The 71,890-nt window shown below is 46.2% G+C and overlaps 1 long non-coding RNA gene across 1 annotated transcript; it reads left to right on the top strand.

The window, feature by feature from the left end:
* Positions 1–21,086: 21,086 nt before the first annotated feature.
* On the top strand, positions 21,087–61,923 carry LOC109503174. Its single transcript, XR_002745062.2, has 3 exons — positions 21,087–21,238; positions 59,645–59,849; positions 61,638–61,923. It is a non-coding gene; the product is annotated as an uncharacterized LOC109503174 (long non-coding RNA).
* Positions 61,924–71,890: the final 9,967 nt, after the last annotated feature.

Genomic DNA, 71,890 nt, shown 5'->3' with positions numbered 1-71,890 from the left:
ACTGATTTGCCCATGATATTATTTTCTGCTATTCTTCGTTGACTGCATTCTCACTGCATTGGGTCCGAAGGAAAGCTGAAGAGAGATTCTTAGTCCTGTTTTCATTTTTTGCACCACTGTCCTTTCCAGCTGCAGCTTTGGAGAGGAAACAAACATTGAAACCCCATCAGGGAGGCAGCTGTATGCATCCCAATCAGTCTGGCTGGAAGGAACCTCACTTGGAAACTGACCGAAGGGCAGAAGCTCATTTCCCGTCCTCTGGCTCCTTCCTGGCCCTGCCACCCCGGCCCACTTCTCCTGGCTCTATCTGAGCCCCGCTTCCTGGAGGGCTTTTGGAACTGGGTTTGGGGCACCTGTAGCTTAGTTCTGTCTCCCAAAGGGGGTTTAACTTGTCCATGAGAAATGAGTCAGCACGCAGAGCCCGGGGCTGTGAGACACTTCTGTTCTGAGATCTGGAATCTTCTGGACAGTTTAGAAAGACTTGTTTTTGGCGGGTGAGGTCTCCAGGCCTGGGATGGGGCATTTTGGTTTCTGGCTCGGTTAGGTATGTTCTCCAGAGCAGGCAGAGCTATCCTGGTGAAACCATGAATAGGCACTGGTGTGGGGTTTCCAGGTTGGTGAGAACAGATCCTGTCCCCCAGCAGTCCTGGCCCCACACCGTTGTGCGGGAACAGCGGTGGGGTGGAGAGATAGGGGAGACGGAGGTGGCTGATTTGGGAGAAGCAATCCCATCTTGCTGAGCCAGCTTGCTGGCTGGGGTGGTATTTGGGGCGGGGATCTGGTCACAGCTCTGTCTCCCACCCAGATTCTTGTAGCAGGAACAAAGTGACCCAGGCCTTGTGTCTCCAAGCCCCCCACGCAAATGGTTTCCGTCAAGTTTTGTAATGTGAGAGCTTCCCTGGAGGCCGAGGCCTTCACGCTTAGCTGCGAGCTGCTGAGACGCCGTTTCCAATCTTTTTAGCAAGTGGATTGGCTTCCAGATTGACGGCCTTGGAAACCAGACCTCTTTGTTTGTCCCCGAAACAGGTATCACCTGCGAGCTGCACGCGGAGGCAGAACACGCTGTCCGAGGCCAGCTCCTGATTTTCCACGGGTTGGGGTGGGTGTGGGAGGGTGAGGGAGCATTTGGAGAGCCCAGAGAAATGATGGCTATAACCCCAAATTAGTAACGATTATGAAAAGTCAGCCACCTGCATGAACTTCCCCCATAAGAAGATGTTTCTAAAGTTAAGTAGCTGAAAGTGACATTTGAACAATTTCAGTTCCGACTCATCCATCCCTCTGAGGCTGCCCTCCAAGGATGGAGTCGATGAAAAGCAAATAAACTGTTTCTGCTCCTATTCAGGCCACAAGGAATGGAGATGGGAGAGGCCATGCTCATGAGCCCAATACTTCCCCTCCTTCCCAGTCGTACATCTGAGGATCTGATGAAATCAGTGCTAGAATTTCAAACGGATTGTCTTATTTAATCCTTCCAGCAAGAAGACAACAGTAGCAAGAACAGCTAAGGTTTATTGAGGGCCTACTACGCACCAGGTGCTTTATATGTATTATCTCTAATCCCCAAAATTAATCTTTCAAGAGCAGTGTTATTACCCTCATTTTATAGGCAGAGGGTCTGAACACTGAGTCTGGGGGAAGTTGTCACTTGCCCATATTTGCACGACTCAGAAATGTTGGGATCCTGGTGGTATGCTCTCCCCAAACAGACTCCCTCTCTCCCATCATCCCCTAGACCCAGGACAGGACAGGACCAGGGAGGAGAGACGTCCACTGCTCACCCAGCCCTGTGCTCCTTTACTGCACAGTTCTTGGCTAGAACCCACTGTCATGGTTTACTACATGGCTGGGAGAGGGAAGGGATTCGTTTGTCTCCCAAACCTAGGAGATGTAGGGTGGTTGGGATGAAGAGTGACATACGTGGGAGGAGCCAGGGTGGCCAAGGGGGGTGACAAGTCAGCTGCGTTGGTCTAGAGGAGTGTTTATGGACATTTCTCAAGATGAGGGACACATTCCCTTTGTTAGTCCCACGTTCCTGGAGATGACAATGGCCCAGTCTAGGGAGATCTCTTTAAAAACAAAATTCAGGGGTGCCTGGGTGGCTCTGTTGGTTGAGCGTCCAACTCCTGAGCTCGGCTCAGGTCATGATCTCGTGGTTCGTGGGTTCGAGCCCCATGTTGGATTCTGTGCTGACTGTGTGGAGCCTGCTTGGGATTCTGTCTCTCCCTCTCTCTGCCCCTCCCCTGCTCGTGCTCTTGCTCGCTCTCAAAATAAATAAATAAACTTTAAAAAATAAAATAAAAATAAAATTCACAGCTATTATAAGTTTCTGTTTCTCTGTCAAAGGCTGATCCCAGTCAGATCCACCCACTATCTTGGTTGTAGAAGAAAAACATTTCAGAACCGTGTGGCCACCCTCGTGCTCAACACCTGTGGTCCTGGGGTGCCCCCACATAATTTGGGGGAATTCTGCTCCTATAGGCCCAATATGGCTGGGAGGAGTCAAAGAGCCTTGGTTGGCACAGAAATGTAAAGCCATTAACCAGAAAGATGTCCTGAGCCAAGAGCTCAGAGACAGTGACAGAAAATGCTTCCAAATCCAGAAACTGGGGCCAGCTTCACCACTCCTCAATGCTTGCTTCTCCTGAGTCACCAAGGTCACCACCCACCCGGTTCCCTCATCCAGCCCTGCCCGCCAACCCCGCAGTCTGCTCTGTGTCTAGTGCTACTTTCCAGCCCCAGATTTCCCATTGCACTAACATGAGATGACCACAGTCCCCTTAAATAGTGGTAATGGAGAGAGTAGTTTCAGGGACAGGACAAATAAGAATAATGTTCCCCAGAGGGTGACTCTACCAGGCACTATGCAAGGTATGTTACCTACTAATCTTAGTCGACAGAATATGTCCAATTTTACCAAGATTCGGAGATGTTAAGTGACGTCCTCGGGATCACATAGTTAGTAAAGCAGTCAGAATGCCGCTCAGGCCTGTCAGACTCCAGAACTCACAGCAAAGAGGACAGAGTAAAAGCAGTCTTTCTAGTAATAAATACAAACATCATCACTCAGCCATTCCAATTCTCAGTGCGTTCTACCGAATTCTCTGTGCTGTCAGCCACAGATGGAGAAGCTAAAGTGTCGAGAGGTTGAATGAAATATCTACAGTCTCGAATAGGTCAACAGATGAACCCAAAAGAGAATGTGGGTGGTCCATTAATTTATTGCCTCTTTTGCAAAAACTGCCCAGAGATCCAATTGATTGCATGAAAAATATCGACTCAGGGAAACACATCAGTCAAATGGATAAAAATGTCAAACATCAAGATGCGCGTTAGTCTGTGAGCCAAGTGGGTGGCGTCTTAGAATGCTGGCTGGGGTGACGTTTGTGTCATGGTCTCACAGAATGCAGAGCGGGGAGGGATCTGGAAGGTGGGGTCATCTAGCCCTCCACTGCATCCCTGACAAGTGGTTACCCAGCCCCCGCCAGGATACCCACAGGGACAGGAGAACCACATTTCCAGAAGCTGCAATTACTCCATCTTCCACTTCTTCAGGACACGTCTGACTTCCTGGATATTGAATCAGCGGAAGTGGAATGTCAATATTCTTAGCCTGGGATCTGATGAGTGCGAACGAGGTCCCTATAAGAGTCTGACACAGTGGGGATACCAGAGGGTCCAGGCATTTTGGAAAATGGTTTGGCCATTTCTTTGTCCGTTAAGTGTCTATTCATGTTTTCTGCCCATTTCTTCACTGGATTATTTGTTTGTCCGTTAAGTGTCTATTCATGTTTTCTGCCCATTTCTTCACGGTTTGGCCATTTCTTATAAAGTTAAACATACAGTTGCCATGGGGTCCAGGGACCCCAATTGTAGATATTCTCCCAATGACGTGATATGTCTATGCTAAAAGCTGGATGCAAATGCTTCATTCATAATCATCAAAAACTGGGAAACAACTCAAAGATCAACAATAGTCCATCAACTGGTGGATGGACAAACAAATTGTGGTGTGCCGGTACCTGGAAAACTACCAGTACAGTAAGAAAAAAAAACATGACTTGATATGTGCAACATCCTGGATGTTTATCTAAATGCTTTATCTAAAGCTTTATCTAAAGAATGCTTTATCTAAAGAAACCAGACTCAAAGGGCTGCATAAAGTAATGATTTATTTTTTCCTTAATTTAAATTCAAGTTAGTTAACATACAGTGTAGTCTTGGCTTCAGGAGTAGAACCTAGTGATTTATCTTTTACATATGACACCCAGTGCTCATCCCTAAAAGTGCCCTCATTAATGCCCATCATCCATTGAAACCATTCCCCCACCCACCTCTCCTCCAGCAACCCTGTTTGTTCTCTATTATTATTTTAAAAAAAATTTTTAAAAATGTTTATCCATTTTTGAGAGAGAGAGAATGAGACTGTGCTCAAACAAGGGAGGGGCAGGGAGAGGGGGAGACACAGAATCCAAAGTAGGCTCCAGGCTCTGAGCTGTCAGCACAGAGCCCGATGTGGGGCTTGAACCCATGAACCATGAGATCATGACCTGAGCCAAAGTTGGATGCTTAACTGACTGAGCCACCCAGGCACCCCTATTATTTCTTTTATATGACATTCTAGAAGAAGCAACAAATGGCATATACATATATATAGTTGACCCTTGAACAACGCGACTTTGAACTGAGTCAGTCCACTTAAATGCAGATTGTTTTCAACAAATACAGTACGGTAATGTAAAGATAGTTTTTCTTTCTTATGATTTTCTTTTTTTTGTTTGTTTAATTTTTTAAATGTTTATTTATTTTTGAGAGAAAGACAGAGCGCATGCAGGGCAGGGGCACAGAGACAGGGAGACACAGAATCCAAAGCAGGCTCCAGGCTCTGAGCTGTCACAGAGCCCGATGCAGGGCTTGAACTCACGAACTGTGAGATCATGACCCGAGCTGAAGTCAGACACTTAACCAACTGAGCCACCCAGACGCCCCATCTTTCTTATGATTTTTTTAATGCCATTTTCTTTTTCTTGAACTTACTTTGCTGTAAGGAGGTAGCATATAATACATACAACATACAAATATGTGTTAATCAACCATTTATGTTATCTGTAAGGCTGCTAGTCAGCAGTTGGCTATTATTAGGAACTAAGTTTGGGGCAAAGTTATACAGGAATTTTCGACTGTGTGCGGGGTCAGTGGCTTTCACCCCGGCTTGGTCAAGGGTCAACTGTATGTATTAAGAACAAAACAGATTGGTTTTGCTGGAGGCTGGGGAGGAAGGGAGGTATTCACTACAAACAGGCAGGCAGGAATGTTTTGGGGTGATAGGAATGTTCTGCATCTTGCGATTTTACAACTGTGTGCACTTGTGAAAATTTGTTCAACCGCCCACTCGAAAAGGGTAAATTTTACTGTGAGAAAATGATACGTCAATAACTCTGACTTCAGAAAACGATGAAGAGAGATGCAGACACAAAATTTGATAGTTGGATGGTCTCCGTCTGTGTAGCTGAGAAGCTTTGGTCCTCATGGTAAGGATGGTAACGGGAGGGTCCTTCTGTCTCTGGAGGTCTACAAAGGCTGCCTCACGTGGGTGTCTGAATCCCTCCAGCTGCCTTGGGGACCTGGGTCATTATTCTCTCTGGGCCAGTAATTCTGACGTTCCTGCCACTCTGTCCCAGCTTCTGTCCCTGTTTCTGTCTCTGAAGCTGCGCTTGGTCTGCCGCCTGCGTCAAGGCTTTTCCATGCTTTTCCCCTCGGGCCCTGATTGCTTCCTTGCTGTTCCAAGCTACCTGATAGTTTCTTCTCTGCCAAGACGGGAATGGTTTCCTTGTCTCGATGATCTACTTCTTTGTGGTTTCCTTCAAGAAATTGCTTGGGTCCTTAGATATCATGGCTTTTTTTATGCTTGTGCAAGACCCTCTCTCTATGCTCATGTCACCATGGTGCCTGGGATTGGGGTCGATTGCAGCAGGGCCACCGCCTTGCTGTTCCTGAAGCCCCCACTCGCACCCTTGAAGTCCAGACCCAGAGGCTAGGTCCAGCACGCTGATGTGTTTCTGCCCCCGTTGCAGATTCCAATTTGCCTCTGCCCTTGAAATTTCTCTTCTCTTGTCATATTCTACTCACACACCCCAAGTTCACCCAGTCTATTTCTATGTCTGAATCCCGAGTTTGGTCATGGTTGAATTTCTTGCCCCAGGACATCCTAACACCCCATGCAAGTCAGTGCTGTAAATAAATTTGGGGTTTGGGGAGTCTGGGGGAGTACCTAACTTCAGATGTTTGAGATAGCTCAGTTCTAATGTTGGTCTAAAGCCTTCTTTTACCTAATGGAGATGTTTTTGGTTTCTAGCGGCTTCTGTCTATTGTCCCCATTCCTTTCTGTTACCAAGTCGGGTAAGTCTAATGCCTCTTCTATGCGACAGGCTTTCAGCTCTTTGAGGACAATGATCATGTCTTTCTGAAATGTTCTATCCAGGCTGCCTTAGCAAGAATTTCCATGTCCGCTGGGAAATCGCATCTGGAATCCTGAATTGAGATGTGGGCCCTGAACGTAAGAAGAACCTCGAAAAAAGGGAGGGGGGAGAGATAACTCAGAGGTGAACAAGCAGAGACTCCCATTCTGTGCTGCAGGGAGAGCACCCTGGACCTACCTTGTGCTCTGGACTTTGCCTTTCCTTCCTATGTGGAAATGTCTGGAGAACAACCTGTCATTGCCTTGTCGTTAGTGAGCAAAATAACTCCTTCCTGTCTGGAAACCTGGAGTGAAATGATACTGCCTGTAAAAGTTCTCTGTGGAGTTATTGGCATGTTTTCGAATACATTATTGCGATTTTTGGCTCGAAAGTGGATTTAGCATCTCTTAGGAGTATTGGCTTGGGCTGGAGTTTGTGTGGAAGCCCAGAGGGAGGAAAAGTCCTGGTTTTAATGGAAGAAACACCCCAGATGCATGGGGAAAAGACCAAAAAACAAAAAACAGAGAAGCATAATGTACCCAACCCTGCTCAAAGCACATGGGAGTTGGCACCATGCGAAATTCTGCTGTTCAGTCAAGGTTGAAGCATAACCCAAACATTGGCGAGTCCAGGGGCCAACTCCCTACATTTCTGGACTGGACTACCTGATGATTAGAAATACATTTCATCAACCAGAATACCCTTAGTCTTTACCACATCGGCTGCCTCTTCTGCCTTATACTGGACAAGACGCACCCTATTCTAAGCACAGCTCCAGTTTCTGAGCATGGATGGAGACCCTCCTTTCCTCCTCCTCTAAGAACTCTTTTTTGGGAAGGGCCTGTATTTATTTGGAAGAAATCTTTTGAGTCACTGTAGGTGGAGGGTGACACCCAAGGCTGTGCTCAAGTAAAAAAGACGCCTTTGGAACTGCATGTGTAAGACAAGGAATTAGCATTGGTCTTGAGAGGTGAATGAGGAGAGAATAATGGAGACAGAGGTTAGGGGGCAGCCAGGAGATGGGAGAGACCATGGGAGTGAAGGGAAGGGAGCAATCCTGACTCCCTTTGAAGGTTTTTTTTTTTTAATTTAATTTAATTTTTTATTAAAAATGTTTAATAAGTTTATCTATTTATATGAAGAGAGAGAGGGCACAAGTAGGGGAGGAACAGAGAGAGAGAGAGGGAGAGAGAGAGAATCCCAAGCAGGGTCCACGCTGTCAGCACAGAGCCTGATGTGGAGCTCGAACTCACGAACAGTGAGATCACGACCTGAGCCGAAATCAAGAGTTGGATGCTTAACTGACCGAGCCACCCAGATACCCCTCCCTTTGAAGGTTTATAGTAAGTTACTAAAATCACCCAAAAGGTTGGTGGGAATGAACTTGGGGGTGGGTACGCTAGAGAGGGTGGTGGGTATTGTGCCTAAATTTGAGTGACAGAGGCCAGAGACTGTCAGTGGTGCAGAAACGGAAGGTCTGAGCCTGAGTTACATTTGTTTCCTTTCTATTCTCCCATTCCACTTGAACTCCCTCTTCTGAGGGCTTCATCTTTGTATTTCCAGTGCCCAGTGCACAGCCCAAAGCATAGAAGGCCCCCAAGACATGTTGCTAAAAGTAAGTAAACATGGAAAGACAGGCAGTAGCCCCTTCTCAGTTTGCAAGTAATAAAATGTAAGAGATAATGGAAATGTCCCAGAAAGATCAAAGTCCAAACATTGATTTTTTTGTGGCGTCTTCTAATTCATTGAAAGGAAAATGGACTCAGTTAAATTTTTCTTTAAACATTGGCTCCCTTATCTTGACACTTTCTCTGCTTAAAGTCTGGCCCAGACACACCTGCTGCTTGAAACCTCTTCTATGCACCTACTAGGCATCATGGTGCATGATCTAGAATCATGGAAAGTTAAATTTGAGAAGGGATGTCAGAAGTCACTTACTGATGGTCTGATCCCTATACGTTTCTTATGTCACTTAATACTTTCTATCTTTATTTGTTTTACAATATGTCTTTTACTTTAAAATGAGTTCTCTCCGGGCCTGTCAACATAGATGTGTGCTCTACACATGAATAAACCTAAGCCAAAAGCGTGAAACAGGATTGGCAAAATGTCAGTGCTGGAAAGTGCTTTGCAAATGTTTTACAAGAAATAGATATTACCATTTCAAACCACAATGGCTTCCTGGTAAGTGAAAGACCTTTTTGTTCAGTTGAGCCCCTTGAGTTGGGATATGCAAAGTGGACTTGGAACTCAGTTTTAGAGCAGGGGTTAGGGGAAGCCGAATTGGTGTTCTAGTGGTAAAGGGAAAGGGCAATCTGGAAGGGAGTAGCTAAGGCAAAAATGGCCTGGTGAGATGGAGAGGGGCGGGGGTGAGGGGTGATGAGACCAGGGAAGGCATGATGGCAGTCCTTGAGAGTAATGAAGGTGGACGCCCAAGTCCGGTGTAACCCTACCTCCGTCTCCATGTCCCGCAAACCCGGAGCTGAAGTTTTGAACAAAGTGACCAATTTCCCCAGGAATTCACAGAAATATGGAGGAGGGCATTGGATCTCTAACAGGATGTAGAATAGGCATTTGGGGAATCCTATCTAGAGCTTAAGTGCAGGGAGGCCCCAGATCATGTCTGGGTTATGCAAAGCTATTTGATACCATGGAAACCTGGATATGTACAAACATGCTTTTCTTCCCTACAGTATCACCTTGAAATTAACGTATTTGGAAACAGGAGATAGAGGTGGAGGTGAAAAGTGCGTACGAACAGTCAAATCTCAGCTGTAAAATGCACAACACGACTTGAGCGCCTTGCATACAGTTTTTGTCCTGCTCTAGTGTGATTTTGATGATGTTATTATTGCACAAGAGATCTGGACATATCACCAATGTGAGGTTGGGAGGCTTGGGAGAAAGGGTGGTCTTACTGATATACGATCCCCACAGCTTCCACAGTAAAGTCTGATGGGAAGTTTTCACCCGTAATTATACACCCAAGGAAGAATGGCAAGTGGCATATCCACAGACCAATCCTGTGCCAGAAACACAGTGAAATCCAGGGCTGTGGTACTTCCAAGGCCATAGGAGAGGATTAATGCTATGATAAAGCATGAGGCAATCCCTACCTCAATGGCTTTATTTCTGGAAAGATCTTGCTGAAGAAGACTGCTCGGATCTTCTTCATGATCAGATATACTATGTGCTGGATCTTAATAATGCCAATGAGAGCAGCTGTGTAGCCTGTCTGTTCTAGGTATTTCCTCTGACACCTCCAGTCCATTCTTGTGCATGGCTGTCTTCCCAGTCATTCATGTTGTCCTTTCCCCGTTGCCCCAGAGTTGATGAGAGTACTGGATCTAAATCCTACCATGCATACTAGTGACATTAAACGACAAGTCCCCATTAATGACATAAGCTCCCAAGTCTTATATGAGGCCAATGTGTCCTCATACAAGTCCCCATAAACGACATTAAGCTCCCAAGTCTTGTATGAGGCCAATGTGTGGACAGGAGTATATGGCAAGTGGCTTGTTCAGCAGCCTTCCCAGCTTCCTATGGTGAGGCTTCTGGTTCATGATATATCATTTTCATCTTTCTCATAAGACAAAGCAATGAGGGAAGTACGTCTGTGCCCAAACTGATGGACAAGATGGTAATGATACCAAGGGGCAGGACGAGCTCAACAATAATGTAAGTCAAAAAAGGGCAAAGCTCAGCAGTGTTCTAGGTCAGAGTGTAAGCAATGATCTTCTCTAGGTTGTCAAAGATCAGGTGGCCTTCCACCACTCTGTGACTACGGGTGCAAAGATTTCATTACCATTTAGTAAGATGGTGTGGCCTGCCATTTTGGCTGCATCAGAATCTGCTACCTCCACGACTATTGCAATATCTGCTTTCTTTAGGCTAGAAAATCATTAGGTGCATCCTTGGTCACAGCAACACCTGCATCCTGTCTCTCACAGCCTACCGCAACGATCAGCTTTTGCTGGGGAGATGTCCGGGCAAAGATGATTTCCAACTGGTTGGTTATGAGCTCATCCAGAGGCTCATGCATGACTTATGTCCTGCAGCTCCGTACTGGCCACCACAGTGGCTTTAGCAGCCTATTCACTAACTCGCTCCACGCCAGGGTTGAGGCATTTTTCAAGGTTTTCCGCCATACCGCAGTTGGCTGACGTGATACCTACACACACTCTTGGTAATATTTCAGCTACGAAGAGACAGTTACCTGTAATCATGACAACCTTGATCCCAGCACTTTGGCATTTGGTAAATGCATCAAGCGCAGTGGACTGAAGGGGATAGATTGTTGACAAGAGCTCACGAAGCAGACGTTGGAGGTGGGAAAGGTCATGGTACCCCTCAACTGGGTAGATTTCTGAGAACTTGTTTGCTGGCAGGTGGAGGTGGTAGAGAGCAAGACTGTGTCTCCTCTAGGCCATCTAGCTCCATACACACCATGTGGAAGGCTTTTGATGCGCCTTGTCTAGAGGCTAATTTGAGACATTAATAATGATGGTGCTGTGCTCTCTAAAACCTTCTCAGGGGCCCCTTCATCATCATGAGGGAGCATTTATAACTGGAGCCATTCATGTTCTCTATGAGGAGCTGAAATTTATTGGTAGAATCCAAAGAGATTTCAGGCACTTTGCAGGTTTGATTTCCTAATTTCCATCACAGCACCCACAGTAACCTCTGAGAATTTCCAAGGGTAGCTTCTGAGGCATCTCCAAGCAAAGCTTGCCTGATGATGGGGACATTTTCCTGTCCTGGTTTGAACCCAACTTTGTGATACAATGTTATTATCTTGAATGAGGAAGCTCAGATTCCAGAGCTTCAGGCAGAAGAGTTAGTGTGTCGGTTCTTTGTGTCAGCCACGTAGATCTGATTGTCAGATTGCCTGTGGGTCCTGCTGTGAATCCGAGCATGTCAGTTTTGTCAGAACAAATGACAGAGGTGGAAAGAGGGTCTCCATTACTTCCAGATTCTTCAAGAAGTTCTTCTTTGTCATCCATTTCTCTGTAACTAACAAGGTGACAGTGACAATGACCAAGAGGCCCCCAGGTTCATGGGCCACAACGATACCAATGAGGAAGATGACGGAGTCCAGGTTGTAGTTCGTGGGCACTCTTCATAATGAAGAAAAGGGTGCCGGTGAAGTGACCTCTCCTGCCTCAATGTAAGCACAGTGCCCAATCTTGGAAGCTACGGGTGTCTTCTCATTTCCAATTCTTGAAGCCAGTGAGGCAATCTGTCCAATGATAGTCCTGTTGCCTGTGTTGGTGACTGTGCCAGTTGCTATGCCTTTTAACTAGGTTGCAGAAGAGAAGCCAGTGTTCTTTGTTTCAAGGAGATTGCTCTGAGTAAAGTGAGAGGAGCAGGACTGGGACTCAGACTTCTGAGTGAAGGATAAGTCATCTACCCCACCTCCCTGAGAAGTCAGCCACCTGATATCTGTGGGAATTTGGTCTCTTCCTTTAATTTCCACCATGTACATTGTGCTCTCTTTGTATCTCAGACGACAAGAGCTCGGAGAGGAATAATTTAGCAAAACTGTCCATGATGTAGGTGCTTTTCACCTCTTGGTTATAAGCAAAGATCCCCACAACCAGAGCAAGCGCATAACCCCAGAACACACTGCCTGGGGATACAGACTCATCATGAGTCCTGAATCCCAAGTGTAAGCTCGCACAGGACAGCTCTTGTCTACAGAAGAATGGAAACTCCCTAGACCATCTGTTGAGAAATTTGACCATCTCTGATGTTTCTTTGAGGGTGTTGGGCCTGTCCTGAGCCAGAAGCTCTGCAGCTTTCATGCTGGAATGATTTGAATATCATCTAGACCACAGTTGTCCTTTACTTCCTTATTGTTGAATTTCTGATCACCCAGGTTACTTCTTTCTTGCATGCCTCTTTTTAGTGATTTTTTAAAAAAATGTTTATTTATTATTTATTTCTGAGAGAGAGAGAGAGAGAGAGAGAGAGAGAGAGACAGAGAGGGAGAGAGAGAGACCAGGAGAGAGGGAGACAGAGAATCCTAAGCAGGCTTTAGGCTGTTAGCACAGAACCTGAAGCTGGGCTCAAACCTATGAAATGTGAGATCATGATGACCTGAGCTGAAATCAAGAGTCAGACGCTTAACCAGCTGAGCCACCCAGGCACCCCTCTAGTGACTTTTTAATGAGTTCCAAGCAGTTGTTCTTCAGGCTCCCTTACGTCTCCCTGCCACCCTCTTGGGGTGTTTTCTCTTGGTCTTTAGTTCCACTAAGATGCACAAAGTAAATTTTTGGCATAGTCTTGCCCATGATGCTGATAACATGGGTGCTGGTGGAATGAGGTTGGTCATAGGGTCATGGGCCTGAGGAGGGCGCAGTTCCAAAGTGTGAGCCATACTAAGGGCCTGGAGCCAAGGGTCCAGTTGTGGGAACTAGAGGTAGGGATGCTGAAGGGCCAATCTCAGCCTGGAACCTCTACTGGCACCCGGCAGTCCAGTGCATTCGATGCCCGCTCTTGGTTGTCTGTCTTATTTCTCTTCATTTTTTTTATCTACTCTTCCAGATTGAAAACCTCCTGAGGGCAGAGCCTGTGTTTGTTTCATCACTGTAGTCTCATCACATGGGAATTCAGAATAGGTATTCTTTGAATGATTAAATAACCTCAGAATTTGGGGCCCATGGGTTTGTGGCCACCACTTGGAAAATAATGTAGCCACCGACCGGAAGAAATAAAGCCTGAATGAATGGGCTTCATCAAGCGAGAAGCCTGAACCAGGTAGCAGTTCTCAGCTGGAGGGCCTGGAAATCCTTGCAGGGAATGAAGTACACAGGTCAATCTCAGCCTTCGTTTCTGCATCTGCAAAGTCAAGAGGAAAATAGGGGAGTGACAGGATTCACCTCTTGGGGTTGTTGGGATGCAACGAAAGAATTCACAGAGAGCACGAATGATATTCCTGGCCCTAAGTAAGCACTCCAATGTAATTATTAATATTAATGCTACAGTTAGTAATCACAATAGAAAAGTAATGTCGTTTTTTACTGTAGAGACTGGAGCTCTATTAACCATAACATTCTATTAACCATTAACTGCCTATGACACACGAGGCATTGTGGAGGAGAAGACACGTTAGCCCGATTTAGCATGATCCAGAAATCCATAGGTAGTTGGCTGGCAGCAGCATCACTGTCCTTGTAGAAGGGTGCTCGTTAGAGTTCGCAATGATATTTTTGGTAGTTATAGACTTTAGAAGCTTCACGTAGAGGTATTTCAGTTGCCTTCTCAAGAGAAGTGAATATGTTTATGTTAATATAAATAAATGTGTCACCCTTCATGGAGACCTTGAAGGATGGGGACATGTCTTATTTAACTCATTGTCCTGCATATCCAGCACAGGGCATGAGGGCAGGAGTTGCTAAATGCACTTTCCGAATGACACGTATTCATGGAAGGCATTGACGTTTGACATTGGCTCAAAATAATCCAGCACCAGCGGTGATTGAGTTGTGATGGGACTGAATCCAAGAGCTTTCTTAGGGACCCAGAAGTTCCCATTATCTTATGGCACATTTTGTAACCAACGACCCAGTCCTCACTGAAACCCACCCCAGCTTTGAATCTAGCAGCTGTCTCCACAGAGAAGGGAGAGTTAACCACCAGATCTGTCCTAATTGTAAGTTATTCAATCTGGGCTTTGGAGGGATACGGACTGATGTAACCCTCATCAACTCCATCAGCAACGCCATTAACAATTTTAAGAGTTGGGCTGATGTGGCTTATCAAGGGACCTTGACTGCTATGATGCCATGGCCTGGCTTGATGCCCTTGGCCAAAGCCAAGTGTTGGGTGGGTAGCTCGGCTCTCTCAATGGCCTGCCTGGCCTGTGCTGGTGGTATGTGTCAGGGCAGCAAGAATGTATTGCCTAAGCTAGGAATGTGGACCATCTCCGAGGGCTAGAGGAGGAGAGGAATGGAGGGAGGGAGCTCTGGTTCTGATGGAGGGACAAGAGAACAGGTTGTCCAGAAGGACATGTAAATAGTTTTTGGCTCCAGTGACCTTGCTGTTATCCACAGTTACTCACAGTCAATCATGGGTATTGTTCTGGGGCAGGGTGAGGGCGGAACCAAACGGGAGCAGATGACAGGGCGTGTTCTGGATCGAGTGTGCATAGGTGGCATTGGCATAAAGAGGGTGTGGCTGGGGATGCCATGACCGTAAGGGAAGCCCCTAGTCTGAATCCTTGGAAAGAGGTCTACTCACCCGAGGGATGTCTTCAGAGCCCATCTTTTCAAAGAGACACATCCTGATGTGATGGTTGGAAGCACACCAGGAGTTCTGTCTTCTCTCCATCCTCACTTTTCCTCCTCCAGGTAAAAAAAGATCACTAATAATCTCATTCCTATTCCTTTGTTTGTTGCTAATTAATTTTAGCACATGAAACATTTTAAATAAGAACAGGTTCATCTCACTGCGTTGGAATTTGAGCTTGCAAAGCAGGGCCTTGGGGCTTTGAAATGTTTTGTAGAAAAGGCAATGCCGTATGGGGATCCTCTGTTACCAAGTGCCTTTCCCACCTCTTTAGAGTGACTCATCCCACAGGCGATAAAGCCGCTACGGTCTAAGTCTCTGGTTCAGGGGACTTAATAGCATGAAGAATATGTTCTTTTCCCTCTCTGCTGGCATCCTAACCTTTTGACATTCCTAGAATATACCCGGCTTTTTCCTGCTTAGAGACTTTACTTCCCTGGTCTGCATGACTGGCTCTTTTTCATTCTTTCCATCTCTGTTCAAGGTCAGCTTCTCAGAGACGACTTCCCTACCTCTTGGTGTCTAAAGTAGATGTTCCAGGGGGCGCCTGAGTGGCTCAGTCGGTTGGGTGTCCGACTTCAGCTCTGGTCATGATCTTACGGTTTGTGGGTTCGAGCCCCGCGTCGGGCTCTGTGCTGACAGCTCTGAGCCTAGAGCCTGCTTTGGATTCGGTGTCTCCCTCTCTCTCCGCCCCTCCCCTGCTCAAGCTCTGTCTCTGTGTCTCTCAAAAATAAACATTAAAAAAATAAAAAAATAAAAAAAAATGAAGTAGATGTTTCAACTCTCCTTCTTCCAATATGCTCTAGGACAACCTTCTAGCTCTTTCTCTTATGGTCCTATTCACAACTCTAACTGCATCGATGCACTATTCACTTGCCTTTTTTTTTTTTTTAATTTAAATTCAAGTTAGCTAACATACAGTGTAGTCTTGGCTTCAGGAACAGAACCCAGTGATTCAACTCTTACATATGACACCCTGTGCTCATCCTGAAAAGTGCCCTCCTTAATGCCCATCACCCATTGAAACCATTCCCCCACCCACCTCCCCTCCAGCCATCCTCAGTTTGTTCTCTCTATTTAAGAGTCTCTTATAGTTTGCCACCCTCTCTGTTTTTATCTTATTTTTCCTTCCCTTCCCCTATGTTCATCTGTTGAGTCCCTCAAATTCTACATATGAGTGAAATCATATGCTATTTGTCTTTCTCTGACTGACTTATTTCACTTAGCATAATACCCTCAATAATACCCTCAATAATACCCTCAATAATACATTGTTGCAAATGGCAAGATTTCATTCTTTTTCTTTTCTTTTTTTTTTAACATTTATTGATTTTTGAGAGACAGAGTGTGAGCAGAGGAGGGGCAGATGGAGAGGGAGACACAGAATCCAAAGCAGGCCCTAGGCGATGAGCTGTCAGCACAGAGCCCGATGCAGGGCTTGAACTCACAAACTGTGAGATCATGACCTGAGCTGAAGTCGGCCACTTAACCGACTGAGCCACTCAGGTGCCCTAGTATTTCATTCTTTTTCATCACCGAGTAGTATTCCATTGTATGCATGTATGTACCATATACATTGACATTGACATTTGGGCTCTTTCCATAATTTGGTTATTGTTGATAGAGCTGCTATAAACATTGGGGTGCATGTGCCCCTTTGAATCAGCATTTTTGTATCCTTTGGATAAATTCCTAGTGGTGCAATTGCTTGTTTCTTATCTTCAAAGGGTTAGGTCTGTGAGGACAGGCTTGTTTATTGCTGTATTTTGGGGGGCTCAGGACAGGCCTAGCATACCTAAAACATTTGAGTCTCTATCATGCAAACTTCAGTATTTGGGGGAATTTCTAGGAGTGTGAGCTGGACAGTTTCTCAAAGCTTGAGGTCTAGTTGGGAGGACAGAAAGTTTGTCAGTTGGCATTCATGGTAAATGCTTGAGGGAGAACAAGGTGTAGCTTGGGGAAACACCCACACAAGTCTGCAGAAGTTAGGGGAGGCTTTCTCCTGGAAAATAGAAGAACTGAGACCCAAAGAAAGTGGTAAGTAGCTGAAGAAAGAGGAGAAGTGTTTTGGGCGGAGGGCATAGCATGTGCAACAGCCTGGTGGGAAAGATGCTATTTCTGAGGACCCGAGAGCCGTTTGGTAAGTAAAAGAAGATGGGTGGCAAGAGTTGGGGATGGAGACATAGCAATGGCCTAGGGCACAGCCTGGTGAAGCCATACTAAATTCGATTTTGTTTTGCAGGAAGTGAAGAGCTACCAAAGAGTTGGAAACAAAGAGAGGCGAGATCCAATGTTCACTTTTGAAGGGTCACCCTGACTTATGGGGAGCAAAGTGTTGGCGGGGCAAAAGTAAAGAAAGGGTAGACATATGCGGGGTGTACGTGTGGTCCAAGGGAGCAAAAATGACAGCCTGAACAAGGAAGGAGACCGTGGGGCTGGAAAGCAGGGGAATGTTCCTTAATATTTAGGGGCAGGGTCCAGACAGAGGATTGACTATAGGGGAAAGGAGTAAAGGCCTGGAGTGCTTGGTGAGACTTGGACAGAGATAAGGACAGGGCCCATAGGACCCGGGCATGTGTAGGGGTGGGGATAGCATTCATGGAGACAGGAGGGCCAGGGGGAGGAGAGGACCCGTGCACATCACCACCTTTGGGTCATCCCTCTTTTCCTTTTTTCCTTGGGAAGTTCCAGCTGCCCTAGAGGTCCAGCACAAGGGGCATCTCCTCGAAGTTTCTTCTGAATTCTTTTCTGAGATATAGCACCAGCAACTGGCTTCTGCCACTTGTGCATGATTTCATCCAAGTTAATCCCATCTTTCCAACTAGGTTGTGTACTCCTTGGGAACAGAGCCCTATGCCCCAGGGACTGCCAGGGGGCTGAGTACATGGCAGATGTTCGGTCCTTGGGGACCGCGTTAGTAAGGGTTCTCCAGAGAAACAGAACCAATGGGATGTGTTTGTCTATAGGAAGAGATTTATTATCAGGAGTTGGCTCATGCAGTTATGGAGGCTGGAAAGCTCAAAATCTGCAGTGTGGGCTGGCTGGAGACCCAGAAAGAGCTGATGGTGCAGATGAAGTCTGAAGGCAGTCTACTGGAGATTTCCCTATTACTTGGGGAGGCTGTTCTTTTTGTTCTATTCAAGCCTTAGGCTATTTGAATGAGGCCCATTCAAATTTTGGAGGGTGATCTTCTTACTCAAAGCCTACTGATTTAAATGTAAATCTCATTCAAAAACACCCTTTATTTATTTTTAAAAGAATTTTTTTTAACATTTATTCATTTTCTGAGAGACAGAGAGAGACAGAGCCTGAGCAGGAAAGGGGCAGAGAGAGAGGGAGACACAGAATCCGGAGCAGGCTCTAAGATCTGAGCTGCCAGCACAGAGCTTGATGCGGGGCTCGAACTCACGAACTGCGAGATCATCACCAGAGCCCAAGTTGGATCCTCAACCAACTGAGCCACCCAGAGGCCCCTAAAAGAATTAAAAAAATTTTTTTTTTATCTTTGAGAGAAAGAGACAGACAGAGACAGAGTGTGAGCAGGGGACAGGCAGAGAGAGAGGGAGACACAGGATCCGAAACAGGCTCCAGGCTCTGAGCTGTCAGCACAGAGCCTGATGCGGGGCTTGAACTCACGAACTGCGAGATCATGACCAGAGCCAAAGTCAGACCCTTAACTGACTGAGCCACTCAGGCGCCCCTCAAAAATGCCCTTTAAATTGACCCCTAAATTCACCATCACAGGGGTGCCATGAGTGATTTTACACAAGTTCTAATCAGACTTTTAAGCCAAGTCGGTGGTCAGGTTGGCAAGGCTGTGACTTCTTGGATTTCATAGGCACATTTAGAAGCTAAAAGAGAATACCTGATCCCAGAGAGGCGAAGTGATGTTCCCAAGGTCACCTAGCAAGGTAGGGTCAGAGCCGGGAGTAGTGGAACCCGAGTTTCTAGACATCCAGGCCTGTGTCTCTTCTATATCTCACAATGGACAATTTGCGTGTGTGTGTGTGTGTGTGTGTGTGTGTGTATGTCTCCCTGTCAAGAGGCCAAGATGCCTTGTTGGACGTGTGACTTCTGATTTTTAATTTGGAGATTATAAAAAGAAGAAAGGAGATAAATTTCTCCAGCTGTGTATTCTTTGTCAGTGAGCTTCTAAAAACAACAATTTAGACTGGAATTCAGGAAAGGTATGACACATCTTACTCAGCCCTTCATCCAAAATAGCTAGTTCCAGGTCACTGAACCAAGGCAACCTTGTTCCTGGGAGCCCTGGACAGTCTGAGATTGTCTAGTGAGTCCTGAGGGCAAGGTAGAAACAAGTTGGAAGGCACAGGCAAGATTTAGGATCCAAACTAGAAGGTGGGGGTCACCCAAGACCAGAGTTGCCCACTTGTCTCCAGGCCTCACACAGGCCCAGAATCCAGAGTTCCAGCTTTGTATGAGTTTGGAAGTTTTGGATGAGCATAGGGAAATTAGGTAAACCATAGAATTTAGGCCAGAATACTCAGGACACATCCTGGATCCTGTTAAACTCTGCTCCAGGGTTACTAGGGTGTGACGACTGAGCCCGGGGTCCAAGTGGCTTGGGTTTAACTTCTCTGTCTCTGTTTCTCCATCTCTCTCCGTCTTTCTTTCTCATGGGCTGGAAGGTGCCCGCTAGCCTGTTCTGCTCCACTGCAGGTATCAGAGGTCTGCATGTGAGGTCTGGCTTCTTAGGGGACCCTTACTGCTCTCTTCAAACTCTCTGGGCAGCAACAAGAATTCTAAGCTGGTGGCCTCTTCTTCTGCAAAGTCTTTGATGCAGTAAAATTCAGCATGATATAAGTGGACAGCCCTTTGAGGTTGCGGTAATAAAATTCGGTCTACATAATTTCAGTATTTGTCAAGGCAACAGAATCAGATATCGGTTAGGTCCACATGATGCCAGCTACCCCGATGGAAAAGAACAATCCGTTTGCCACTTTGGCCCACTGACATTCCAGAGAGCAGAAATTCCCCAGCTTTCAGAATCTGTGACATGGTAGTGACTGGATTCGTTGTGCTTTCTTTCTCCTAAAACTGCCGTATGGCTGGATTTCATGTTCTTAGCTAAAGGGATTCATATTTAGCTTAGTACAAAGGAACTGGGAGCCCCGTAGGGTGTCACATGGGGGAGATGGGTAATCAGTGCAGTTTAGCCACTTTTTCACACACCCCCAGAACCACAGGCCTTTCCTTGAGTGCTATAGTTCAGAGAATACCTAATGGGTAAATGCATTTGGCATCAAGACTCTGGGAAACAGGGAGTATGGCAATTGGGGGGCATCATTAATTTTCAAGAGCGTGGTTAATGTTTGGAGCTCTAATCAATCATGATCGCTTCTTCTTTTTTTTTTTTTTTGAATTTAAATTTTAGTTAGTTACCATACAGTGCAATATTGGTTTCAGAAATAGAATTCAGTGATTCATCACTTACCTATAACACCCAGTGCTCGTCGAGGCAAGTGATCACTTCTGTACGCACCAGAGCGCTTGTGGAAAACCAAACTGGGATCACAACGGGCAAAGAGCACAGGCCTGGCTGGTAGACCTGTGCCTTGGAAAAACAAAAAGAGAAGACATAGAAACCCTAATGGGTGGATGGAAGATGGGTTGGTCTTCATTTCCACTGTTCTTTTTCCATCCACAGAATTGCTCAATAGTTGAATAAAAGGAGTTCCGTAGATGTTATGGATTTAGAATTTTAGGAAAAAATGTGATAGGACTCCTAGTAAATTTCAACTTAAGCTGTGTGCAGATTATTTTGGGAGGCACTGTGGCCAGTTCTCTGCTGAAGCGAAGGTCAGAGGGAGGGGTGGTAGTGACGATGACATTGGTTGCCAATATTGGTATGTGTTGTGGGGTAGACTGGCTGGATATTTGCAGCCTGAACCATTGAAGAGCAGAGCTTCACCCCTGCCCAACCTCTTCTCCAAGCCATGTGTGGATTCTGGAATAGGAGCTGCTGGTGGACAACGGCAAAAATTCCAGGACAGAACTTTCTAGATTTAGAGATCCTTTCTTGGTGGGAAGAGACAGGAACTTAAAGTCCGGCCTGGAACCACACAAACTAATACATCTGGAGGCAGGAATCTCAAATACAAATATCTGAGTATTAAGGAAAAAGCTGGAACAAATTAGCAGTAAGAGAGACCTGGGGCAGGAAGGAGAACTGCAAATTTGCTTTGTACTTGCCCTTGATTTACCACTGGCTGACCCCGGGCTGAGGGATGAGGAGTGGTGGGTGGGAGGTGGGGCAGGGAGGCAGTTGTTTAGAAGGAGAAGCCAGTACTATTTAAAGCTGCAAACAAATACAGCTGCAGGTCATGGGCAAGGGCAGTCAATGACCTTGCGGATGCTGATGAACCACAGCTATAAAGAACTCAGAGACAAGAGTTTGTGTCCCTGGATTGGCAGATTCTGAAGGAGGTTCAAAGAGGAGAGGGTCTGGAAGCCCAGCACGCGGTCAGGTTAGCATCACTACTGAGCTGTTTCTGCTTTGCTAAGGGATAGCATTTTAGGATCTGCTGATGGTCTGCACAGCGTACCAAGGGACAAGTGCAGAAAAAAGCAAAGCAGAGAACAAGAGACGAATGTTGCCAGAGTAGAGGAGAAAGAAGTGAGAACTGGAAGGATTCCCAGAATCCATCTCATCTACTCTTTGAATGTCCAGAAATAGGGGGACTATGAAGGGTGTCAGGGCGGGGGGCAGGGATTTTGTCCTCTGGGCTTCTCCTGGGTGTTATGATGCAGCTGGAAATGAGAAGAGGCTTATGTTAGGTTCACAATAGTCCTCACTGCTGATGGCAGTAGCTTGAGCAACGTGTCTTTGGGGGATGGAGAAAGGTGACAAGCTACCGCCTGGGTAAATGTTGAATCGGAGCAAGCGGCAGAAAAGGTAATTTCGGAACATATTTCGGGGGGTGTCTCTGGAGTGATCCTGAGTGATCTCTCAGTATTTCATGTTTCCCTCATGTCCACAGGAAGCCTGCAGGTGGAAGGACAGTTTGAGAAGGGTGAGGTAGGGGAAGAGGTCGACACTATTGAAAGAAGCAGCATGAGCTGATGCCCACCATGAAGATCTTTTGGGATCTTCACTCAAGAAATGTCTTTTTTGAGGTCCCTTCCACTCCCCAGGAATGCAGGGTTTCCCTCACCTTATTCTCACAGGTCCTGGGGAGTACTGACTTCAGAGAGATCTGGGGGCTGGCAGATGCTGTTCCATCTAGAAGACCCTGCTAATAATCGCAGCTGCATTTGCTAGGCTGTTGAGTCCTGATTCTGCTACTTGTGTCAGGGCTGAACTGGTGGCTAAATATCACCAAGGAATGTGGTTAAAAGCAGAGTCTAAGACTCCTTCCTGGAGATCCAGATTCAGAAATTCCGGGGAGGAACCTGCAACCAATATTAAATTTTTTTTTCCTGATGGATCTAATGCGTAGCTGGGGTTGAAAACCTCTGTGTCTGGAATTGTTGCTCAGCGTTGGGTTTTTACCTTCTAGAAGATTTTGATGTAAAACAGATAGCATCAGCCTAACATCTGCAGTGCTCTCAGACCATTATAAATAATGGCAGTAAATGTTGAACAAATATGTAAGATTTATATATACATTACATAGGACTCAAAGATAAATGTATTTGTGTTACTGGAATGTCACAATCAATCTAGACAATGACAAAATATGTAGGCACTTAACTGGAACACGACTTCTCTTTTAATCTACACAAGGTGACCTTCCTCCCTTTCACCATCTTTTTGGTTTGCTCAATTTTCAAAGCAGTTTCTCTCAAAGCGGCTTCTGGGGCATAGAAGCATAAGCCCTACGCAGCATGCAAGGGCTTCTTGGGGAGAAGAAGGACTTCAGAATCCTGTGAGGAATGGGATTTTTCAGGTTGTGTTTGTGTGTGTGTATGTGTTTGTGCATGAGCACATGCATGCCTACTTTGCGACATTTGATAGGTTTCTAGATGTTTAACAGAAATGCCTTACACTCAGCATGTAATCTAAGAAGTGCAAGTCAAATGGGTGGGGTTGCTATCAACATGTAGCAAAACTTTCATGATCTAGCGATGGAATTAAGTTGACAACGTGGCCATGACAGCGAGGAGGCCAAGGCGAGTACTGGGAAGGGGATCTCGTCAGTATCGTCCTTCACCTTGGGGAGGGGATGGATTGATTATCCAACAAGGTGAAGAGTGAGGAGCCTGAAGAACTTGTATGGCTTCTGAGGATTCCTACAGAGAACGTGGATTTTGTCAGCTCCTCAAACAGGTTAGCAAGCCAACAGGGCAGCTTCAAGGCTGGAGATAGTCTTCGCTGCAAACCAGTTGTTTGCTTGATAAACAGAGCAAACCCCCGGAGAGTGTTGAAAGAGAGGGGTGCGGCCGATGCCTTTGGCTGACAGCACATTCAGAAGAGCTAAGAAAACAAGGGTATAAACTCTAAAAGTCTTTTAGGTTTCGTTTACTCAGGCAAAAAGGAGTCCAGACTACAGCAGTTAAGTGAGCTGGATGACTAGAGATGGCTGACCTGGCAAAATCAGAGCTGCAGTCCTTTCTTCCTTGGCAGTAGACTGTGTGTCTTTACCTTCCTTCCCCCATCCTCCCTTCCGCTCCCCTCACACACATGTTCTTTTTCTGCCTGTGAAAGCTCAAGTTCTCTCTTTCATCTGACTCATTTTTCTTGCAGCGGAGGGAAATACACACATTGAATCTTATCGTTTCCCAATTATCTCATGCAGGAAAGTCTTATCTCTCTGGGACAACCAGGACTGTGTATTATGCTGCTATTTCTTTCCTTTCTTTTTTATCTTTTTTTAGATCCCCCCCCCCCCTCTTTATCTCCCTTCCTCCCTCTCTCTTTCCCTTCCTTTCTTCCACCCAAGGTCTGCCTAGCTAGTGGTGGGTCTATGTTGAGCCTTCATTTATTGTTCTGGTCATTCACTAAACCATCTGCGTTAAGCACCTGCTATGGGCCAGACACTGGGCTAAGATCTGCAGGTACAGACATAAAAGCCATGCTCGCATTCTTCAGGGGTTCATACTTCAGCAGAGAAGATCTCAGATGCTAGTCAGTCAAGTTACATATATGTGATTTGTTGAATGGAATTGAATCTCTATTGTTGACATTTACAACTTTAGAAATGGGTAAGTTGGCAAGATATTTGAAAACAGATTTGATTTTATTACTTTTTTCTTTTTTTGAGAGAGAGCAAGAGCGCAAGCAGGGGAGAGAGGCAGAGGGAGAGAGAAAGAAAGAATCTTAAGCAGATTCTACACCCAGTGTGAGTCCACTGTGTGGCTCGATCTCACGACCGTGACATCATGACCTGAGCCGAAGTCAAGGGTCAGACGCTTAACTGACGGAGCCACCCAGCTCCCCCCCACCCCCCCAAAACAGATTTTAAAACCACCCAAAGGACCAAAATGATGAAAACAATCAAACATGGCCAAGGGATGTTGGCCCTATTTGGCTCTGTACGGTGCCTATAAATGATCTGCCTCAGAGAAGGACTGGTTTCTAGAGGGCTCCTGCACTCCTGTGATAGCTCAGGTAATGGAAGTGCAGGCAGGTGAAGCCCACTGACCACACATTGTAGCCACCTGTGACTCTTACCCTGTGACATTTCTCTCCAATTCTCCCAGTGCTTGGCATACTCTCCAAAGTCCAAAGAACTTTCCTCAAACTGCCTAGTCGCTCTGGCCTTTGAGAATCAGTTTCTCTTTCAGGGCTCGCAGAGAGGTAGAGGGGAGGGGAGGAAACCAAAGAAATAAAAAATATATATATATCAGTTTAATAATCTCTCAAATTGTAAAAATAAACAAAATCTTCAGGGGAAACACACATGATTCGGAGGAAGGGCTAGGTGTCTGTAAAAGGGCCTTTTCCCATCGAGAAAAATCTGTTCTTGCTGCAGAGAAACTCAGATGAGCTTCAGGGTGCACAAAAGATCACTTTGGAGTAAGCTTTAATTTGATCTGGGGATGGAATGTACTTAGCACACCTCCTTTTTCAAGAAACTGATATATTTCCAGCTTGTAATTCAGTTTACTTAAGATGAGGACCAAATAGGTCTTGGCATTTCCGGGAAGTCTAGAATGGAAAAATTTCCTGTGCGCGTGCACAATCTTCACCCTTATGGGCAGGGGCGGGGGGGGGGTGTCATCTTGCACCAAGCTCCAGCAATTTAAATCCCGTATGGCCATTTGGGTGTTATCGCGTGAAGAATATTGGCTGTGGAATATTCCTGCGGAAGTTAACTGGTTGAATTCTTATTTGAAAAAATGTCAAATATTTCAAGTACACAATGCTCATGCTTGGTATACAGTAGGTCCTGTTCTTCCTGTATAAGAATGCATACCTTGAGGAAGTGACCTGTACAGATAGACCCCTACTGGTAGAGGAGCCTCTGGGTTCATTACCAACAATAGCGGATTTGAGGTTTTGAGACCTCAGGAATACATCAAATTGGCTTATGACTATAAAAAGGGATTTGGGGGCCTTATCTCTCAAAATATGAGAAAATAAGTAATTGTAGAAGATTGGGCCTACAGACATTTTACAAGTTACAGGAAATATAGCCTGAGGAATTCTGTATGTTTTTCTGGGCTATGAATTGTTTTAATGGTAGCAGTTTGGATGATTTCTTCTCCGTTCACCAGGGAATCCTCTTTCCTCCCTCAAACGGGGAAAGTGGGCTCATAAAATAGTCAGAAGACTCAAATTAGAAACAAGAGAAAATACTCTAACTGTTCTTAAGAAAGGGACAAAAGCACTAGGCAGCTCTGTTAGAAATCTATTCTTGGCTCGGTTGTCTTTGTATCTGTTTGTGCAGGTTAAATCAGACTATGTCTTAATGACTCACGAAATTTTGTTGCACTGATGTGTACAAACAATCAGCCATCACCTTGAACTTGAAAATCTGTTCCATAAACATTTGCATGCCTACATTGTGCCAGGCACTGGAGGTGGGGCTGGATAAGACCTCAGGTCTCCTTGGGTGAGTCAAATTGGTGACCTGGCAATAGAGGGCCCCAAGTCTCAAAGTATGGAGCCGCTCTGCCTTTTGTCCCAACCAACATGTGGCAGTGAGCTTGACCCAAGGAAAGACAGGAACGTTTTCAAGGATGAAAGGGTATCTAAAGGGTGCTTCTTCTGAAATGCTAGTTTAGACTGACCATCCACATCATCATGATCACAGTCACTATGATTACGTTTCATTTGAGCTTCCGCTGCAGCCCTCAAGATGGTGGCGTGCTTTCTATGGGAAGGGAAGGTCAGGAGGACTTGCCATTTCTAGGGAGTCAACTGAACAAGCCAGTTTTGCTATTTTTCATAAAGGTGATATGGCTTAGGAAGTCACGTGGGCAGCCTAGTCACTAATAAGACTCTTTAAGATGTCACCCCACCATGAAACCATTAACATAAGGCAGGGAAAACACTTAAAGGAACAAGATCAACTTCTTCACCAACTTCTGTTAGGGGATATTCTTGGGCTTCGGTGTCCTCCTAGGGTGTGGTGCCAACAGTGTGTGTGTGTGTGTGTGTGTGTGTGTGTGTGTGTAAGAAAAGGAGAGAGAATATTAGTGCCATATGTGACTCTCAAAGATAATTCTCCTTAACGTGCATACCAAAGATAAAAATTCGAGCTCATCTGGCAAATATTCTGGTTTCCTTTTACTGTGGACTTGCCCTTCTAGAGTCTGTCTAAGACTGTAAGAGGAAATATGCTCTATGTTACTGGCCTTCTGGACATGCAGGGGAGGGCTCCTTTGGCTTTTCTCATCTTCCTCTTTTTTCTAGAGCGGAAGTATTCTTGGAGGACAAGGCTCCTTTTTCCCAGTCCAGATGAGGAAGTGATGATGGGAACTGGGGTTGAGGCTGGGGAGGGGAAGTGTTAGCCGAGACCCCCGCAGTGCTTCTGAGGCCATCTGTTACTCAGGTTTGGTGGGGGCTGCTGCTGGGCCGGAGATTCACGGAACCCCCTCTTCCCCAGAAACATGCCATTGAGTCCAGTGTGGGCTCAGTCACCCACCCTGAGAAGCACAAGTGGATATGAGGACAAGAGGGAGAAGCTCTGCGACCAAGAAATTCTTGGTGACCTCAGTGGGCTCCCTAATCTCTCAGCAAGTCTTAGGGAACCAGAAAAAAAGCCATCAGTGTTCAGAGGAACTTAGGGGTCACATGACGGTAGGATCTGGTGGTTGGTGACCAGTAACAATATGTAAACTGAGGCCAAGGGAATGGAATTGGCTTACCCAAGTTCACTCTGGTTGCTACTGGCTGAAGCAAGGCCTCCTGCATCCCAGCCCAGAGTTCTTCCTCCTGTACCATGAGACCGTGTGCTTGTGAGTGTCCTCTCTGGAGATTTTGGGGTGGGATCATTCTGCTTCTTGGTCTCAGTTGTGACCTATGGGATTTCATCCCACTTTGTTCTTCCCAGTCAGACCTTTTATTCCTTGCTTCCTGTGCTGTAGGCCTCTGCTCACCCACCCTGAAATTCGGAAAAGAAAAAGAAATCTGAGTGACCCAGGGAAAATTTTATTGCAGACAAAAACCCATCCCAGGCCCTCCCGGCTTTGTTCCATCAGCAATCTTGAAATCAATTTTCTTTGGCCTGCCTTCTGTAGGATTTGCACAACTCCAGAGGTGTCCCGATTCTCAGCAGTCCTGCTGGGTCACCATGCCTCAGTCAGAATTTGAAATTTGCTACTGTTCCTTAAAATCATTTTTCAAGAAGTTTGCAATATCAGCTTGTCTTATCTTGCACTCAATTAGTTTTTGGCTCTGATTTATTTATTTATTTTTTTCCTCTTAGAGTTTGAATTGGCTAACAGACCTGTTGGTTTAGTCCATCACCAACTTGATATAAATTGTTTTTGGGTCTTACGTAGGGCCTGGCCCCAGGTAAAATTGTGAAATAGCTGAAATGTGTTTCTGGCATCCAACCACCTCCCTCTTCAGCCCCCGTCCTATCTCGTGCCCTGTCTTTCCCTGGGTTTGCCGGGTGCTAGCTGTTTCTCTGGAAAGTATTTGAGAACTACAGCCACTTTTTTCTAATTAACCAATTATGTGTGTATAATAACAGCATTTCTAAGATAATTTAGGCATCCTCCCATCCCCACCTTTTTAATTGTGGCTGGAGGTCAGTGGTCTCTAAACTTGGTTGATCATAGAATATCTGGAGGTTTTTCTTTCAAATACAGATTCCCAGGCCTGACCTAGAGAATAAGAATGGAATCCCGGGGTAGTGCCTGGAGATTGGTATTTTCTAATAAGATCTCCAGGCGTTTCTGATAATTAACCATGGACCTCCAGAGGGAAGTTTCCTTCCAACCCTGAGATTTTGTGTCCTTACCACTTTATTTTTATCACAGCCCTGGGAAGAATGAACATCATCATCATCACAACAGCTAATTTATTAAGCAATCATGAGATGTCAAGTTCACAGCTAAGCACTTTATATGAATTATCTCAGGGATGAGGACATTTTTAATTTTTCTTCAACAGTGGAAAAACTTAAGGCTCATGAGGCCCGGTAGAGAACTGACTAGAATGTCTTAAAATTCCTGAAACTGCTAGTGGAGTAAAACAAAAAACCCTCCAAATCATATTCTCCATTCTGGGTTCCAGGGTTCTTTGCAGGGCATAGGGTCAATGAAGGGGTCTCAAGTCATACGATCTGTAGCCCAGCTGTGAAGTCCTTCAGGACAGGGAATGTGTTTTTTATTCTTTCTCATTCTCCTACCCCAACACACCCAAGCATCCTGCTTGGCAGAGGGAGGGTCCTCAGTGGATGTTTGCTGAATTGGAACTTTCTGTAATCCAGCTCTTCTAACTTCTGGCCCAGGGCATTTCTACTATCTGGGACTTAATGAAAGCCAGGACCCAAGGTATACATTGGAACAGGGCTTAATTAGTTGCATCATGGACAGGTATTTGGAACTGTAAAGACTCAAATCATGCAACTTACAAAGAAAATTGTCTCTAATGCTGGAATTTCAGGCACCTGGACAGATAAATCAGCTTTGGAAAGATATAGACTATAGCCCCATGTATAAATGGTGACTTGTTTTTCAACAAAGGCACCAATGCAGTTCAATGAGGGAAAAGGAGGTTTTTTTCAGTGGATGGTACTGGAGAAACTAGATGTGTGTGTGTGTGTGTGTGTGTGTGTGTATGCATATATATATATATATATATATATATATATATATATATATATGATAAAAAGAAACTCTTGGTCCCTAACTCATACCAAAAATAAAAGTTAATTTGAAATGGGTTTATTTATTTATATATTTTTTTTATTTTTTATTTTTATTTATTTATTTTTAAATGTTTGTTTATTTGAGAAAGAATGAGAGAGAGAGAGAGAGAGAGAGAGAGAGAGAGAGAGAGAGAACGAGTGGAGGAGGAGCAGAGAGAGATGGAGAGAATCCCAATTAGGCTTCATGCTGTCAGCACAGAGCTTGATGCAGGGCTCGAACTCATGAACTGTGAGTTAAGAGTCAGGTGCTTAACCAACTGAGCCACCCAGGAGTCCCTGAAATCAGTATATATATGCGGAAGCTAAAACAATAAGCTTCTAGGAGGCAATAGAGGAGAATACCTTTGAAACCTTGGGGTAGGCTAAGATTTCTTAGGCAGACCACAAAGTTAATAACTACAAAAAATTTGAAAGTTTGGATCTCATCAAAACTAAAAAGCAAATTTCTGCTCATCACAAGATATTAAGAATGTGGGAAGGCAAATTATAGTATGGGAGAAAGCATTTGCCAAGAGACCAGTATCCAGAAAACCCAAAGCTCTCTTACAACTCAGAATATGGAATCACTATACTGTATACCAGAAACAAAAGAAAATGTTGTATGTTAATTACAATGGAATTAAAACAAACAAATAGATAAACAAGCAAGCACAGGATGAGTGGGCATTTCGCAAACAAAAGTATCCAGGTGGACAATAAGATGCTCAATATTATTAGTCACGAGGGAAAGGCAAATAAATTAATAGAGGTCTTACCGTACACACATCAGAAGGGCTCAACTGAAAATGACAATACTAAGTGTTGGCAAGAGTGTGAAATGCCTGGGACTCCCACAAGCTGCCGGTGGTAATATAGAATGCTGTCACCGGTTTGGAAAATGGACGTCTTCCAATAAATGTCAACATATACCTACTCTACAACCCAGTGATTTTACCCCTAAGAATTTACCGAAGAGAAATGTAAATTTGTGTCTGAGAAGGACTTGCCTGGGAACGTTCAATAACAGGTTTATTAGTAAAAACCCCAAACTGGGAACAACCCAGTGTCTCTCCACAAGATATGAGGTCAGTAGGGGCACCTGGGTGGCTCAGTTGGTTGAGCGTCCAGCTTCGGCTCTGGTCATGATCTCTCAGTCCGTGAGTTCGAGCCCCACAATGGGCCCTGTGCTGACAGTTCAGAGCCTGGAGCCTGCTTTGGGTTCTGTGTCTCCCTCTCTCTCTGCCCCTCTCTCACTCACACTCTGTCTCTCAAAAATGAATAAATGTTAAAAAAAATAAGAAAAGATATGAGGTAAATAAGTTATAGTATATTAATAACATGGAATACTATTTGGCAATAAAAAAGTCACTGACAAAAACAGCATGGATGATTGTCAGAAACAGTAAACTGAGTGGAGGAAGCCAGTCAGAAAGAGTTTATACCGGAAGATTCTATTTGTGTAAAGCTGGAGGGCAGCCAGAGTTAATCTCTGACGATAACATCAGAGTAGGAGGGAAGATGCTTGACTGGGAAGGGCAATTCATAAACTATTCCCAGTTTTCTATTGTTGGGTGACAAATTACCCCAAAACCCAGTGACTTAGAACAACAACCAACTCATTCTATCCCCAATTTTGTGGGACAGGAGTTCAGGCTAGGTGAGAGTGAGTGAGTCTTCTTTTCTGTGTGGCACTGATGCCCAGGCTGGTCTTAAGAGCCCAAGATGGATTCTTCACATATCCTGTTGACCGGAGCACCTACGTGTGGCCCTTCCACCATGGCCACCTCAGGTGGTCAGACTTTATCCTTGGTGCTCAGGAAATTGAGAAGGAGTATTCAGAAATAAGAGAGAAGCTGCATGGTCCTTACTGGTTTAGCCTTGGCAATGGGACAGTGTCGCTCCCGCTGTAGCTATTGGTCAAGGCAGTCATAGGCCTGCTCAGCTTCAGAGCGAGGGTAAATAGACCTCACCTCTCATTAGTAAGAGAGTCAAAGGCTTTGCAGCCAGGTTCTAAAACTTCCCTAGGAACTTTCTGGACGGAGGGAAATATTCTGTATTTTGATCTGGGTGGTTCCCACGACATGCTGCTAGTGGGTAGCAGAATCTGAATGTAGACTGGCTATTTATTTTGGGGGAGAGCTTGAAAGGTCTTTGATTTCTTTCCTTTTTTTTTTTTTTTTGACTTTTGTGGACTCCTTCGGACTGTTTGCTTACTGTGTGCTTGCTTCTCTTTATGCTCCCTTCCACCGGTGTCCTGGGGGTGGTTTGTACTGGTTTTGTGGGAGCTGATTGTTAAATTGCTCGCCAGCTCCAGTCCAATGACAGGCATGTCGAGAGCTTGAAACCACCTATGGTGGGAATGTTCATACCATGGAAACCAACAAACGCCCCAAATCAGAGTTTCCTTGGTGGGGAGGGGGAAGATAAAGAAAGATGGGCTTTTCCAGAACACCGCTGCCTTGCTGCCCCAGAGCTAGACCCTGAATGTCTACACTTAGTTACATCTGCAACCGTTTGACTTTGTATTTCAGACACGCACTTTATCCGGCGAAACTCTTATATGTAATTTTAATTTGCTTCCATTTTACTCTCTTAAAGACTTTTAAAAAATGTGGGGTTTGATTTGATTTTACCCTTTACTTTCTTATTCCTTCTGCTTTCTGTCATTTTAATCGCAATCGGGATTGATTTAGTCTCGCTTTCAGTCGCCACGGTTTCCTCTTGACCTTGTTCCTGGACCCCCATGGGGACTGCTACCCTCTCTCCCCCATGGCCATCTGCTCTGAGACCTCAGTCTCTTTTACTACCATCCAGGGATCCATCTTTTATGTCTTTTTTTTTTTTTTTCTTCTTGGCATTCAAGGGCTGCTGGAGTTAGTGAGTTTTGACTAACAGGTGTTGATGTGTTGATCTCTTGAAAACAATCTTTTCTTGTTTGTCAGCTCCCGATGTGTCTCAGCGTTGTCACCAGCCACCCTGAAATACGACCGCCTTCACCAGAGATTATGGAGTGTCAGCTCTCTGGAAAGTGTCTGGGGCTCCATCAGTCGGCAGCGGGCTAAGGGGGCTGCGGTGCTGCCCTGGCCTAAGTATACAGAGGCAGACTGCTGACCCGGCTGCTGGGGCCCCGAGGAACCCTGGGTGATTTCTTTCAGAAGTGTGTGGGGTGCGTCTTTGCTGCTTACGCTCTCCCTGTACTTAAAAGATAACCGTGAGGCAGCTACTGAGGTATGAGCATACCGGCTCATCCACGGACCAGCCCATGATACCGGCAGCCTGATCTTACCATCCATCCCATTTATTGAGCGCTTGCTGAATACCAGGGGCTCTGCCAAGTGTTTCAACAGCATTGCCTCATTTCATTCTGACAGCTCAGATGAGGAAGCTAAGCCTCGGAGAGATCAAATAACTTTTGCACGGTCACGTAGCAATTTAGTGTGGGAGTCAGAATTTGAACTCAGAATTGCAGGATTCCAGGCAACATAATCTTCTAACCCCTCTGCTATGCTCTCCTGCTCCCTGGAGGATAGAACGACACAGCCATCCATTAAGAAAGCCCATCTTTGCGCCAGACTTGGGGCTGGGAGTGTGGAGATGTATGAGACACGATCCCTGCCTTCGAGAAATTCTCAGTCTAGTGGAGGAGACACAGGTTGAACACAAATAATTGTAATCAGGGAATCATTAGGAGTTCAGCGGGGTGATATGGAATCGAGAAGGGCATGCCTCCCCATGTTTGGGGATGGAGTGACTCTGGGGATCCTTCTTGAAAGGGGCTCCAAGCCCCCTTGGAGTTTGGGATCTGATTAGGATCTGAATGTATAGGATCTGCCTTCTTACACTGACACTCACACTGTCTTCATGGAGACAGAGAAAGCTGATAAGGCATCTTTAACCTCTAGTTCTCTTCCCATGCCCCTTCTCAGGGGGCGATGCCAAGGATGGGCCTCCCTGGAGCCTGTGGTTCACCCCTTCTTTCAGACTCTGAAATTCCCTGCTCGAATGGCCCTGAGCCTTCGCTGGGTCTGTCCTCGCAGGGTGGATGGCACAGTCACGGTGCGTGTTCCTAGGCCCTGGGGGTAGCAAAGGAGAGGCTCTTTGCGGGAGCAGGGGGCTGGCACCTGAGCTTGGGCAAGCAACCAACAGCATCCACATGTGTCTCCTTGTAAGGGAAGGAGCTGGAGGAGGGAAGAGAAGAGAGGTGAGCCATTGGCCAGAGTCCAGAGGCTGGGGCCCAGGGACTCACTGCCACTTCTAAATTCAAATCTGGCCTTTGAAATCATGATGAAGGATTTTTTAAAAAATAATTTTACTGGAATTACAAAAGTAATACAGAAAGGTCTTACGTATCTCTAACTCCGCTTCCCCTAATAATGTCTTACACAACCATAGAACCATCATCAGAATAAATCAACAGGGGCATAATACTATTAACGAAATGACAAGACTGAAAACTGGTAACTAATGCCTGAGCCAGAAAGACCCTCATCTCTGAGGGCCTGATGGGGCTTCCAAAGTTGGAACAGCCCCCTTGGAGTTTGGGATTTCCAGGCACACAAGGGTGGGTCTTGTCAGTGTCCCTACCACCTTGGGAAGCCAGAGGCCTTGAGAGGCTTGGATTCTACCATTTATGATTTGAGGAGGGAGCACATAGTGTCCTCAAGGTCTTGGGAACATTTCATGAGAAGCTTCTAGGACCTAACAGTCAGGACACTATGAACATTAGATCACATAAGATTTTGGAATGTTAGATTATATTAGACGATGCGTAGCTGAATGCTGCAGGCAGATATGCACATAGATAGGCTCTCATCTTCTTTTTAAAAAAAGTTTATTTATTTATTTTGAGAGAGAGAGAGAGAGAGAGAGAGAGAGAGAGAGAGAGAGAGGTGGGGAGGCCAGAGAGGGAAGGAGAGAGAGACAATCCCAAGTAGGCTCCTCACTGTCAGAGCCCGATGCAGGGCTCGAACCCACGAACCACGAGATCATGACCTGAGCCAAAACCAAGAGTTGGATGCTTAACCGACTGAGCCACCCATGAACCCCTCATGTTTTTCCTCTTAATTCCCCTCTGCTCACCTTGCTTTCTGCCTGCTGAAGGGTGGACAGCATTGGACCGGAGTCAGGAGGGCCTGCTTTTCCCTCTGAGCTCCGTGGCCTTGGGCAAACGCTTCCCTCCTGAGAGGAGACTGAGCTGTCCGGTCTTTGAGATCTTTCACGTCTGACTTTGGCTTTGTCTGTTCTCTGGCTGTGATTTTCCCTCTACTCACCTTTCCTCACCCACATCCTTCTCATTCTTCTCTGTCCTTCCCCACCTCACTTTGCTGCTTTCTTTGTACTTCCTCCTTCTCCTCATTCTCTTTCCCCCCAATTTCCCCCTTGCTCCCCTCATTCCTTTCTTCTCTCACTTCCCGTTGCCATCACCCTTCCTCTTTGCCTGCTTCTCCTCCCCTTCTCTTCCTCATCTCCCGGCACGTCCCTTCCTTCCATTTAGGTACAAGGTGGGTTATTCACAGGGGCTTCACGGCCCACCAAAGGCCTCTGGCAATTGTTTCAAGTGAGAGGGGGGAGAAAAGGGAATTAAATCATAGTATTGGCAGCTGGCAATTTGCTTCAATCGCAGAAAAATGTCCCCGGCTTCCTCAAATATTGAAGCACTGATGGAGAACAGATTTTCTCTGGCAGTGTGAATTCCCCTCCGTCCACGTTTGGCAGAGGGTTGCCTTGCATGATATTATTATAGGCGTTTCGATGCGTTCCCCGTTTAGCGCAGTTGGGACGCATTTCAACCAACCCCTGTATTGATGTAACACTACTTTTATTGGTAATGAGGGTGTATTAAAATATATATACGTTTCCACTGATTTCTGGCTTTGGGGGAGGCTGGGATCTGATGATGTCCAGGCAGGAAGGCCTGGGTTTTTCCACCCTCTCTCCATGGGGAGAGTGCTGGAATTTAGGCACTCCCCCCGTCTCCACCCCCTTGTTAGATCTCACTGATTTTAATAAACATTTTCCTCTCTTCAGTTTCCTCAGTGACATAGAATCAGATATGTCAGCTAGAAGGGCCTTCCAGAGGTCATCGGCTGTGTCCCCTGCTCACGTGGACAGCGCCTGAGTTGGGCAGGGTCTGAGTGAGGATAGAGAGGGCTCATATGGAGACAAGGTGCAGCGACAGATGGAGAAAATGTACTGCTATAGATCCGTGGCTATTTTGCTGTGATTCTGTCACACGCGGGGGGACCCAGGAGGGAATGGGTGACAGAGGCGAGGCTGCAGGGCTAGCACAAGAGGCTGAGAAGGAGGGCAGGCCAGTTTGGTGGCAAGGGCCACTGGGACGCCGGGAAGGCCGGAAGCCATGGCTACTAATAGGGAGCTTCTCTATTTGGCGGAACATTTAGTACCTCCTGTCAGTGTCGATCTACCTTTCATGGGCAGGCAGCCTCCCCACCCAACACACGTGGATGCAAGCTCTTGGGTTAGGGCCATGGCAGTTATGATCTTAGGAGCCCAGTGTAGGCTGGGCTCTTGGAAGGGAGAGTACAGTCCAGGGATCTGAAACTGGAGCTGCTGAAAGTTCAAGTTCGGTGTTTCTACCTTTGTGACTTCTCACCAGGGACTCTAAGCTCCAGCTCCTACGAACGGTCCTTTTCTGGGAACACAACATGCTGTTCCATGCCCCGCGTGCAAGCTGTTTCTTTCACCCCAAATACCCTCCCCCTGAGGGGCTGGGAAGGAGTGCTGGTGGCCTCTAGTGGGCAGAGTTCCGAGATGCCGCTAAACATCCAGTGCCCAGAACAGCCACCTACAACAAAGAATACTGGGGTCACAATATCAATGGTGCCACCGTTGAGAAACCTGCCATGGGGAATCAGTAACCTGTGGCTGAATCTCTGGAACGGTCCCCACAAATGTGTGAAGGGCTAACACAGCCTGAGAAAAGCATTAACTGCTTCCATCTCCTGGTGGACAGGACAGAGGTGTGGCCTCAGACAACAAAATTATAAAGGAAGTGGCAAGCACTTGGTTTGTATTCTAAGAACCTTTTGTGAACCTGTGACCCCTTGGATAAGATGGCATTGAAGGTTCCTTCCAGCCCTGGGATTCTAGATTTCGGGCACATCAAACGTCATAGACAGCAGGGAATAAAGGCCACTGGTTCTTTGAATGGAGATCTCATTTAGGAAGATTGCATCTTTTTAAAACCCCTCTCATGCTCTCAAAGGCACTAAATTTCTTTAAATGAGGATTTTTTTTTCCATGTAAGAACCTACTGCAAGATAAGAGACAGGCCACAAATAGTTATTTAGGTATATTCTACCTAATCAGCCATATTCTTGAATGTTTATTTTGGAGCAAACACATGGATGAACTATCCTTGAAGAGCCAGCCTATGAACTAAGAAATTTTCTGTAGCTTCCCCCAGCTCATTATTGGCAAAGCATGCTGGTTAGGAAGGCCAAGCCAGAGACAGTGACAACATGATGGTCCATTCAGGATGAGGCTGGAGTTGGGATGCACAAGTTCATGGCATGGAAGGGAGGGAGAGGGTGGGAGCAATCAAAGAAGATGGTTTAGAGGACTGGGCAGACTAGGGAAAGACAAAGGACGGAGACTGGAACATGGGTGCCACAGGGCAATGGGGGATGGGTTTAACAACATGGTCTTGGAAGGGTTGAGTCATTTGCGGAATAGAGTCCAAGGTCACAGGAAAATGTATCATATCTCCAAGAGCAGTGGTCCCCAAACCCAGATACTCATCATAATCACTTAAGCCTCTTTAAAAATATTCAGATCCCAAGGCTTCATTTCTGCGGGTTCTGAGTCTGTAAGTCTCAATGAGACCCAGGAATCTTTAATTCAGACAAATTCCCCAGGTGATTCTGATATTCACCCAAGTTAGGGAAGATTGAGGAGATGCTGGTGGCCAAGGAGCTGCAAGCATACCAGTCATTTGGCTGAAGCAATTGAACAAATTTGGGACCATCCTGGGGGCTGGGATAGAAGACACAGGGGTCTCTCTCCCTGAGGAGCATGTAAAGGGGATCAGAAAAGGCAACGGGGTACGGACTGAAAGAGAATAGGCTGTGTAAAGGATAGATGAAGGTCTTCCAAGTGGCAACAAGGGATCACAGTGGCTGGGGTGGTCAGAGAATGTCAGGGTGGAAGTGAGGGAGATGTGAGCCCCTCTGGAATTATAGGTATGATTTCAGTGGGGAGGGTGAACTCAGCTAAAGGTCTCAAGTCTACAAAGCAGGGAGACTAAAAGGAACAGGCTGTGGGGTGAAGGTGTGGCATATCTAAAGTTTGGACAAAAGCTTTGGTTCTGGAGTCAGGGGGGATGGACATAGTTGGGGTGTTTTTGGGAAATGCCATGGATGGATGGCAGGCATCGCTGGGGGACCTCTCATCCCCTCCTTGCCCCAGGGCTGCCTGATTAGCTTTCTCAAATAAGGGCTTGCTCTAGACCAATGTGCGTGGCTGCAACTCTCCAGAGAATCAGTGGGTACCTCTACAACGGAGGAGGGTTCTTGGACAGGAGAGTTTAGGAGTTCTCGAGGACGCTGCTGGTATCCAGGTTACAGCCATTCCCCACCTAGGGGTGTGATCACATCTGTCCCTAATTTTTACAGTCCTGTCTACAAGTTTTCCTCTTCTTCATCAAATAAAACTGACTAGATGATATTGCTCTTCAAGAATGGCCTTATTAAAAAAAACCCCTTGCATTAACTGAGCAATTATTCTATACTAGATACATAGCAAATGTGCTTCAGGTACATTATCCTGGTTAATCTTAATGTAACCTCTTGAGATAGGTACTGTATCAGCCAGCTTTCTCTAAAGAAAGAACCAGGAGGATCTCAATCTCTCTTTCTTATCTATCTATCTATCTATCTATCATCAATCTATCTATCATCTATCTAATATATCTATCATCTATTGAGATTCGTTATAAGGGATTGGCTTATGAGATTATGGAATCTGTTAAGTCTCAAGTCTGCAAAGCTGATGTCTCAGTTCAAGTCCCAAGGTCAGCAGGCTGCTATAGAATCAGAAAGAATTGATGTCCATGTGTAAAGACATCCAGGCAAGAGAATTCTCTCTTCGTAGGGGGAGGGTCAGCCTTTTGTTCTATTTAGGCCTTCAACTGACTGGATGGGGCCCACCCGCATGATGTAGGGCAATTTGCTTTACTCAAGCTACTGATTTAAATGTTAATATCTTCCAAAACACCATTACACAACCGCCCGGAAAAATATTTTTAAAAAAATATATATTTTTTAATGTTTTATTTATTTTTGAGACTGAGAGAGACAGAGCATGAGCAGGGGAGGGGCAGAGAGAGAGGGAGACACAGAATCGGAAGCAGGCTCCAGGCTCTGAGCGGTCAGCACAGAGCCCGACGCAGGGCTCGAACTCATGAACCGCAAGATCACGACCTGAGCCGAAGTTGGACGCTTCACCGACTGAGCCACCCAGGTGCCCCAACACTGGGAATAATATTTGACCAAATGTCTGGGTACCCCATAGCCCAGCTAAGTTGACACAAAGTTAACCATCACAAGAACCATGAGGATCAACATCCTTATTTTGTAGACGAGACAGGGAGGAGTGGATAGGTGAAGTCATATGCATAAGGTCACAGGGTGGTAAGTGACAGAGCTGGGCTTTCAGCTTATGTGCTCTTTGCCTGACCTTCTTAAGCTTTGGCCTTATCTGCCTCATGAGGGGAGAACAGGCAGCCACTCTTAACGTGATGCAGTAAACCAAAGTGGACACCACCGCCTTGCTGGATGCCTGCGTTTCCACTAGGGAGTGAAACAATTTTAGAACACTATTAAGCATTTTGCTTTGATTATGGTTCTTTGTTTCCTGGGTGCAGAGGAGTGCGTGCCTTCCAGTGAGTCAGTCCATCAGCACGCCTAATTCTGTGTGATTGACCTACAACAGTACATCCTCACTGAGCCAAGGGTTGGAGAGCTGGATAAGTCAGTTCGGCTGGAGCCGGCTTGTTCTCCTGTCCCTGTGTGTTCCCACGGGGGGATGCTGACTGGTCTCAGGGCAGCAAGAAAACACTGAACTAGAAAAAATAATAGGCTTTTGCAAGAAACCGTGTTTCCTTAATATCTTCAGTGGTGGGGACCTCACTACCACACAAAGTAACCCATTGCATTTTTAAGAGCACTAAAGGAACTTTCTTCTCATATGAAATTTGCTTCTCCTTAGTCTCTTTCTGCCATGAATACTTTTTAAATATTTGAAAATAAGGATCATATCCTCATGAGACTTTTTTTTTTTTTTTTTTTGCCTCCAGGCTAAATGCTTTTAGTTCCTTTTAGCATCCTTTTTGTGATTTGGTTTATAGATGCTTTTTTTGGCCTTGTTGTCCCCTGGCTATGGTCTATGCCCTCCCTAAAAAAAAAAAAAAAAAAAAAAAAAAATTCCAGATGTTGTAGTTCTGGCCCGACTAATGAATTTAGTAGAGTAGAAATATTCCCTCTAATGTTTTGAACATTAGGTATTTATTGATGTATCCAGGTTGCTTTAATTTTCTTAATGACATTATTATTATTATTACTATTATTTTTAACATTTTATTTTATTATTGAAAGACAGACAGAGTCAGAGCGTGAGCAGGGGAGGGGCAGAGGGAGAGGGAGACACAGAATCTGAAGCAGGCTCCAGGCTCTGAGCTGTCAGCACAGAGCCCGATGAGGGGCTCGAACCCACGAACTGTGAGATCATGACGTGAGCCAAAGTCGGATGGTTAACCGACTGAGCCACCCAGGCGCCCCAATAGGATGTATTATTTTATATTGAAGTTGTGGTCAACTTAATTCTCACCATGCTATGCTTCCACGCTTAATTTTTTTACTTAAAATTTGGAATCTTATATTAATTCCTATTAATATGTATTTTGGATCAATATTTCAGCCTGACTCTGCCATCTGACATCTCATTACTGGTTTGTGGCTGAGGGAGAGCATGGAGGGGCACTGGGGAGAAACGTCCTTTTAGTTCGCACCTCCGTCCATTGCTGTTCTGTTGGTGGAAGATGGAAAGATTTGGTGCAAAGGAGCCCATTGCTGTTCGAAGCTTTTATATGTACCCTTTATGCTTCCTCTGGGTCTAACTTCTTTCAGAGCTTTGGGCCCAGAAGCAATGGAAGTCGTGGTCTTTGCCTTCAGGGAGAAGTCTACGATTGGTTTGGGGAAAAAGACTTGCATGTGTGAAACCACAGAAAATGGCCAGGAATGCAGACAAATTTGCGCTAAATGGCATGGAGCTGACCACAGCCCACATGGGGGTCTATGGTGAAGGAGGCAGGAGAGGGACGAATCCACCAGGGAATGGCCCAGAGGAAATGGGAATGGAACTGGGTCCTGCAGGATTTGGACGGGGAAGAAAGAAGGAATGACTTTACAAGGCAGGGAAGGGTGTGAACGAAGTGGGTAGTGGTGACAGGGATTCCGCAGAGACACAGGATGGAAAACAGACTGGTTCCTCTCTAGGCAATGGAAAAACCCGCCGATGGGAAGTACTTTGTGGCAAGGACCTTTCAAAGACCCGGTCCTTGGATCTGGCTCAGCTTCACCATTGCTCTTACCACTAGCCCAGTGGGGCCCTTTTCCTCCTATTTCTAGATTCTTCATGCCTTCCCTGATGATTTTCTTGCTTCTATATTCCCAACCTCTTACTTGAGCTGCATAGCAAACATTTTTCCCCCCAAACGCTGGGGGGTGAGCGAGATACGAAGGCATATTAATGTGGTCCTAATTTCAAATATTCTGTCGCACTGTCCCTGTTTGTTGATCCCTCCTTAATTGATTTTGCATCTTCGCTTTTCACTTGGAGTGTATAGTAACAGTGTTATTAATAATGAATAATACAGGAGCTGACATCTAGAGTGGACAGATATGCTAGGTTTTACATAGGCTATGAGTTAAACGTGAGGATCGTCCAGGGAGGTAGGTACTGTTAGGATCCCCATTTTGCAGGTGAGAAAGTCAAGGCACATAAAAGGTAAGTAAATTGCCCAAAGACACACAGATAGTGAGCGGCAGTGCTGGGTCATCCTGACTCCAGCTCTGCCCTGTTTGCTATTCACCCCTGCGTCATCACGGGAAACACGGGCTCACAGTCTCCCAGGAAAGGGAAAGTTTTTATCCGCACCTGATACGTGTTGCCTCTTGTGCCAAAGCATTGCACAGCTCTCATCTCAATTAATCCTCACCCCACCCTGAGAGACAGAGATCATTACTCTCATTTGACAGAGGGAGGAGACGAAGGCCAAATGGAGGAGCTGGTTGTGGGCGAGCAGCTGGCACGATGGGTAGTGAGATTTCAGCTGAAGTCTGTCTTGCCCCCAGAGTCCGAGCGTTTCCATTGGAAACGTGAATAGTTCCTGAGCAGCTGGTATGAGGAGGGTCAGACTGGGCCACGTGTGAACAGAGAGAGTTGGGGAGAACTTTCCTAACTATGGAAAAGCACAGCACTGCAGTCCATGTGACACAGCTGGGCACAGCTGGAAGAAAGCAGTTAGACAGTATCCGCGGCCAGCGTGCTGCGGATTCATGCATTTGAGAACAAAGAGTCTGGACTGTGTTTACGTGCAGAGAATCTGAGAGAGTAGCAGGCATGGCGAACCCCAGCTACAGACTGCATCAGAAAGCATCTGGCCCCTTTGCACGGTGGAGCGGAGGGCTGTCCGCTCACAATGACCTCTTTAGCCCAAGCCACCACCCAGGCGGTAAATGCCACCTCCGTCGTCCTCTTTGATTGATCAAATAGGGCAGGAGCCCAATTTCCGTGATTGTAGATGCGCAGAGAGAGAGAGAGAGAGAGAGAGAGAGAGAGAGATGCTGGCCCCTGGCTCCTTCTCCGTCTTTTCTGTGTGTCAGTTTCCCAGAGGGGGCTGCCAAAACTGATGTGCTAAACTAGGTTTAGCAGGGCCTTCTAGAGCTTCTGCGTCACTAGGTCTGTGGCAGGGTCCCCACAAATTTGCATTTGTAACAAGTCACCAGCTGGCTTGGGGACCACACATGACCTCTTCAGGGTTGAAAGCTCCCTTCTTTTCCTTTTTACCCTCCACGCCTGCATTCAACATACCGGATGCAGGAGTTGGGGTCTTGGTAAGAAACAGCATTCATCTCGGCTGGTTCAAACAAGACCTTAGTGAAGGGGTTACCTACAAAGCGTGGGGCTGTGTCAAAGGGGCACAAGAGAGAAACTGAGGCACCCAGAGACCAGCAACAGCAGGAAGCAGTGACCATCCAAGGCAGAAATGAAAGGAAACAGTGTTTCCAGGCTTGGGGAGGGCTGGGCTCATGGGCGCTGGGCTTTCTGTGAGGTGCGGGGGTGGGGTGGGTGATTAGTTTTGTGGAGGAACATGCCAGAAATGCAGTTCAAGAAGGGACCTCTGCTTTTCTACTCTCCCATTGCCTCCAGGAGTGCCCCATTGGCTGGATCCAGCTGGGTGCTGGGAGGCAATGGGTATAGTTGTTTTGAGGGGTCCCAGGGCACAGGACAGAGCAGAGAGTAGACCTGGGGTGGGGTGATGTGAGGGGGTGCAAATGGAGAATGACCAGCATAGAGGGCAAGACTCTGCTCCTCTTCCTCACTCTGTCCCATTTCTCGACATCTAACTTTGCTTCTTCCAGAAGCTTACTAGAAGCCACTGACCCAAGAGAGTAGAGGGACTACCTAAGGCCTGTAGTCATCCTTAGCCTGGGACCTCGCTCCTGCCTCCTCGGTGCACAGAGACATCAGGGCTTCCAGAGAGACTGTTAGCAGAGCTCGCTCTCCCTCCCGTGCAAGCCGACCCCTGTGTCTCAGATAGGGTGGCCACTGGCCATCTCTGGCTTCTGCATGGTCGGGGCAGGTTGGAGAAAGGCTTGCTGCTTTTGGAGCAGCGTCACGAGATTCCAATAGGAGAGCTCTGAGGGGTTGAGGACACAGTGTGGGATGGTTGGCGGGTAAGGGACAGAGAGTTTCAAGTTATTTCCAAACCAAACCGTAAGGAACACGCAGTGCTTTGGCACTGGCTCAGAAAGACCTCCCATTCCATCTATGGAACAATGAAAATGAAATCTCTTAATCCTTAGGAACGAAAACAAAGAGAGAAGGGGGAGGAAACAAGAGGAAGAGGAGAGGTGTTTACATTTGAGAACTGTCTAGAACTGCCAGGCGAAGGGCCATGTTGCTACTGGCCCCGTCTGGCGCGAGTTTGGCGTCTAGATTTACCTTTTTGTGGCTGTTAGGATATTTTCCTGAGCCGCACGGCAAGATCTCTGTGTCAGATAACCCCCTCTGTGGGAAGATAATCTTTGAGCATGTTTAGGGAAACTGTGGGCTGGCCAGTTTTATGACCCTGACATGAAAGCCAGTGGGCAGCAGACAAACTTGGAGGCTCTCACACCCTCAGAACGAGGACAGGCTTTCTCCCTAGACCAGGAGAGGACTCTGGGCTGTCAGGCTTCAGCGACATTTGTCCAGGCCTTCTCTAGGTGGCTTAAAAGCGTGTCTTCCCAGCTAAGCTTCTAGTTCCTTCTCTTCTTGAGGTAAAAGCAAAACAAAAGAAACTGAAGCCAAAGTCAGTCAAAAGTCAAGGAGCTCGTATGAATTAGGGTCATACAGCTCTGGCTGGAGACAGAGAAACAGACTCCTTGGAGTTTTGTGGCTTCCTCCCTCTGCATTTTCCTAGAGCCCTGGATAGAGATCTTGGCTTTACGCATCCTACTACGAGAGCCCGGCTCTATCCTTGAATTCACCCCTCTGCCATTTTGAGCCCTATCTCTCCAGTGCACAGAATCTTCTTTGTCTCCTTTGGCTGAGCTGACACAGAAACAATCGGGAGGAACAGGAGCTTAGGCTGTGCATTTATGATGTTGGTGATCTGGAAGGGAACAGAAATCATTTCCGCCTGGGTTCTACGGCAGGTATGGGAGAAAGCCTGGCAGCATTAGGAAGAGTTAGGGGCCGATTTCTTTCCTCGGTATGGGTGAGTGCTTGTCTTTCCTTGTGGAAAGACAGCCATTTCTACTGCCCTCACTGCATGCACCCTGGGGCTGGAAGGACACATGGGATACCTGGTGGAGTGGAGCGAGTGCTGGGTGGCAGTTTGGGGGCCTCAGGGTCGAGTTCACCTTCTGCAATTGTCCACCTTGGGGAAGACTCATTACATCTGGTTTCCCAGAGCTGTGATAAGGGGGCCTGGCTAGATGAACGCTGAGATTTTTGTCTAGCCTTGATATTCTGTGATGCTATAGCTTAGCGGTTGCCCCTGTCATGCTTCGTGTGTTCAGAGATCTTTCTAGGATTCACGTCATGCTTTAAAGAGGAAAAAAGAGATCTGGGAATTCACCACATTTGGGAAATGCACCTTCCTGACACCACTTTGGTAATTGTGGAAGCTGGGCCCTGGGAACTGCACACTGATTTCCAGAGAAACTTAACTATTAGTGAGTCAGGTCCCTCTCCTACCTTTGAGTTTTGTGCGCCGTGGATAATATTCTTAGCCGGATACTTCATCTTCTTCTAGAAGCTTCCACTTCCGTAGTCTTGTGCATGAGTCTGATCCAGACCTAAAGCTTGTCTCCTGCCTTCGAACTTGGCTACACCATGCTGTTTTCCATTTATGTTCAGATCTAGGTCAGGTACCCAGATCAATAGCAGGACTAAAGGGATATGGGGGACACGGGGGTGGGTCAGGGTTGGTTGCAGAGACTCAGAGGCGTTGAAAGGACTGTTAAGGACCTGCCCTTGGAGTCCGACAGACACAGGGCTCAACGAGACAGATGTCACTTACCAGCTCATTTCATTTCTCCAGCCTTAGTTTCCTCATCTGAGAAAAGTTTATCCCCCTTCCATGATAAAATCACATCCACCTTTGGGGGTAGCGAGGAGGCTAAAAATGAAAACATGCATGTAAAATATTGCCCTCACTTCCTTCTTCAAGTTATATTTTCAATTCATGAGTTTCCTTTCCTCCTCCTTCTTTTAAATTTCTGAGGGAAGTGAAAGAGGAGAGAGCCAGTCTGCAGAAAGGAAGGCCAAAGGATGATTTGGAAGTGACCTTGACGTATACAGGAAGGTCACTCACATGCACATATTTTTATGTTGACATGAACATGCAGAACGAGGGAACGGAAGGTGGGTGGCAAAGGTGACCTTTCCTACGGAGTTGTCTTTCAGCCTGTAGATTGTCAGTCTTGGATAAGCACCTATGAGTTCCTTCCCACTCTTGTCTCCTCTCCTTTCCTCTTCCCTGCTTTTGGGTCTTCTCTCTGCCTCTCTCCCCACCCATCCTGGCTGCTGTGAGCCAGAGGAACCCTTTGGTCTTCTGTAGAAGCAGGCTGCAGTTGAGGTTTCTCAGAGTGAAGCACTGATCACACACAGACCTCTCTCTTGTTAGTACTGGTGCAGAGAATTCCTCAGAGAATTATTATGCCAAAGGACTCTTTCCCCAGACAAGTCAGGAGGGAGAGTCAGGAGGTGAGGAAACATTGAACCCGTTCTACACATGAAAGGTTGCCTTTTTGAGTCTCCACAGACTCATATCATCAAGCAGCTGGAGGGATTTAGGCTAGACATCACAAAGAACATGTTAACAATGAGACTTAAAACCCTAGATCAGGGGCACAACAAATATTTCGCACTCCCTCTAACACAACGCATTCTCCAAAAACAGAAAAAGAGACCCTGTTTTGAGAGAATGGCCTTCCAGGATCACAGGGACAGGAGAGAGATGCTCTCAAGGCATTTTTTTTTCCCTTTCAAGTTTCATGAATTAGTTCAGATATGGCTGGGTCTAGTGGGAGCCCAGTGAGAGGGCTGCCTGAGCACTCAGGTGGGGATTTCGTTCCCTCTGAGCCCATCCTCATGCTGCCCAAGCCCCCATGTCCCCGGCCCCCTCCATGCATGAGGCCCAGACCCAGATTCACAGCATGGGTTCTCCCTCACTTGTGTTCTGCAAAGAACCTGCCTTTGTTCTGTTGCCCACTCCCAAGCTTTCTCTTCGAACAAAGAGGAAGTCCAGTTACAAACGTCCTCTTGCAAAGTAATTAAGCTCATGGCACGGGGGCCAGTGCTCCTCAGGGCTGGCCAACAGGGGAGGGTTAGAGTCCATAATAGGTCCGCCAGGAGGGACCTGCTGGTTCCCTCCCCTACTGGAGGTGATCCCACACATGGCTGTCCGAGTGGTGACATTGTGAGCACAGGGGACTTGGGATGTGTCCTGGGTTGTGCTGGCACAGTGCATGGAACCTCTCCTTCCTGGATGCATTGGTCACTGGGATGCTGCAGACTCACCCACATGTGGCAGTATGGGGTGCTTAAGGAAGGCCTCTGTTCACTCAGAACTTATGAATCAGCACATAAAAGAGAAGACCGGGTTGGCAGGAGCATGTGTTGGAGGAAGACGAAAAGAGAGGGATTGCTTAGTCTTTGTATAGTGTACGGGGACAGAAAGTACTCTTTCTTCACAGATGGCATTGACAGAGATTGCAACGAAAAGGATTTAAGTTAGAACTGAGCACTAGAATTTTCCAGGACCCGGACAAACACAGAGAAATGGGCTGGGTTGCTTTCCCGTGGATGTTCTCCAGAAAGGAATAAAGTATACATTTGAGAATCCTAGCTGGAGGCAGGGAGATGAACTCCCTGGCTGTGTACCATGCTTACCGGCAGTGATAGATTGGAGGTGGCCCAGGGCACAGGACTGTGGCATCTTCTAGATCTCTGTTATGAGTTAGGAGTATTTCAGAGATGTCTGATGTACCGATGGGTACAGAGATGTACCGGTGGGTACAACTAGGGCCCACAGAGAGGTTTTTGGGAGGAAGGCTTTGGCCAGAAGGAAGAACGTTTAATGACCAAAGCTGTAGAACAGTAGAAGGGGCTATTTCATTTATTTATTAGAGCTTATAATTCATTTTGGCGAAAAGGTTGTTTCATCAGGCCAGGATTTGCTCCCCAGATTATTCACGTGTCTTTTGAATACCTACTATTTACCAGGCCTGCACATACAAACACGAAAAAGACGTAGGCATTCTGTATTTGGGGAGTTTGTAGTATACTGGGAAGGCAGACACAGAAACAGACCAATTGCAATTTTGCGTGGTGAGGGTGATGTAGAAGCACTAAGTAAGAGCTGTAGAAATGCAGAGAAGGGAATAAAAAGTAGGTCTTCCTGGGGCAATAGGGGAAGGCTTCTTGAAAGAGGCAACTTTTCAGCTGGCAGCTGGTTTCCGATCCAATTCCATTCCCATCCAGTCCATCTAGGCTCACTGAACGTCTGCCATGTGCAAGGCGAAGAGAATGAACACAAATATACATGCACCAAAGAGCCATTCAGATGCCAGTTCATATCTGTGCCCTAAGAACTGTGTGGAGGACACACAGACAAACAAAACCTGGTCTTTAAGGAGCTTCCTGGATATGGTGTAGAAGTTGACTCAGAGAGAGGTGATGAATAGAGGGGAAGGGTGTCAGAGGGCAGCAGTAGAGAATTCATTTCTGTGGCTCATCTGACCTTTCCTGGGGTGGAGATGGTGTCTGATATGTGGCTGTCCAAGCAATGACATCATGACACAGGGGACAAAACATGGGGTCATCCTATCTCGTGCTCATAGTTCTGGGTGAGGTCTGCTGAATGCCAGCAGGAGACATGGACATGTTTCATTGTTTGCTTCTTGTCTGAGTGTGGCTAGGGGTAGGGAAGGCAAGAGTGCTGGGTGGAGGAAGACAGAGTCATCTCTTTTGCTCCTCCTGTGTTATCGGTACCACTGAGATAGCTGAAGAGCCCATGCATCTCCCAGAGCGTATTGATGTATCAACCAGGGCCCAGTCATGAGTCAAAACAACTGGCCTGACTTCTACCAGAGGCAATTTAGCCCAAACAATTGTTAAGCTCATTTGGCCTGTTGAGGAGATGTCAGGCCAAGATATTTGCCAAAAGGAGTCAGATTGGTTTCCGAGTTAATGTAGCACCAGCTACTGAAACAAACACAAAACTCAAAAATGTATTTTAGCTCAAATACAATATAATGTGTTTTTCTAGCTCTCATAAACCCACTATGGGTATTTCTGATCACCAGGTGATTCTCTTCTAGGCAGTGATTCAGGAGCCAAAGTTTCTTCCATTTGGTGGCTTGTAACCTCAGCATGTGGCATCCAAGTTTGCATACTCAACTGTACCAAGCCAGCAAAAGAAGAAAGACCATGGAGTAGGTGAGGTTCTCATGCACCGGGCCTAGAGGTGACACTTGGGCCCCTAGTCCATTGGCCCAGTCCATTGGGCCCCCAGTCCCTGGGTCCATGTGACCCAGGGGGACACATCTCACTGCCAAGGGAGCAGTTAGGGGAGTATGGTCTAGCTGTGTGCCCGGGAAGAGCAAATGAACAGGCAGTTTCAGCCACAGGTTCAGCAAGTCCTAGATGGGTTCGTCTTTCAGCGATCTTTCCAGTGAATGCTGGCTGAGCTTAGCTCACCCCACAGGTGTGTACAAGGAAAAGGAGCCAGAGAAGGTGGGGAAGACGCAGGGAGGAAGTGCCCTAAGAAATCACTATTTAGTTTTCACTTCCATGCAACAGTCTTGTGTTCCCATGGTGCTTTTGCTTTCAGAGAGCTTCCTCGTTTATTCCAGTCCTCTTCCTGGGAAGAAGAGGATGGTAGAGAAGATTCTTTCCACCTCTTTTCCCTTTTTTGTTTTCAATTAGTGAAGTGGTCCATGCTCACTGAAAGAAGAAAAAAAAACAGTAACAAAATTCAAAGAGTATGTATATTGGAAATATATTCCTCTCATTTTCTGCTTGTCTTTTGACCTTGCTTATGGCATCTTTTGCAACAAGTGTTTTATATTTTAATATTGTAAACTATATTAATTTTTCTTGTTTATTTCCCCTTCCCTCCTCCAAAGTCATAAACACATTCTCCCATATTTTCTTCCAGTACTTTCATGTGCATCTTGTTAAGGCTTTTAATCCATCTGGATTTTATTTTTGTGAACGACATGTCCTAAAAAATCTCATTTTATTTATTTATTTATTTATTTATTTATTTTTAACCAAATGATGAGCTAATTGTCTTTTTCCAGTTATTTGAAATGATACTTTTATCATACCCTAATTTCTTCGTATACATGATGTATTAGTTTCTTCTTGTTGTTGTCATGAACGACCCAAACTTGGTGGCTTAAAACAATACAACTTTAGTATCTCACAATTCTAGAGATCAGCATGTGTAATAGCTTCTTGGGGCTGAAGTCAAGTTATTGGCAGGGCGGCATTACCTCTGGAGATTCTAGGGAGAACCTGTTTCCTTACCTCTTCCAGCTGCCCACATTCCTTGGTTCGTGGCCCCCTTCCATTTTAAAGTCAGCAATGTCCAGTAAAGTCTTTCTCTTGCTGGTTACTCTGAAACTCACTCTCATGATGCCCTCTTTCACTTTTAAGGACACCCGTCATTAGATTGTGCCCCTACCTATATAATCCAGGATCATCTCCTCCCTTCATTTGAGGTCAGCTGATTGATTCCATTTGCGATCTAAATTTCCCTGTCATGTGTTATGTGCTAAGTCTTGTCTCCCTGTAATTTACCTGTTGATGTCCTCACCCTGAGTGTGGCTCAGGGTGTCAGAATGTGACTGTATCTGGAGATGGGGTCTTTAGAGAAGTGACTAAGCTTATTTAATGAGGTCATTTGGGTGGGCCCTAATATAATCTGCCTGGTGTCAAAAGCAGGAAACTTGGACATAGAATGAAGCATGGGGGATGCATGAGTATGGGAGGAAAGACAACGTGAAAAGGCAGTATGGGGTGGCATCCATAGGCCAAAGAGAGAGGCCTTAGGGAAGACCTGGCATCTTGATCTTGAACTTTCAGCCCCCAGAACTGTGAGGAAATAGATTTCTGTTTTATAAGCCATCTAGTCTGTGGTGCTTTGTTATGGCCACCCTGGCAAACGAATACACCATTTAACACAGCATATTCACAGACTCTGGAGAGAAAGACACAGCGAGGGTGGGGAAGGCATCTTTGGAAGACCATTATGCTTCCAACCACACAGTTGATTTGTAGGCTTTCTATTCTGTTGCGCTGATCTCTTCATTTATTCCTGAGCTAATACCGTACTTTAAAAATGACTGGGGTATTATAATAATTTTATCCAGTGGGGAGAATTTCCTTTGTGTACTCTGTTTTCATTTACTCGATATTTTCTCGATTGTTCTTGTGCACTTGTCCTTCCATATCAATTTTAGAATCATCTTGCCAAGTTTCCTGAAAATTGTAATTGCATTAAATTTGCAGGTAAATCTGGGACAACTGATATCTTCACACAAACACAATATTTTCCATTTAACTAGATATTCTGTATGCTTTTCTTCATAATGTTCTTTCACATTCCCTGGCAGTAAAATTTTCAGCGGTGCTTTATAATTTTCAGTGATATTGGGAATAAGTCAGCTCTTCCTCTTGTACAGAAGGAAAACAGGCCTAGAAAGGGGAGGGACGTATCTAAGACCACACGGGACCAGGAAACAAGCTCTAATAGAATACGAGCCTATGATTCCCAATACCCACTGCCCTATCTTTGGCCTCATGGAGCCTTTAGACCAGCTTCCATTAGATCCAGGGTGTAGTGTTCTGTTTTCGGTCAATGCTCATATGTCCATTCGAAGAGTACTGGGCTGAGTCTGGGAACCGACTGCCTTTGAGCTTGGGATGGTTGAGAGGTCATGTAAGAGTCCCTCCTATTTCACAGATGGAAGCATTATAGGGTAGAGAGTGGGTGAGGAGAAGTTTGAGGAGCAAGCAAGGGAGCATCTGTAGAATCACTTACTTCTTAACCCTGGCCCATTAAGCAACTATCATCAGGGAAGGAGTGTGAGCTCATAAAAAGTAATAACAAATACAGCTCTTATTCACAATTCATACGAAATAAAAATCCAACTCCTGCTCACTAGGGAGCAGTAAATAGGTCCCAGAACGCCTTGTTAGAATGACTAAAGAGATTAAGGATGATGAAAGAGAAATGTTAGGTTAATTTGACCTTGGAGGAGACTGTGTACTATGTTCCAGCAATATCAAGGGTCAGGAAAGGCAGAGGGAAGTGATGAAAGACTGTGTCTCTCTCAGGTTGCCAAGGTTACCTCCCCTACATGGCTCCAGCTGCAGAAGCATCAGGTAGCAGAGGTGAGCTTGACCTTGACCTTGACCATCTACCTGGACACCCTTGGGATGCCTCTCAGTAGCTACCTGGTTTGGACTCCCCCAGCTTCTCCCATAGCCTTAAGCAGGGGTCACGATCCACTGGCTACACTCAAGGATACTGAATTTGCAAATACTTTGGGGATTTTCCAAGTATTTTTCAGCAGCTGCATTCTCTAAATGGCTGATGTCTAAGAAATTGGGGAATATTGCATATTCCCAAACAACACGGGGCTTTTGAGGTCCCAATTCTAATTTGTATCTCAAGGCCTCAATTTCACAAACCAGGAAATGGAAGTGTGAGAAGGAAGTTACTTGAGTCAGCATTGTCCATTAATTCTAGAAGTCTTAGAGCCTGGGGCTTCAGAATAGTTCACATTTCAGGGGGTGGCCCTTCCCTCTGCTCCCTCGAGGTTGATGGGTTGGATTATGAGCCATAGAAACAATAGAGACTTATATGTCAATAGTAGTAAGGGTGTATGCTTAGGGGAAGGGATGTACAGGAAAAAGGGATAAGATCCTTTGTTTGTCCCAGAGGCAGAAGAGTGCTGCTCCCTCACTGACAAAGAGGAAGTGTCCTAACAGGAAACTGAGTATTAAATCCATCTGTCCATACATTCATCCGTCCATCCATCCACCCACCCACCCATCCATCCATCCACCCAGGATATCTATGCATGCCGCACATGAGTAGTGTTCGAAGAGTTGTGAAATGCCCTGAAGATAAATCTGGAATTAATCCTAGGGTCCTTGAGGAACCATTGAAGATTCTGGGACAAGGGAATGGCTGGATGCAGGAAGTTGTTCAGGGACAGTGGGGCAACTTAAAGAGGCCAGATGTGGTCCTCCCTCAGGTATCCCAGGTGAATTTGAATGCATCTCTTTTCTGGTTGGGCTACTGAGCCACCTTTGGGTTAGAAGAGTGGGAAAATTGGCTGGAAGCCTGAGAGAGAAAGTTATCTGATGTGATATGTTCAGTGGACTTGTTCGGGGAATATTCAGTTCAACAGATATTTGCTGTGTACACTCTCCTTAATTTTTCCAGTAACTTTTCTTCCACCTTTCCGCCCAAGGGGCCCTGTGCTCTCTGGCAGGGCTGCTAGAGCAGACAGGGCTGGGTATTTGTGCACGTTTTAAGCCAGTCCGGCAAACTCAGCAGTCTGGTCTATGGAAGGGGTTTGGAAGTTGAGGTTACGTTGTGTATGTAGAGAAGAGGGGACAGTGCAGATAGGGGTCTGCTGGGGAATAGGCACCAAGAACCAACATGAGGGGTGGTGGGAAAAGTGACCTGCTTCCTCTGTCTTCAATTAAACAGTCGCCTGCCCACGCCTCCGTGTGGGGAACCCTACAGAGCACACTGCCGATCTCTGCCTTCCAGAGGATTATGGTAAGGGGTAGAGGAAGGAGCGAGAGATTTAGAGTCACACGGATCTACTTACCAGCTGTGTGACCTGAGCTCAGCTTGCCTCAAGCTCTCTGAGCCTCAGTTTCTTAACTGGAAAACAAGGATCAGCGTATCACCTGACTCGCGGGATTATTTTGAGAACTAAACACAATAACGTATATGAGAATGACTTTGTAGAAGGTCTGTCGCTGCTAAAAGATGGAATCCAAATAGTAACAAGAAGTTTCCAATGTAATTGCCATCGCCCTTGAACGCAAGCGCCCCCCTTCTGAAAACCTTCTGCGTTGTTACATCTGGAGGGGCTAACGTCAGGCCCATCGGCACTTACCCGTGAGGGCTGTGTTCTCAGCCAGAGCGCAAATCCACAAGCGCATGCATGAGGCACGCTGCCTTTTCGGGAACGAACACAGGTTTTTGGTTTTGTTGTCGACATTTCACAACCTTGTATCGGTTTGTCAAATACAACTGGTTGTGCCATTGCATCTAACTGACCTTCTCATTTCTGCTTGGTTGTTTGTTGGTGTGTGTGGTTTTGTTTTCTTTCGTTTTGTGAATCAAATCTAGAGGCATAACACACTGCTTCAAATGGCTGGAGGAAGGAGAAACCGGGGAGGGAATGTGGCCCCGAGTTGAACCTAACGAGATGAGGAGCAGAAGCCCACAACTTTCTGGAAATGTGGTGGCCACCTTCCACCCTCCCCTTGCCTGGAAGGAAAGCCCCGCTGCTCGTCAGTGGTTAGCACTGGCCTTTTAGTTGGCCCTGGGGACAAACTGCCACTTGAAGAGCGGCAGGGCCAGGGACAGAATCATGTCCCAGTGTCCAGACACGGGAACACTGGCGGCTGGGAGGGTAAGCAGGGAGAAGTATTTTTCCTGGCACCAGGTCCTGCTCCTGGGGGAATGAAGCATGTGAAAATTGTCTGTTTAGTTACAGCTTTTCCTGTTCAGCAACTGATAATCTCCCTTTCTGTTGAAGGCATGGACTCAGTTAATGCTGAGGCTTTTTGCCTGTTAAATTGTCAAAATGCAGCACGACAACCCCTTTGCTGGTGACGGATATTTATTTCAAGTCCTAAATCAGTTTCTGTCTTTCTTTCTCTTTCTCTTACCGCTTTTCCCCTCCTGGTGCACTCCTCCCCTGTGGAACTTGGGAAAATCCAATTTCCTTCCTGCCTTAATCTCTCTCCAGCATTTGCACTGGCTCTGCTCTGCCCGCACCTGCTCCTTCCAGCTGTGAGATTCCTTTTGGTAAAATACTTTGTGTCCTGCCAAGTTGTCGATAGACAAGACCCCCATGGCTGCTTCCTGGCTCTCTTAATGAACACAGTTGTTCTGTTCCCCCAGGTCCCCAGGAGCTCCCTGCTTCCATCTATTAGCCTGCGGTGGTTTCCACATTTAGAGTGAGACCCCTGTCCTGGGCCCCCAAGAGCTTGCTCTTGACTGAGGCAAGAATTTGAAATCTAGCACTCCCTGCGCTGGTACTAAGTGCTTTGAGCTTTACAGCCCTAACTCCTGTATCACAGGAATGTCAGGCTAAGCAGAGAGACTCCAGGGCTGCTGTCTCCCCAGCCTTGGGGCTACACTATCATTATTAATGACAGCAATCACCATCCAGAACTCAGGTCATAAATAATAAGTGTCTTTCAGCAGTCACAAGAATGGCTGCAAACATTCATCATCTGCACACCTCTCAAAATAGCCATGGGAATGAACAGCAGAACTGTTATGGCCAATTTCTATCACTATGTCAATGCTAACAACTTAGTTTTATTTAAACGTCCACAGCAGCGTGAACTTGAGACAGTAACAGACGTCCTCCAAAATGAGGATTCTATAGCTTAATAAGTTTGGAAAGCTCTTTGTTAGAACAAAAATAAATAGATTTCTTTATAGAAAGACTTCTAGGAGTCGTTAATATTCTAATGTGCACGGAAATCTCAAGAGAGGTAAGTTGTGTTCCCCCGAAGTATGGGGCCTTAGCATTTTTCTCTCTCGGCCCATCATATCACATGTTGCAGAACACTAATGGACAATGTGCCGGAAATATTTAACAACTGGCTTTCCAGGAGTGGTGGGGGGAGCCCTGCTTAGTAATGTCTGCTGATTTCTGTGAGCTAAATACTCCCACCAGAGCCGATTTTAAGCTACTGACATGAAACCACGAGTTTGGATGAGGCGCACACAAGCAGCTCTCTGAGCTGGTGCGAGCTGGCTCAAGCCATTCCCCTCTTTCCGTTGAGAATGCGGACGTGTGAAAAACCCAGTGGATGCGACTGGTGTTGGTCTCCTTGGCAAAGCAGGAAGAGAAGGTGAAAGGAAAGACCCAGTCCACTGAATGTTTGCTCACTTCTCTAATCAATGATCAGAATGGACCTTCTCTGCTTGATGGATGTCCGATTCTCCGGTGTAGTTTCCTGGCCATTTGCACGGACACTAGGAGCCACTCTAGGGCAGATCTATCTTTGCTACAACTTCACTGGTCTCTTGTCTGCCCCGGGGATAAACGCGTTAGTGCCCGTCCACTCTCTGGACAGCTCTGTGACTTCCTCTTCAGTTGGAGTCAGAAAAACTTTCCTGACCGACTTCCCTGCTGATACGGGGAGAACTTCCTGTGACCTCTCCCAGGAGGTCGGACAGTATTGTTGGACGGTATTCACATAGGTCATCTGATAACATGAAGGCAGTAAATTAGATTTGTGCTAGATTTGTATCTCAGCAGCATTTGGCATAGTGGAGCACTTTCGTCTTTTTAAGACGTTTTCTTCTCCTAGATTCTAAGATGATGCACTCTCTCCTGGTTCTTCTCCTGCCTCTCCGGCCACTTCCGACTTGTTGGCTTCTTCGCTTGCCATCTAAATGCTTGGGTTCTTCCATCCTGGGTTCTCCTCCCCTCACTCCCCTCCTTTGTCCTCTCTCAGATGATCTTATCCATTCTCATGGATTTAAATAATACTACCATTAATCTGCTAACTCCCCAATTACAACCTGAAGCCAGACATTTTCTCTGAGGTCCAGATTTAGATAACCAAGAACCTACTCGGCATCTCTATCTGAATGTCTTAGAAATTTCTCAACTTTAACTTGTATGAGAAGGAATTCGATGTCCTCTCCACCCTCTTTCTCCCTCAGCCTTCTTTATCTCAATAAATAGCATTTCCTTCCATCTAGTTGCCTGAGCCTGAAATCTAGGAATCATTCTTGATTCAACTTTTGTTCTTTTCCCCTGTATCCAATCTAACAGTCTTGAAGGAATGAATTTCATTCTACTTTTTCCTTTTATCCTGAAGGTCATTGACTTATATTATACTCGAACTCTGAAACCATTTACTGGGTCCATATTCTATTGCTTTGATTTACCAAGAAGAAAGACCTTGGAGAGGTGTTTCAGCTTAATTACTCTTAATTAGATTTTCTTTCAATCCTTCTCCAGACCAGTAGGCCATCAAGTTCCGCCAGGTGTCTCCCTTGTCTATTATATCCCAAATGGGCATCTCCTGGGGCCCCTGGGTGGCTCAGTTGGTTAAGCGTCCGACTTCGGCTCAGGTCATGATCTCATGGTTCGTGAGTTCGAGCCCCGCATCAGGCTTTGTGCTGACAGCTCAGAGCCTGGAGCCTGTTTCGGATTCTGTGTCTCCCTCTCTCTCTGACCCTCCCCCCGTTCATGCTCTGTCTCTCCCTGCCTCAAAAATAAATAAACGTTAAAAATAAAATAAAAAATAAAATAAAAAAAAACAAATGGGCATCTCCTTGTTCAACAGATCCAAGTAAGCTTGTGCTCCCTCCACATTTTCTTTTTTTTTTTAAAGCTTATTTATTTATTTTGAGATAGAGAGAGAGTGTGAGCAGAGGAGTGGCAGAGAGATGAGAGAGAGAGAGAGAGAGAGAGAGAATCCCAAGAAGGCTCCCCGCCACCAGTGCAGAACCTGATGTGGGGCTTGAACTCACGAGCTGTGAAAACATGAACTGAGATGACATCAAGAGTTGCACGCTTAACTGACTGAGTCACTCAGGTGCCCCCACATTTTCTTTGTATTCAGTTATTGTCCTGTGGCCTTTGTCATCCCATGCCAACCCTTACTCCCAAACATAGGTGGGGGGGATCCAGTGGGACAAGGCACCATGGGGAAATTCAGATAAATGAGGTATACCATTCAAGAAATACTGGTGGCTTATTCTTTCTTTTGTGACTGTATCTCTAGGGTGATTTTGGTTTAATGGTAATTTCCTGTGGATCCTAGTCTTACTTTTGGAAAGTAGGGAATGCCAAGGAATCTCCCCCCATATTAAGATAGAGAACTAAGACTCAAGTTGTGACTGGACAGACTCAAGACCATACAGGCAAATGACAGAGCCACGGAGTTCCTCTGGCCTCATTTCTAGGAGGTAGAAATATGGACCAAAGCTCAAGTTTCCCGAGATCATTGCTGTGTTGGGGGACGGGCATAAGAAAGGGCATAGCCAGGTTCTATGCTTGTACAGATTGGGGGACCCTCTTTAAGAAAAATAATACAAAATTCCATACACAAGTGAACATTTAGTTGGAACAAGAAAAGAAATCACAACACATTACACATCCAAAAATGTTTATAAAATACCATGAGTTCCACAGTATCCAGGAAATAACAGTTTGGGGCGCCTGGGTGGCTCAGTCGGTTGAGTGTCCGACTTTGGCCCAGGTCATGATCTCGTGGTCTGTGAGTTCAAGCCCCGCATCAGGCTCTGTGCTGACAGCTCAGAGCCTGGAGCCTGTTTTGGATTCTGTGTCTCCCTCTCTCTCTCTCTGCCCCTCCCCTGTTCATGCTCTGTCTCTCTCTGTCTCAAAAATAAATAAAACATTAAAAAAATTAAAAAAAAGAAAATAACAATTTCACAAAGATAATGTAGTCTTTTTTTTTTTACATTGATTACAATTAACTTCTTTATTATTGGTCATTTGTACATTTTCTGTCAGTTTGATAACTTGCTGTTGGTGATGCCATGTAAGTTTTAGGGTTTTCAAATCCTACATTTGGGGACATCTCAATCACTTTTCTCTCATATATGAGCTGTAAGATTTAAGGTATTTCAAGTTTTCTTTCTTTGTTGAGATTAAAAAATTATATTTGTGGTAAAACACAGATAACATAAAATTTACCATCTTAAACCATTTTTTAAGTGTACCGCTCAAGAGTGTTACATGCAATGACCTTATTGTGCAAACGATTTCAGAACTTATTTCGGCTAGCAAAACTGAAACTCTATATCCGTTAAATAACAACTCTCCTTCCCCGGCCCCAGGTAACCATTATTCTACTTTCCATCTCTGTGAATCTGACTCTACTCTGTACCTCGTCTACGTGAAATCATATAGTATTTGTCTTTCTGTTACTGGCTTATTTCACTTAGCCTAATGTTCTCAAGGTTCATCCATGTTGTAGCAGGTGTCAGAATTTCTTCCCTCTTTAAGGCTGAAAAATATTCCATCGTATGTATATAGCACACGTTTTTTACCCATTCACCCACTGATGGACAGTTGGGTTGCCTCTACTCATTGGCTATTGTGAATGATGCTGCTATGAATCGCTAGATACTATGTTAATTTATTTTAAACTTTTGAAGAACCACCATTTATAACTTGAAATTTTTCATAGCACCTATTTCCACCAATGGCACACAAGGGTTCCAATTTTTCCACATCCTTGCTGGTGCTTGTTATCTATCTATCTATCTATCTTTCATCTGTCTATCATCTATCTGAGAGTAGCCATCCTACGGGCATGAGGTGGTATCTCAGTGTGGTTTACATTTGTTTTTTCCCTCATGATGAGCAAAGATGAGCCTCTTTTCATGTGCTTATTGGCCATCTGTATTATCTTTTTTTGGAGAAATGTCTATTCAAGTCTTTGCCCATTTTTCAATGGTGTTGTTTTGTTGTTGGTATTGGTCAAGCTTTCTTGAGCAGTGACTAATTTTAAATGCCTCTTGAATTGATTGCACTCATTGACCAATTTGCCTTTCATGGTGTTTTGGTAGTAGCATCTTATGAGTTTTGTTATTTTTTAATGCCAAGGTAATCAGCAAGAAATGAGACTCTTTTTTCTAATATGTCCATATAATTTTCTTCTCTTTTAAAATTGAACTACCTAATGGCAAAAGAGCCTATTCATTACTCCTTATTTAAAATGTATCTCTGTTGACTCTTAAAAACTGAGAACAAACTGAGGGTTGATGGGGGGTGGGTATTGAGGAGGGCACCTTTTGGGATGAGCACTGGGTGTTGTATGGAAACCAATTTGACAATAAATTTCATATATTAAAAAAATAAATAAATAAAATGTATCTCTGTTAATGAATGGCTGCTTTGGAAATAATCAAAAACCTTTTGTTATAATTCAGTTGTGGATGACAGACTAATCTCTTGATTTCTTATAGAAATCTATGACAACTAATTTTATTGTGTAAGATGTTTATAGTTGTTTTTTTTTTTTTTAATGTTTATTTATTTGGAGAGGGGAGGGGCAAAGAGAGAGGGAGAGAGAATCCCAAGCCTGACGTGGGGCTCTATCCCACGGATCATGAGATTTCATGACCTAAGCTGAAATCAAGAGTGAGTCGCTCAACTGATTGAGCCACCCAGGCACCCCTGAAGATTTTTATAGTTGTAAACATAGAGTTACCAAGTGTACTCCATGTAAGAGAGTACTTCCATTTTGCCTAGGGACTGATGGGAACTGGATCCTCCACTTACAATTCTATGCTTCTGATGACAGAATCATTTTTCATAGCCTAGCTTCTGGCTCCTTATATTTCAAACCTTAATTCTTCAACATTGTGCTGATACTTCCAATTCTAGTGCCATAAGATACGTTTATATCATCATAGGCCCTCTGGCCTGGCACCTTTATGCCATGACACTGGGTGAACAAGAGGGTTTCTGGAAGCCATTCCTACAGCAGGACAGGAGACACTGTGAACCACAAAAATATCCCACTAACCCCCAAACTAAATGTACCCTAAATTCAATTCTCTTTTAGCTAAATCTTCCTAATACCAACACCACCTGATATCAGAGGATGTGTGACTGCAACGAAGTCAGAAAGGAAAGAGACAGTGGTCTTAACTGATGATGGTTCATACACCCTTCTTTTGCAAATTTTGTTCAAAGAAAAGAAAAGAAAAGAAAAGTCTACCACGTGAACCATCTCTGGGATTCTTTCCAGGACCTTGAAACCGGCCTGTGTAAGTGAGGGTCCGAGCTTAACCTTCACGAGCGTCAGGGTAATCTGGTCTGGATGGGGGATGCGTGGCCAATCTGCATCTGGAGGACCCAGGGTCCCAGTTCGGGACCCAGCACATTTCCCAGTCTCCCCTCCCTCCCTCTTTAATCACACACCATACGCCCTGCGTTTCTGGAATGGTCCATCTTGGCCGGGGCCTACAGATTTCCTGGTAAGATGTCAGCAAGCTGTGATATTGTTATTTTACTACCCCACCATTCTTCACCTGCAACAAATGTCCCCTTAATTGCTTCAGCATGAGCCCCGGCTGACATCCCCCATTCCTAAGGGTCTCTCAGTCCCAACCTCACAGTAAACTCAAGACGTCCAAACGGGGCCGCCAGACGTGGCAGCTGGAATCCAGACATCACGGCCTATCGGAGCAATTAGCTGAGCTCCCATCCCGGGCTGGCCTCATTAGGGCTGTCCAGATGTCCACTGCTAGAGCAGTCTTCCGTCCCTGGGGGCGGGCTGTCTCCCCAGGTGAGGCCACACTGGTGTCTGCGGGAGGCATGGCAGAGCTCAGAGAGCCCTTCCTCATCGTCAGGGCTGCTAATCGAAGCGGAGTGGGAATCGCAGAGGCACTGGCTGTGGCTGTCGGTCCCCCGGGCTCTCCGTTTCCCATGCATAATCACCGTCTGCACAGAGCCCTCCCCGTCTGGGGGCAAGCCCAGCTGCCACAGCTCAATCGACGGTGAAGGGTGTTCAGGCCCAGTCATGCTGTTCATCCGCTGCTCGGCTCCCACCATGACTAAACGGGAACATCTGGAAAAGGGCAGGGCAGGGCTGGGGCGAAGAGGCTAAGGGCAGGGGAGGATTAAAACTGCTCCGTCTTTATGGGAAGATTTTCTCTGGTAACGTGGTGCCTTTTCTTTCCCACGTGGTGGGAGGTGGGGAAAAGAGAATTTCATCCTAGAACAACCTGACAGGGGGCCCAGCCAGCGTATCTGTCATTGTAAGGCCAGCAGCGGATGGTTCTCATCGTAGTCAACGTGAATGGCGCCCCCTGGGGTTTTGGGGCGCATGACATGTGTGGTCCTGATGCACCAGCCCTGCCAGTTAGCCACAGACTGAACCGTGAGCCTTGGCTTAGCTTGGCTGTTCTCAGAAGCAGAGCCTGAGAGAAGGATTTGGACACAAGTCCTTTATTTGGGAGGCGATATCAGGAAGCACCGGGGAGGGAGCGTGAAAACGAAGTGGGGAAGGGAAGGAAGAAAGCTGGGTTAGCGAGGAGGTTGGCTCACATGACCAACCATCTTGTTTGCCAAAAACTGAGGGGTTCATGGCACTTGCAGTGCTAAACAGGGAACGTCTCAGGAAAACTGGGAGAGGTTGGTCACCCTAGCTGTGTTAGTCAGTAGGTTCCTGGTGCAGGCAACTGGGCCCGATCAATTTCATGGGGGGATGTGTCCACCTGGATGACTGTGTAGACCATGACTTCAAACTGTCCCACTGAGAACAGAGAAGGGCAAAGAAGCTGGCATATTTATCCATTAACTCCTGTCTGTCGTTGGTTGAGGGCTGCTCCCAAAGCTGTGGATCTGTGATAACTCTGGCCTGCTTGCCCTGAAACAGGTATGATGCTATGACCAGAGGAAAAAAAAAAGAAGCCAGACATGAATACAATACAGATCCTGTCTTCAAACAGCCTGGGTGTAACAAGAAAGTAATATTAGGGGTGAAGAGGTCCTCTCTGAAATGTGCTCTCTCCCATTGACCTTTATTCTCTGCGGGTGTCGTTCCACCACAGATCTCCATTCCTGTCCCATCAAGATTCTTCGGCCCTTAACTCCCTACACTCCTGGGAAGCCTGCCTTGAAGGGAACGGATGCAGCATGAGGTGCGCCAGCAGACGGAGAAAGGGGGCCACATGCATAGCCTGTAGAAGCTGGAAAAGGCAAGGAAAAAGATTCTCCCCTAGAGCCTCCGGGAAGCAGCACGGCCCTCTTGACACCTTGATCTTAGCCCGGGGAGACCTGTGTTGGCCTTCTACCTTTGGGAGCTGTAAAATAATAAATCTGCATTGTTTCAAGCTACTAAGTTTGTGGGTGATTTGTTCTAGCAGCCACAGGACATTGGTACAGGCTCTGGCCCTCTTAAAAAGCTCGCTTTGCTCTATTTCACTCACTGGTGCTTCCAAGTAAGATTTCTTTTAAACCTGAAGTTCCAGGGCTAAAAATCTGAAAGCAATGAATCCAGCCAGTGCAGTCCCTTCCTTATCAGAGTTGACAGTTTTGTGGAGGGGAATTGAGAATCAAAAAGGCATGTGTAGTGGGCTAAAGAAGTTTCTAGGAACAAGATTCCTAGCCTGCATGGGAATAACTATGGCTTTCTGACATTAAAGACTATCTTCAAGGTTTGAGCTTAGTTTTATGCAGGAATGACTTCACAAGGCTTCCTAATAGGGCCCCAGAAATGTTTGCGGAATGCAATTGAGTGGAGTTGAACTTGGGGAAGGAGGTTCTTAATTTACATTATGATTTTTCCCCTACACCCCGAGTCAGCCCCAGTCTGATCTCATCTAAGGAGGCTTTGTTAACGGAGATGCTAAGAGCACCCCAAGACCTCCTGGCAGGGCAGAGTCACCATTTCTGTTGGGTTTGTCTCTAATTAGTGTGGCTCCTTCCACACATAATTCCCAAGGCCCTTTCTTGTGGTCGCTGATATTTCTTCAGTGGCACTTGGGTCTGAATTAATTTATTTGTTGAGCAAGTGCATCATCTGTTCCAGTGTCCCTTCTACCCCAGCACGATCTTTGCATGTCCCCTAGAGTGATCATTATGTTGTACTGCATTTCTGTTCTTGAATTTTACTGTCCTGTCAGACTGTGAGCCCCCCAAGATGCAACTGTGTCTTCATTTTGTAGAGTGGCAGTTCTCAGCAAAGTGCTGGGGGGTTGGCACCCTTTAGAGGCTCAGTAGATGTTCATGAAGGAATTGCTGAATGAGCCTCTGCCCTGACTTGCTCTCTAAGCTGGTGTTTCCTCCAGGGAAATACAAAGTGGGGGTTGTGAATTCGGAATGCTTTATGGAACATGGCAACTGAGCTGAGAAAGGAGAAGAGCCGATAGGTAGTGGTGGTGTTGCTGCTGGTGTAGCCCGTGAGGAGAAGAACGGCGTGGGTCCAACTACAGAGTGTGCTTAGGGACTAATGACCAGACTGGCGTGGCTCAGCTCGGGCACAGAGTGCATGAATAGGCTCAGTAAGAACTCAGTTTAGGATTGTAGACTGGGTACAGGTCACGGAGGGCTTTCAGTAGAGTGCCAGGAGTTTAGAATTAATTTCTCTGGGCACTAGGGAGCCAAGGAAGGCTTTGGAGGATATGAGAAAGTGGGTTTTGGTGGCAGTAGAAGTAGAGGGGTTTTGTGTAGACATTTTGGAGACTTTTCCCCAAGGTTAATAAGCCTGAGTTACCAATCTCTTAGGCATTTCAAAAGAACTATAAGTCGACTTCCTGGGGATCTTTTAGCCTTGGCTCTTGTTGGGGGCCCTAAGAGAGAATCGAGGCAGTTTCTTGATTGTCTTCAGCCCTAAGAAACTCTGGTTTGTGATTTTTCCTCTTGGAAATAAGCCTGAGTAGATGATCAATCCTGGGAGGGGCTCGGGGGCCGAGTATCTCTGTTGGAATCAGCCAGAGGTGTCCAGACCCTCAGAGGGCATGGCCCCACCATGCAGCCTCTTGGGTCCAAGGGATGATGAATTGCACCTGAGGTGTGTGCAGTCCGTGACAACTTGGCTCTTTCGTGACATTACCCAAGAGGAATTCGCGGTATGTTCTAGAAGGCTTCCAGGAAGTATGTTGAGAAACTGTTGTACAGTTTAGGATTTTCTCTCCCTGGGTCACCACTCTGCCTCAGTACATGCAGAGCAGGCCTCTCTCTGAGGAAGAGATATCTTAACCTTGGGGGCTGGATCAGAGACACATCTGAGTCTCTTCAAAGTTTATTTATTTATTGAGAGAGAGAAAGAGAGAGAGAGAGAGAGGATGAGTTGGGGAGGGGCAGAGAGAGACGCAAGAGAGAAAATCCCAAGCAGGCTCTGCACTGTCAGCACAGAGCCTGATGTGGGGCTCAAACTCATAGACCATGAGATCATGACCTGAGCCAAAATCAAGAGTTGGTCGCTTAACAGACTGAGCCACCCAGGAGCCCCATGAGTCTTTCTTGTCTTAGTTTCCTTGCCTAGGGTGGGCTGGGGACTTGGATCTCGAGTCTTGCAGAAAAGGAGAGACATCACGCCCTTTCTTGCTGGGCCAGTTTCCCTTCCCCATTGCACAAATAAGGCCCAGGGGTGGCTGATGAGGGTTTGGTTGAGAGAGGATGGTCTGCCAGTTTCTGGGGGGAATAGAGCCCGAGAAAGCTCAGGTGGGCCAAGGGGAATCTGGAGGTGTCAGAGAGGAAGGATGAAGGTTTAGATCGCCTGTCCCTGCTCACCAGAAAAGGGTTGAGGCAGCCGAGCCTCTGTCCAGTCTGTACGGTCTTCTAGCATCCTCCCAGTTTGTCCCACCTTCCCAGTCCTTCCCTTTCTTGGACAATCTTGACAAAGAAGCATTTGGCAGCTTGTCAGAGAGGTCAAGGGGAGACTTGTTCTGGACCGGGGACACGGGGGGCAAAGTGCCATAACGTGATTGGTGGCTCTTCATCAGAGGCCTTTGTCCAACAGCTTTACAGAGTCGCATTTGCTGGGTTAAGAAAAGATACTCACAGAGGAACTGTTTGATGTGTTTGAGAGCGTGCATGGATTTTGGTTGACGAAGTACTCTGGGGAATGCTGGTCTGTCCCATTTTGTTTTGCCATCAAATCTTAGGTCCTAGAGTCCCTAAGGCACAGAGCTAGAAGGCACACTAGATAAAGATGCCTTTGCTCTCCCCTGGTCAAACAAGCAGAGCGTGCGAGGTCCTGAGGGGTGGGGCTTTCTCAGAGTGACATTATGTGTCTCACGTTCCACGCGGGCTGGGAACTGAGTGGAGAGGACGCCGGATTGGCAGGAAGCATTTTTTTTTTTTTCTGGCTGTATTTTTCCAAAAGCCGGAGATGAGAAGATCATCTGAATGGCAGCCCTGCAGGGGGACAGGAAATAAGAACTGACGTTGAGAAGGAGTCTCCTGGAGCACTCCTTCCCTGTGAGCTATCACTTCCCCTGGCTCTGGAGCACCCTTCACACATGGCATGCTCATGGCACACGGTGTGCAGAGCCTGTGTGTCTGGGCTTGGAGAGCTGCCAGAAGCCAGGGCAAGGTTTCCAGAGTGCTGGAATCTGAGGGACTCCTTGGGACCCCACGGAACTTTCCCATTAGCTAGGGTTTGGGCTGTCTACCCATGGTGCTGTCTTCCCCATGCGCTGCATGGCTAAAGGAGAATTATATTAAATGTAAAGACCACCAAATAGGTGCTCTTCCCTCTTAGGGTGAGAGTCTTTGCTGCCCAGGAGGGGGCTCGACAGGTCCTCGAGTGTTAAAAGGATCGGTGTTTTATTTAGTTAGACCAGGGAGGAACAGAGCTCAGAGTTCTTATTCTTCCTCCGCTCCTCTCTGTTCCGTATTCCAACAACGAGTCCCTCTAATTAAAGTGTTAAATCAGGTTTAGTTACCAGTCGCGATGGGAAAATCTGGAATACAGATTATCCTTCCAATTTCCTCGTAAGAACGTTAGCATCATTTCTCCATTTCAGTGCCGTGCACCCCCTGCCTTTAGAGAGGAGGAAACAGAGGCGCAGAGATTAAACATAGTCTCCACCTTCCAATTTTCGCTCCATTGCTGATATCACCGGCTCCCCTCCCCAAATTTCGGAGGCACACGTTCATGTCTGCAAGACCCAGAGAGAGGCTTTGATTCAAAATAGCTTGGCTGAGCTGCCCCGGGTTTTGCTTTGGGAAGATGGACCCAGAGCTCTAGCTCCTAGCTCAGCACTAACGTCTGCGGTGGCCTTGGACCAGCAGGTGTACTTCTCCGGACCTCTGTCTCGCCCTGTGCAAAACGAAGGGGCGGGTTTAGGGGGTCTCTGTGGACCGTTCCCAGCTCCATGCTGGGCCTGGCCCTGCCTCGCCGCCTTCTCCCTGCATGCCTCTGCTGCTCCAGCAGGCAGGCCCGCTAACACGTGGATTTATGTGGGACACTGGCTTTCCCCAGCAGTTCGTTTCCACTGCTTCTTACCAGAGGGCCGGGACTCATTAGCCTGCTTTGCTTACTGAAGCCTCCACTCCCGAGATTTTATGTTGTGATGGCAGCTTTCACCCCCAGGACTAACAGCAGCCAACTTTCTCCTTGCTCTGTATTAATCCCAAACTGAAAAGCGACTTTAGGGAGCACTACTGGGTGTGGGGGGGTGGGGAGGACAGAACTCCTTGAACCTTCAGTAACTGCTGACCTCAGTTGAGTCGGGTAGGGGCATGCGTGTGAATAGGCAGCTTGAGGGGGGGGCGGTGAGCTGTACCTCAGTTTCTTCTTTCTGTGGGGATTTGAATAGTCAGGTGGACAGCGGCTAGAGGTGGGGAAGGAGGAGTAGCTGTAGAGTTATGTGGAAAAGAAGTGGGTGAATCATGAATACAAATCATTCTGTGGATGGAGAATAGGAAGAAGGAAGTAGACTTTGCCCAAGATTAGTTCTTCGTGGTTAACCTCGGCTTCTATTAGTTCTATGAGACCTCTAGGTGGTAGGGTAAGACTGACTCTAGACAGCTATAGTGGTATTTTCAGCAGGGACCCAAAGATTCTGTAACTGGAGAGACTTCTTCCCAGGAACTGGTTCGTCTAGAATTTCTGCCACATCGGGAAGCATAGGAACTGAGTATCTTGTGTAGGATCAATCCTATGAGATGCTCAGGGAGGAAAGGGTGTGTTCCAGCAAATTCTGAAAATGGCACAAACTCGTCCCTTGGAGACGAACGCCAGGCGATATTATAGTAGACCCTCGGATAACCCTAGAGGGTCAGGGGAACGATTTCGTTTTGTTTAATCCTCAGGCACCCAGCTGTGTTTAAGAATAGAACTATCTGCTTTTTAATATCTCACTCGACCGGCGTTGTAGGGATTGGACTTTGGGCAATGCTGCTCCAGGGTGAACTCTGGCTTTGGACACCATTATCCTGGGTCTTTTTTGCTGCACAAATGTGGAGCTGGCTTGGGGTGAGCGGTGGGGTCTACGTGAATGAGATTTTCTTTCTTTTTAGATCCTGGGAGAGGCATGTACATGGATTTATATCTTATTTTTGAGAAATCGACCAAGGGCATCCTGAGACTCCAGGTTCAAGGTGTAAAACCAGAAATACCTGAAATGAAGAAAGAGCGGCTATCAGTCATGGGCATAACAATCACTTCCTTTTGGGAGGTGTACTGTTTGAAGAGGGAGAAAATAGGAGAACTAAGTGGGTGGAGGTGAGGGCAGCCTGCCCAAATTAATTCCTCCAGCTGGAGACAGAAGCTCTAATGAGGGCTGTTTTAGGCTACATTCTCTAGCACAGAGAGCCTGAGGCTAATGGTTTTTTCGAGAGTGCGATCTGAGGGCAGCAAGAGTGAGGGATACGGACGAGGAGGCAGGGAAGGAGGGGAAGGAGATCCTGAGTAGTACATTATGGAGTTGGCCACAGTCTTACAAGAAGACACGCAGCAAGTCGCGGGGGCACAGGGGACATCTCTCGGGAGCGATTGGAAGGGAGAATCTTGGGATATCTTGGAACAGTCCTTCGGAGGCTCTACTCTGGACAGCAGTGAGCAGAACTGATCAGCTGGATCCTCTGTATTGTTTGCCTGTCATTACTCAGAGTTCACCCCTTTAGGCAGCTGCTGGGCTGCTGGGAAAGGCAGAGCATCCACGAATCCAGCCAGATCAGACCTGGGTGCTGGAGTTGCTGAGTCTCGTCCCAGAACAGGCCTGCTCGAGGCCACACCGAAGCCCAGCTCCCGCTCTGGGAGGAGCCTGAGGCAGCCCGGGTTTTTAGAAGATGAGGTGATAGAGTCGTGACAGGAGGGGCTCTCCACGGTGCAAGCAACTGAGGTCTGGGGGCAGACGGGGCCAAGGAAACGCGGAGAGAAAGCAAACTGAGTCCGGTACAGGGACTGGCCTGAGAAATAAAACAGCAGCAGAATAGGGATACAATCTCTATGGAGGGAGAATGCAGTGAGGTTCCTTTTTTTCCATGGTCAGACCTTGGGACTTAGGCATGATGAGATAGGACGGACCAGACCGGCCAGAGAGTCAGAAAGACGTGTCAGCCGTGCCGCATCGTCTTCTGGTGTTTTGGCAGAGGCCAGCTCCATGTAGTGGAGAGTGGATATGAGCCATTTTGTACTACTTCTCCAAGCACCAGTCTCCAGTCTGGCCCAGGAGACGGGAGGCCTTCGGCACTGGGAGTTAGTTTTTGCCTGTCCTAGCATTCAGACTGTGACAAGTTTATTTTGGTTCACTCTTGAATCATCTGCTCCCGGAGACCCATGCCTCTTTTGTGCGGAAACCCTCCTTCTCCCTGTGGTCTCCAGCTTGACACTTGGCAGGCCGGGCCCAGCTGGGAGGCCATCTAGAGTTACATCTTTGCAGGGGCTCACAAAGCTTCTTTCCCCCAAGCCTCTCAAGTGTGTTGCAAAAGAAAAACAAAAAGAAAGAAAAAGAAAAAAAAAAAAAAAGGAAAACAACCCCTCCCTTTCTACCACATAACTTGGGCAAGGACTCAGTGGCTTCTGAGTCTCTGGCCTGCAAGGACAGAGCATCCTCTCCTTCTGGGAGTTTCTGCACTTAGGGTGCCTTAGAACCATGGGGCAAAGTGAAGCTGAATGCGGATCAGAGGCCTGCGGCTGGGCATGGCTTCTCAGGGCTGGGCCGGGTTGGACCCCGAGCTCCTGTCTAGTTGCCATTTTACACTATAAGCTGCTGGCTGGCTCAGGGTGGTTATGTAACTTGCCTCAGGTCACACAGCAGCAGGAAAAGCATTAGATTCAAACTCAGGGATGTCTCAGTCCAAAGTGTCTTTGAATCTCTCCCTTATCCTTTAGGCTAACACCTCTTTTCAAGACTCAAGCTTGGCAGGCAATGATGATACTTGGCCCTTTGAGGTCTTAAACTCCCTGAAGATTGATAGCATACTACTGTCCCCAGAGGTGAACATTACTAAGTTGAGATAAATTTAGAATCTAGGAAATGTCAAGGTTTTCCACATTGCTAGTCTCTTTCTGTCTCCTTCAGCGACTGGCCCCGCTATGTGTCTAGAAAAAGTTCCTGGGTTGTCCTGCCTGCGGGTTAAGGCTGGGTTTCCCTGTGGCTCGGGGAGTTTCTGATCTGTGGCCTGGCATCCATTTGTTACCGTGACCGCACACTGAGGAGGTCATTGTGGTAATCCCCCAGCTTCTGAGCATTAATGGTTCCTAAAGAAAGACCACAGCAGAAGAAAATGGCCTTGCTTGTTTCTGTTCTTGTTAGTAATTGTGAGATTTATCAAAGTGCCATTTATTAATGCATTTGCATATAAATAGAACCCATGAAAAAATGGCTCTAATTTTTCCTTTGCTTGGAAAGACCTTCCAGACAACTTATGTCATCGCTTGACAGATTTTCAGGCCATTTTTAGCATATTACATCTAAAAGAAAGAAGATCCTAGAACCGAAGTTCTCTAAGGAAGGAACCTCCCCCTCGAAATATGCAACAATTAAGCTAGAAATACCAAGTATGTCCATGGAGTTTCTTAGATGCTGTTTTATTTGAGAGGCGAAAGGAGCTAATTCCTCTTCATAAAGACCAGTACAACTCAACAATAATATGTTGGCTCGAGGAAGCATCTTTGAAAGCCTCTAGTCCCGGCCCAGGAATTTTCAAATACGTTTCTTAAAGACCTGGGACCTCATAAAGGAGTTTCAGGGGTATGACAAACATTTATTTTTATTCACATTTCATTCTGAAAAACATACAACTATTTTAAAAGCTCCCATTAAAATGACATGTATCGTAGACCACATCTTAATGCATTTGAGAACCTTAAAAAGTTCATTTGTATTGCCAGGTAATTAGGGTAATGCTAATTACAGCAAAAAAAAAAAAAATAACTGGGGCGCCTGGGTGGCGCAGTCGGTTAAGCGTCCGACTTCAGCCAGGTCACGATCTCGCGGTCCGTGAGTTCGAGCCCCGCGTCGGGCTCTGGACTGATGGCTCAGAGCCTGGAGCCTGTTTCCGATTCTGTGTCTCCCTCTCTCTCTGACCCTCCCCCGTTCATGCTCTGTCTCTCTCTGTCCCAAAAATAAATAAATGTTGAAAAAAAAAATTTAAAAAAATAAAAAAAAAGAAGAAAAAGAAAAGAAAAAAGAAAAGAAAAAAAAGAAAAAAAAATAACATCATGGATTAAGTACATTCAAAGAATAAAGCCTAAGACAGGTGTTTCTGAATGCTGGCCAGCTTTCCTTCAAGCAGAGGTGTGGGAGCCCAGGCTTCTTCCATCTTGTGGCTCCATCATCATTCACCTAGGACTTCCAGGCATTCTGTGTCCCTCTCTATCAAGCCAGCAGAAGAGCAAAGAACACAGAAAATGGTCTCAGAGATTCTTCGAGGGTGGGGGCCGTGAGCCTCTTTCCGCTCATATGCTATTGGCTGGAAATACGTCACACGGACCCATCTCACTGTGAGGGACTCTGGTAAATGTAGTCTACTGGCTAACCATTCTCTGCCATCCCTGATTACTCTGTTGGGCACACAGTTGGAAATCAGACAGGGTTATCTGAGGAGTAACCATTTTTCAACTGTTTGTCTGTGTAAACCTGAATTTTGATAAGGTGTAATTAAATTGATCACAAAATGTCAGCTTTTGTCCATAGCTCTGGATCTGATATTTTCGTATTCATCGAAGCAACCTCATTAGTCCCATTGTTCACGTGAAAAATCAAGTAAATATGATACATTTGAACTTAAGAAATTTTGTATGCCACTGAAATGCTACTTTGATCTGCTGTATAAAAAAAAATGAAGTCCTGAAACCTCGAAAAAACACTGATCAGGTACAATTTCCTCTTTTTATAGGAGATAGAGACAAAGAGTAAGATACTTGCCCAAGGTCATATACTGATAAAGAACCAGCTGGTATTTGAACTCAGACTTCCTGGCTCTTAGTCCAGTGCTGTTCTTTCTATTTCAACTTGTTCCAGGACCTCACGGCCCTCAGAACTTGGATGTTTTTCAGCCCATTTTAATTTTCTCAGTCTGCAAGTGAGAGCACAGCTGAAGCTTGGGGGTTGTTAATTCTGTCATAAGATTTAATGTCTTGTATTTTTGGCCCAGCTGCTTTACGAATCCACGTTCCGGAAGCGTTTGTGGAGCATCTATTATATGCTGGGGCTGGGGTGCCGTGGTTCAACGGGTACCTTTCCATGAGGGTCTTACAGTCCGGCTAGATAATAAAACATGGAACAAAAGTGTAAACGGATATCTTTGCAGATAGGTTTTCTTGAAGGAAGAAAACATGAGTCTGAAAGAGAAACACTTGGGGGGGAGTGAGCTCTGTCTTTCCGATGGGGTGATCAGAGGCCAGTGGGCTCCTGGCATGATCCTGGAGACGTTCAGGGCTCGGCCATGTCAGTGAGCCTCCATCTTGGAGGCAATGGCTTCCTTCCCCTGTGAACATGACCAGTGAGATTCTTGGCCCATGAATGCAGGCTCTCAGTGTTTGGTACAGCGTCAGCAACAGAAGAGTGTCGGAGGCTGCAGAATGTGCACAGGTGTTAAAATCAGTACAAATAATTACAAGATGAAAGTGTGTCAAAATTCCTCCAAGAACTAAATAAGAAAAGGGTTTTCCCTGATGGCTGATGAAGTCGCTAAGTCAAATAGCTTTTTCAGTTTTTAAAGGGTAGGTTGGGGGAAATTTGTTTTAAATATTCATTGGCATACTTGTTGCCTTTTTCTTGTCCCTGAGCTTTTACATCTGCAGCCCGCTCCAGAACTTTCCTATGCAGATGCCAATGAAGACAGAAGAGGCAAGGAAGGCCATGTGGGGGCAGGGATACTGGAGTGGACACAGACCATGGAGTCG

Source organism: Felis catus, chromosome C1 (genome assembly GCF_018350175.1).
Source record: "Felis catus isolate Fca126 chromosome C1, F.catus_Fca126_mat1.0, whole genome shotgun sequence".
Classification (NCBI taxonomy): domain Eukaryota; kingdom Metazoa; phylum Chordata; class Mammalia; order Carnivora; family Felidae; genus Felis; species Felis catus.
The sequence above is the reverse complement of the archived record's forward strand: the minus strand, read 5'-3'. Positions and strand labels throughout refer to the sequence as shown.